Below are 72,089 nucleotides of genomic sequence, written 5' to 3'. Positions count from 1 at the left end.
GAGCCATGTGGGCAGTTTGACCAAAGCTGTGCACTAAACCGTCATGATCAAATTAAACCTCAGAAATCATAGCAGTTCTTTCAAAACACGGACAGCTAACGTTCTCTGTAATGATTTCAATATTTGAAGATCATTTTACAGAAATATTCCTTGTCCAAGATCGCAGATAAATTAATTCCATTAGTATTATGATATTACAGGACCGTAGGTACTCTGACATATTTGGTGACATCTTGTCAACAAAATGACTAGATTATTGAAAGCGGCTAACCAAGCCATAAAATGCACCTCAGTGTACAAAATGTCAGCGCTTGTACAGGGCTTTATTGATTGGATTGAACGCAAACGCAATAGATATGTAACGTCCTGATTAGGGTTTTTCGTATTCTAGCTCCGTTACAGGAGATGCGTGCACGGACTGTTGTATTATGGCTCATGTTGTACGCATGATCTCTTCAACACTGTGTGTCCTAAACGCCTACTCGAGACCTCCATGGAGACCACGGGACTAATGTGTCAATATAACGTGAGTCATTTCATTCTTCTGTAGCTTTATGGTATTTTATTCAATATTCGAAATCTCTTCTAAGTAGCCTAAAGATAAAAAAATATGCGGTCCCTGTCGTTGATGCCAAAGCGTGAGAGTTCCAAGGGTCGTTTGACTGCTCTATCAACGCGGTGTGACCTTCCCTGATCTGACCACAGATAACAACGTAGCGATATATCAGATTCATAGATCAGAGAGTTACCCATACCTGGTCTGAGGCAGGGGGGTTGTTTCCCTCCGTTGTTATTGTTGGTGAATTTACTGGTTGACTGGGCCAATCTGTTCCCTGCATACTCAGTGATATGATTTGTTTGACATGACTTAGTAATGATAGGTAGCCTCAACTGATCTATCAGCATTCAGACGGATTGTGTGACCTGCATGTCCCTTTAGACGTTTCCTGATTGGAGATAACTTCATTTGAACTTGGTTTTGTTCTAACTGTACGATAATCAAAGTATTATAAAGTCTGTCACCACTCAGTACTGAGTGTACCACATACATGTCCTGCAAATGCATTTTTACAACATTTATCATAGAGAAAAGGGTAATATACCCCCGAGCAAAAGAAAGTATACACCCATGTTTGATGGTGACTAAAATGAAAACAAGAAATGTCTATTGTATTTGAGACGAGTATCATAGTTGTGTTTTGGACTTTAAGTTTGCAGTATTTCGGCGTATGTTTTCAGCCAAGTACACTCTTCAGAAAAAGAAACGCACAGGTAGTTCATTGAACCTGACCACACAAACAATCCGATATATAAATTGGATATATGTTATTGGAAAATGTTGGTGGCCTGATATTCGACAAACGGTACGTCAAAACGCGATTGCAATGTCTTAAATACTTGTTCAAAAATGTCATGGAGGAAAACAGTAAAGCAAAATGCACGTGCAAGTTATGGCATTCGTAACTCGTGGTAGTGGCTATAAAAAGGCAAGCATAACCCAATAATTTGTCCTTCAATTGTCAACACTTTTCAAATTCGAAAATGCCAAGACAGCGCTGCCGATCGGGACATCGCCAGAGGACGTATCCAAAAAGGGGAATGGTAGTTTTCAGTTGCACGCCATTTCAACGTCCACCACAGCACTATTTGCCGCCTTTGTGACCGATACACACAGTTCAATTCCACTGCAGGCCATCCGAGAACCGGCCAACCAGGAGTTACTACATCTGCACAGGATCGCAACATCCGACTGTTTCATGTACGTCATTTCAATGCCACAGCTATGGAGACTGCAGGGCGCATCCCTGGTTTGAGGAGGATATCGGGCCAGGCTGTCAGGAACTATCTTTGCGAGGCTGGAATCCGACCCAGAAGACCAGTTTTTGTCCCTGTTTTGCATCAGATTAATCGACAGCGACGCCTGCGTTGGTACCATACCTTACAGCCTTAAATTTTGAGAAACTGGAGACGAGTGTGGTTTAGCGATGAATCACGATCTTTTCTTCACCGGCGAGATGGAAGACAACGTTTTTATCGTCGTCGAAATGAGCGTTTTGCCGCACGTTGTGTACATGAATTCGACAAATTCGGTGGCGGTAGTGTCATGGTGTGGGGGCATATCCTACACTACGAGATCTGACTTGGTTGTGGTTCAGGGAAATTTGACATCAAATCGCTGCAAGAATCAAATTCTTCAATCTCACCCTCTTCCAACCATTGACCTCCAGAGGGAGCTGTTTCAACAGGACAACGCTACACTGCACACAGCTCGTGTCACGGTAGACTACCTTCATAAGGCCAACATTAACGGCATGCCCTGGCCGCCGCTATCTCCAGATCTCAACCCAATCGAACAACTCTGGGAAGAACTCGATCGACGTGTACGTCAACGTCAGAACACGCCGCAGACACTCCCACAACTGGCCAACGCGTTACAAGCAGAATGGCGCAGAATTCCGCAGGACAGAATTCTTACACTTATCCAGTCATTGCCAAGGGGATACAGATCCGTGATTGCTCCTCGGGGCGGTCACACGAGATATTGAGTTCAGCGCAACCTTGTGGGTTTATGTGATATGACAATGAGCAGTTTTCGATGCCTTTGTACAACGACATGTGGCTATCGAGCTCCAAAATTTCATACTTGTATCTATGATATTAAATTAGACATATCGATTTTATTAGGTACAACAAATTTCCTAAAAATCTACCTGAGAGTTTCTTTTTTTCGAAGAGTGTTTTCGTTTTGATAACGTTCGTAATGTTTTGGTCAAATCAATTTTTAAAATTGTCAAAAGCTAGAATTAAGCTTGGGTGTTAGCGATGACGAGTTAGTTTTTCAATTATTTTAATGTACAAAAACTCCCATTTGTTGCAAATGTAATCAAAAACATAATTTGAAACTGTGCAGTGTACAAGTTGTAACAGCTCAAAGTTACATCGTCACATTAATTGTGATTAAATTCAGCTTTAGAAATCATACACTGTGTCAGAATTCTGTACCTTCACAAACAGGCAGGGAGCCATTCCACAAAGCCGACTCGTTACAGGTGCGTACCAGGTGTCCAGCTGATCCCTTGTATCCCAAGTCACAGGTATATGTGACTACAGACTCGTACAGTGTGGAGGTATGCATCGTCGTCCCATGCTGGATGGCCGGGGGGTCGCCACAGTCCACACCTGTAGAAACACCTGTTTGTACTTCACCCCACTCATCCACAAAGCATAATGTTACACCGTGTTCACAAACCTATGTCCTCATACAACGCTCCCATACGAACTTCCGGCTTAAAGTGTTTCAGTAATGAAGATTATGGCGAAAAGGCAAACATCATTGTATTGATATGTTCTTAGAAACAAATATAGCGTGTATCATGACTCATTGGCATAACCGCATCGCCATACTCTCCCTGATCATGTTTCTAGGTTTGTCAGCAACATACGTGTTCTCGTGGGTTTAACCATGTTCAATAAGAAATGTTTGGGAGACAATTTAAATTGAATTAACATCGCATTGCCCTCGCTCTCCAGCATGACATGTTTTCAGCCTATGATCATGGGCCGATTTCCTACGAAAGTTTCTTGAACAGACTTCTTTGATTCTACTAAAGCGGCCAACGTCAATGCGTCACGCCAGGTCTTCATCCCACGTCAAGCCGACGCGCCGTGGCATGTGACTCAAAGCGGTGTTATCAACAGCTGCCCATACTTACGCTGACATGAGACTCTGGTATCAAAGAACTGATCAACAATCCAGGAACCTTCTTTCCCGCACAGCTTTCTGCCCTTGTTGGCCGGAACCACCGACTCGTATCCAGGGTTACACACCTCGTCAACTGCCGTCAGGTACCACGACTCCGTGGTAGACAGGCCGGCGTTAGCGTCGATGGGTGCGGGGAGTGTAGGGCAGGACGCTGGAGAAATAGACACAGCCACAGTCACCGTTAGGTTGTATGGGGGAGTTGTCATCAATTAATGAAATGAACACTGGGTTCGCCGCTCTGTGTATAACAGTCTTGGGTGGAATTGCCTCTATGATTGGCTATTTCTTCCTAAACCCTTCACGTAATGCCGAGTAACCAAATGTGTTAATTGTCAAGTAATTCAACACTACTTGAACTGCAAAATAATTGTCATGATATTTGTCTGGGAACACCTGGTGTCTTCATTGGTTTTCAGTGATCGATTCATATATATTTTTATATCATTTTTGTTTGGGCTTTTAGATCCAATGAAATGTTTTGGCAGAACATCGAGGCTGATTTTTTGTCTGGCATTGACGTAGTGAATTTACAAACAATTCAATGAAAGGTAGATATTTGGAATTCAAAACGTCAAAACGCTTTAGCGTTCTTCCAACAAGCTGACCTATCGTAATATAACTGAAATATAGTGCTGAACCAACTTACACATTCAATAAATGTATTGACTTTCTATATGATAATATAGTTAAAAAATTCTCCTTTTTTAATCTATTTTCTCACTCGGTTCGATATATTTGACCCATAATGTGTCCCTAGTTGAGACATATTTGACTCACTTGTCAATCTGGTGTCACACGTGGTTTTACAGATGTTGTTAAGGTAGATCTGGTTCGACTCACACTCTCCGTTCTTGGCCCTCAGGAGACAGTCACACGCCGAGTCCAGGGTGTACACATCTGCAGTATATATAGCTCAGTATAACCATCATCATGTCACGTGGTCAACACTTACCAGGACACTCGCAGGATAGTCATCGCCATGTGACAGACACGTGGTCAGCACTAGCGAGGTCGAAAGGTTATAAGCCTGACTAACTTTCAACTATGGGGCATAACAATGTCAATGTAGTCAATGCAGTACATTGTTTGAGTAGTTCATTGCAAGTATAATTGGTCTGTTCAGGTCGTTTGTATATTCGTGACGGACAGTTGAACATAATAGGGGCCAAATGGAAATGGAAAAGAACAAGTACCGATCAGTCATCAAGTTTTTGACTTTAGAGAAAAGTACTCTCCAAGAAATTCATGACCGCATGTCACAAGTGTATTGGGATATGTGCCCTAGCTATTCCACTGTTAAACGTTGGGCAGATATGTTTAAGGCTAAGAGAACAAGCCTTGATGATGACCTATTCCAATAGCTGAACTTGAGACACAGTTCTAAGCCATGGATCCATTGAAACTAGTATGCATGAACATTAACAGATGAATAAGATATTTATCTACTCGTTGGGTGACAAAGTTTCTAAGTTTTGATCTTAGGGGGGGGGGTGGGGAAACCGGACATTGCAAGAGATAATTTAGAGCTAATAGAGGGGGATTTCGTGAAATTCAAAAAGAGATTAGTAACGGGTAATGACACATGGATCTACCACTATGATCCCGAGTCAAAACGTCATTCCATGGAATGGCACCATTCCACTTCTCAAAGAAATTCAAACAAAGAAATTCAAGTCTTCATGATCAGTGAAGTTATGGCCACTGTATTCTAGAATGCAAATGGTTTGATCCTTGTTGATTACTTAGAAAGTCACAAAACGATAACCGGAGCCAACTATGCTGATTCGCTTCATCGCCTGAGAGATTCTACCAAAGGAAAACGGTGAGGAATTCTGACTACTGGAGTTCTACTACTTCATCACAATGCCTCTTCTCATACCTCTCGACTTGCAAAGGTTGCTGTGACCTATAATGTGGGTTCGAAGAGTTTTCTTAACCGCAATACTCGCCAGTCCTGGCACCAAGTGATTTCGACCAGTTTCCTCAACTTAAAGAACACCTTAGTGGAAAGTGCTATAACGACAACGATGACCTCAAAGCTGCCGTGAATGGGTTTTTCAGGGTGGCTTCAGAAATGTTCTTCCTGACAGGAATTGAAAAGCTTCACTATCGATGTGAGAAGTGTATTAAAAAGCATCGAGATTATGTTGAAAAATAAAATTAAAAACACGTTGACACGTGGTCAACTCTTACCTGGACACTCGCAGTGGATGTCAGAGAGACACGCGGTCAGCACTTACCTGGACTCTCGCAGTGATTGTCAGAGAGACATGTGGTCAGCACTTACCTGGACACTCGCAGTGGTTGTCACAGAGACACGCGGTCAGCACTTACCTGGACACTCGCAGTGGTTGTCACAGAGACACGTGGTCAGCACTTACCTGGACACTCGCAGTGATTGTCAGAGAGACATGTGGTCAGCACTTACTTGGACACTCGCAGTGATTGTCAGAAAGAAACATGGTCATTACTTACCTGGACACTCGCAGTGGTTGTCAGAAAGACACGCGGTCAGCACCTACTTGGACACTCGCAGTGGTTGTCACAGAGACACGCGGTCAGCACTTACCTGGACACTCGCAGTGGTTGTCAGAGAGACATGTGGTCAGCACTTACCTGGACACTTGCAGTGGTTGTCAGAGAGACACATGGTCATTACATACCTGGACACTCGCAGTGGTTGTCACAGAGACACGCGGTCAGCACTTACCTGGACACTCGCAGTGGTTGTCACAGAGACACGTGGTCAGCACTTACCTGGACACTCGCAGTGATTGTCAGAGAGACATGTGGTCAGCACTTACTTGGACACTCGCAGTGATTGTCAGAAAGACACATGGTCATTACTTACCTGGACACTCGCAGTGGTTGTCACAGAGACACGCGGTCAGCACCTACTTGGACACTCGCAGTGGTTGTCACAGAGACACGCGGTCAGCACTTACCTGGACACTCGCAGTGGTTGTCAGAGAGACATGTGGTCAGCACTTACCTGGACACTTGCAGTGGTTGTCACAGAGACACATGGTCATTACATACCTGGACACTCGCAGTGGTTGTCACAGAGACACGCGGTCAGCACCTACTTGGACACTCGAAGTGGTTGTCACAGAGACATGTGGTCAGCACTTACCTGGACTCTCGCAGTGATTGTCAGAGAGACATGTGGTCAGCACTTACCTGGGCACTCGCAGTGGTTGTCACAGAGACACGCGGTCAGCACTTACCTGGACACTCGCAGCGGTTGTCACAGAGACACGTGGTCAGCACTTACCTGGACACTCGCAATGGATGTCACAGATACACGTGGTCAGCACTTACTTGGACATTCGCAGTGGTTGTCACAGATACACGTGGTCAGCACTTACTTGGACACTCGCAGTGGTTGTCACAGATACACGTGGTCAGCACCTACTTGGACACTCGCAATGGATGTCACAGATACACGTGGTCAGCACTTACTTGGACACTCGCAGTGATTGTCACAAAGACACGTGGTCAGCACTTACCTGGACACTCCCAGTGGATGTCACAGATACATGCGGTCAGCACTTACCTGGACACTCGCAGTGGATGTCACAGAGACAAGAGGTCAGCACTTACCTGGACACTCCCAGTGGATGTCACAGAGAGACGTGGTCAGCACTTACCTGGACACTCGCAGTGATTGTTACAGGACCAAGGGCACGTGGATAGCATGTAGGCAGGGTTCAACTCGCACTGGTGGATACTGGCCCAGTAGCCACACCGGAAGTCGTTGTCTAAACAGGCTGGAAAACATCATCCAATATTGAGCGTCCTAATATGATTTCGGTGTTTAAACACTCAAAACATGAACTACAAAGTAGAAATAAATGTTTTATTTCGGATAACACTTTCTTAGTTAAGTACAGATTCTAGTACTTTGGGGGGATTGAGTCAAATCCGGGCTCGAACTTTTGGGGGATGGACTCCCATCCGGGTTCGAACCCGAATGGGACGCAATCCCCCAAAAGTACTAGAATCTGTACTTAACTATAAAGGTGTTATCCCAAATATAACATTTGTTACACTTGAAGACATTCTAAATGGCATTGTGTATTCATACAAAAAAGTTATAAATAATTTATATCTAAGTTACTGGAACCAAAGTTGAGAGGGCAGGTAGGGAGGCCTTGTGGTTAAAGCGATCGCACGTTAAACCGAAGGTCGAGGTTCGATTCCCCACATGTGTGTGCAGAATATGTGAAGCTAGGTTCCCAGCCATGGAAAACCCTACTCACTCACTAACTCACTCACTAACTCACTCACTAACTCAACACCTACTTCCACAAAGGATAATGCACACACACCCCACCCCACCCCACCCCACCCCACCCCACCCCACCCCACCCCACCCCACAACACCCCACCCCACCCCACCCCCGACAGAAGAAACGAAAAATATAACGAATTGGAGGATTTTTAGACCTTTTGTTGTTTCTCAAAGTGTCACAAAATCAACAATATTGTTTAGTCTTTCTCTATGTATCTATGATTTTTTGGAATTTGAAATTTTGGAAATAATGACATTGGGAAGATATGTGCGAAAGAAGTGAGAGGAAAGGAGAAGCCTTGTACAACAATAGAGTTGTTGAACTAGTAGGTTTGTTTGTTTGTTGTTGAACGCTGCAGTCGGAAATGAGGGGAAAGGAGAAGCCTTGTACAACAATAGAGTTGTTGAAGTAGTAGGTCTGTTTGTTTGTTTGTTGTTGAACGCCGCAGTCGGAAATGAAGGGAAAGGAGAAGCCTTGTACAACAATAGAGTTGTTGAACTAGTAGGTTTGTTTGTTTGTTGTTGAACGCCGCACTCGGAAATGAGGGGAAAGGAGAAGCCTTGTACAACAATAGAGTTGTTGAACTAGTAGGTTTGTTTGTTTGTTATTGAACGCCGCACTCGGAAATGAAGGGAAAGGAGAAGCCTTGTACAACAATAGAGTTGTTGAACTAGTAGGTTTGTTTGTTTGTTTGTTGTTGAACGCCGCACTCGGAAATGAGGGGTAAGGTGTAGTTTTGTACAACAATCAATTTTCACGACTTCTAATGACCCCTGTTCTAAAGAACACCCGATGTACTGAACAATAAAGTCTGGAGAGAATACCTATGTCATGATGGTTATTCTAGAGGCAGTCTGTACTTAGCCAATGTCACCGAATAGGATTGATTGACCTGAGTACATTACACGACACTCAGACACAGTATACTGACTCCGAGCCGACCAGTCCTTGTTTAAGCCCCTTAATGCCGATAGCCAGACAGGGTAACAACAAGTACCATCTTTTAACGTCTTTTGGTATGACGCGGCCGGGGATCGAACTCAGGACTGTCCGCTTTCCGGGCGGACGCTTTACCACTAGACCACGGAGGCGGTCTCATTTCGAGGACATGTTGTGAGAATATATACATGTACTGGACCCTTTGTGTATATGTAGATAAGTCCATGTTTATCGACTGTGTGCATACCTGTATTATATACTTGATTGTAATCGCAGATTTACACACAAAATCGATGATCTACACAGATGTTCTCCTGGCTATTCGTGAATCAGAGAGAAATTGTGTCCTGGTATGTGTAACCTCATCGACTTATGTCGCATGTCATCCTTGTCATGGCACATCTTGAAATCAGAATAACATTTTCTACATGCAATAAAACTATATCAAATTATATTATTTAACAGTTAACTCAATATTTTTTAGTAAAATATTTAACAAGCAATTTTGCACTTTGAATGAATGTTGAACTCATTGAACTCCTATGAGATACTAGTATACTGTGATGTGTAATATATTTTGTAATAACATCTGTTGACAACTTTACATGAAACTTTAAGGATCAAATACATCACTTTCGTATTTGAGACCATACTTGTAAACAAATACCTTAATCTGCGATTTCGTGTTGACATATACTCTTCTAAATAATAACACCTTTGTACGGTAGACTTTTGATCGATTGTTTTACGTACAAGAACAATCACTGAACATTTGATTTTATACCGATGTGTGCAAATACTCAATTCCAACCAAAAGCAGCTAGTGCTACTGGAACGCTACAGGGACGCTACAAGATCACTATATGATCGCTACAGGATCACTATATGATCGCTACACGATCGCTACAGGATCACTATAGCAACGCTATAGGAACGCTACACGATCGCTATGGAATCGCTACAAGAACGTACACAGAAATTGAACTCACCCGCGCTTGAAGTTTTGAACACAAAATACAAGGCCAAAAATATCCGTTCAAAAAACTCCATTCCGTTGGGTCATCACGTCCGGAAGATGATTGAACGTTTATCCAAATGTCTGGGACTCTCACAGAGAAAACCACAAGTCCATGAAATAATATTTGTCAAATTTCTCCAGTAAGAACCACAAACAGCGAACAGCACCCTTCTCGTCATGGTAAGGTGAATTAAAAAAATCGATCTTCAGTTACACTCCTTCCTCACATAAAACTGCTGGTCGTGACGATGTTGTTGTCGGTGTGGACGTAACAATGTGACCACGTCCCCAGGGCATCCATGTCGCCACCGACACACGCAATGTGGCCGTGGTCACAGACCCCATGGTCCTACCACAAGATTTATTGTGGGTCGTATTGACGTTTTCTCAGTTGTTACTTGACATCAATGGTGTTAATTACTTTTCTGCACTAACATACACGATGTGTAACCAATTCATCTCGGAATGGCACAGTTCGCTGTTCATATATCCTGACCTGCAACAGACTGTCAGTGCTGAGAGTATTGTTATTTGGGGAATTGGACAACAATTCATTGTATTTTTTCGTTTCGGTGATTCTTTTGGCTTACAGTTTGGATATGTTTTCCTTTCGACAGAATATCCTGGGAGTTAGACGTCACCGAGAAAACATGACATGATGGGGAAGGCTTGATTGATTTATTAGATTCTTTTCATGATCCAGTTCCCTCACTGCATGATTTGTTTGTTTGTTGTTGAACGCTGCACTCGGCAATAGTCGAACTCTTTGACAGCGGTCTGTAAATAATGGAGCCTGTGCCAGACAATACCATTGCATGAGCTGTGGTGCCTCCTTGGTGGCTTATGGTTTGTTTTGTGTTTGCTTTGCCGGGTTGATAAGGTTATTACGTATATATATACTCAACAACAAAAGTTCCTGTGACACCAATATTTTAGTGTATTTTTCAAACAAGTAAAGTTTGGTTTTCAATATTGTAGTACCTGTATGGAATCAAGTCACAAAAACACAACTGCTACAGAAAAGCATGCATTCCATGCAAAAGTTTACTTTTATGCAAGCCACATGCATTTCACTACCCAAGAATGGGTATAAAAACATGTGCGTTAACGGGATTCCATTTGCATTGTTTAGCATCGTGCTGACAACAACCACTCAGAAAAACAACAAAATTACGCAATTATTCAACATTACGAAATGCCACGCCTGTCCGAAGATGAGCGTGTGCGAGCCATTGGTATGCTTGAAGCAGGATCGAGTCAACGTGATGTTGCAAGACAATTTAACGTCCACAGAAACACCATTTGGTGTTTATAGCAAAGCTGGCAACAGACGAATGCAGTCAGAGACCATCCTCGGAGTGGCAGGCCATGCGTAACCAATAATCGACAAGACAACTGGATTCGAACAACACACGTACGAAATCGATTCCAGCCAGCAACAGTGACTGCAAGAAGCATCCCTGGCCTTCGACCAATATCTTCACAAACCGTACGTCGTCGCCTCAGATGTGCAGGGATTGTCGCCAGAAAACACACCAGACGTCCCATTTTGACAGGAAACCACCGTCACGCACGTCTACGCAGTGGGGACAAGTTCTATTCACTGACGAGTCTCGTTTTCACCTCAGTCACAGCGAAAGACGGATTCGAGTGTATCGACGTCGAAGTGAACGTTACGTCAATCATTGTGTCATGGAAGAAGATCGGTTCGGGTGCGGCAGCGTTATGGTATGGGGTCGGATTACAGCAAGACAGAGGACCCGTTTGAGAGTGGTAGAGGGAAATCTCAATGGACAGCGCTACCGCGACGAGGTCATCGGCCCTGTTGTTCCACTGTTTTTGCGTCGTCATGGCCCAGGCATCACCTTTCAACATGACAGCTCCCGGCCTCATATTGCTCGACTTGTTCAGGATTCTCTTCATCAAAACAACGTGAATGTCATCCTCTGGCTCCCCTGATCTCTCACCAATCGAGCACATGTAGGATGAGATGGATCGGCGCCTTCGACGTCAACCACGTGCTCCACAGACACTCCAGGAACTTTGAAACATGCTCCAGGAGATATGGACAGATATCCCACAGGACTTTGTGCGACGCCTGGTCCATTCCATGAGACGAAGATGTTTAGCTTGTCTCGCAACCAGAGGTGGACACACACGCTATTGATTTGTAAATTGACATTTCGGCATGTCCATGGTTTTTTATGAAATCACGCATTTTCTGAAGTCAGTATGGCAAATTAAACCATTTGAACACTTACAGGAGTCTTTTATCTGTTGCAAACCGAAATTGTTTCAGATTTGGTAAAAAGCATAACTTTGCATTAAATGTTATTCAATGTCACAGGAACTTTTGTTGTTCAGTATATATGTATATATACTTTTTATTCCTCCATAGGACAGTTACAAGGTATAGCATTAAGAATAATTACATGATAATAATAACATTGTCAGAGAATACCACCTACTCCAATGTGGTAAGGCATTTTTTGTTAAATTTCGTCCATCTATTGAAAGTGGTAGAGTCCTCGAATTACAGACCGTGTGTAAGAATGACTGGTATCTGGGTCAGTATCCAAAGGTGGCTTACAGGACAACAAACAAACTACAAAATCATACTCTGATTTGCTGTGGAGTTCAACGCTGATGTCAACGGGCCCTATACACACAATGTCACACCATGAGGTCTCTCTTATTGTTCCTGAACTCACACAGTGGCACAGTACGTGAGTCAGCAAGTCATGGTAGTTAATACCACAATGTGTACAGGTACCATGTTATTTCCACGGCCTCCACATCGCACACATCTGGACAACAAAGCTGTCTTTAGCTCAGGACACTCTATAGCTATCCTCTACGCCACATGTGGAGTCACTTCCGGATAAATACTCTCAAAGTGCACAGTATCAGGGACTGATGAAAGGCTTTCTCTCGTACTTCAAAAGTATTCACGGCTTCTTTGACTGTTATTTTTTTCATATATTCCGTTCCAGGAATGTACCGGAACTAAGAAATGCCTCCAGGTGACAGTAAAATGAATACTTGTGGAGGGTACGACAGATGAGAGACAAAGCCCATACTAGTGGATGAACACTTATGTATATACAAAGAGAGCCAAGTCATGAAAACTTTCTTAGAAGTGAGATGATTTGAACAATACAGAGGTGACCATCTGCTTGTTAAAAAATCTCATCCTCAAAAAAACGTCTCGACGCAATATGGCCCTCCTCACCAATACAGAGTATGTCATGAAAAAAGCCATTGTCATTGACATCAAGACATGAACATGATAGACAGTATGCCTGTGATACTTATTTATTAATAATCATTTTAAATCTTCCTTTTTTAAGATGTCATATCATGCGAGTCACTGTGTCGTATCCTTAAGTAAGGTTATTGGCTCGCTTGTCCAGCTGTGACATAACTGAAACAGGTGTTGATTGATGTCAAATGCCCATTAAGCATCATTTACTCTTACTTGGGAAAAAATATAACAGAAACATACTTGTTTTGTCAAAAGACTTGAATTATATACTGAGTCAAATTAAAAACTTCACATTTTAAAAATTAATCCCATATATGATATACAACGGACAAATGTATCAGAGAAGGTAATTTTTAATCATCAATATCCAAAGAAGGATTTTAATTAACGGTGGTAACCATAATTTGTTCCAAGCACCTACGGTATTCGGTAATAACATCAACAGTTTCAATCATAAGTCCCAAGCACAAGAATCTGATGGCACACAAGTTCAGTAGCGTGTATGGCCACCAGGTGCGTTGACAACTGCCACACAACGCCTCCTCATGGACCTTGTGATGCTTGTGAACACATGATTGGGAAGACGACGCCATTGTTGCTGCAAAATGGTGTCAAGATCTTGCAAATTCTGTTGTTGGTTCTGGAGAGTGCGCAGACTTCTGCCAAGAGCATCCCAGACGTGTTCGATGGGATTGAGGTCTTGAGACCTTGACGGCCAGTCCATGACGTTGACTCCTGCATTCTAAAGGAAATTCCTTGTCAAAATTGCTGTGTGGGGTCTGGCATTGTCGTGTTGGAAGATCAAACCTGGTCCATGTGCTGCCATAAAAGGCAGAAGTTCTGGTGCCAGTACTTTGGTCGCGGTAAGCAGCAGCGTTGAGGTTGCCACGGATGACAAGAAGCCTGGAACGTGCATTGTCACAGAAAGCACCCCACACCATGACACTTCCGCCTCGAAATCTGTCAACTTCCTGTACACTGTACACTGTAACAATGGGCGTAACGTTCATGACGGCGCCTCCACACCCTCGCCCTACCATCAGCAAATCGAAGATTAAATTGGGATTCATCACTGAAGACGTCTTGATTCGAATTCATCTTAGTCCATCGTAAGTGTCGCTGTGTCCACAATTGATGTTGACGTCTGTGTAATTGAGTCAGAATCTGTCGATCCTCTGCATGTGACGTCACACGTGGTCGACCTGGCCGAGGGCGATCAGCCGTGGTACCCGTTTGCTGTAGACGCGTCTGTAAATCATAAACAGCCCGTCGACTACAACCCATCGTCCTTTCGATTTCAGCTACAGACTTCCCGTCTGCAACATGCCGATGGCACGTTCAAGTGGCATGACAAATGGCCGTAAAGACTTTTGTTTTCTCGTGTTTTTCTCTTTTTGTTAATGACTGATAACAAGTATGGCTGAAAACATGTGCAGTATTATGGCCACGTGACCAGTTGCACGTGAAAAAACACTTTTGCCACTATAGTGCTGTGCACATGATTTTGATCGATTTACCTGCACAAAAACGGGTGTTATCTGAAGACAATACGTGGCCATTACTGTTTAAATACACAATAAGGGCCCACAATTATAACTGGACAAAATGTTAAAATTTTAGGATCGTGAAGTTTTTAATTTGGTTCAGTATATATTAGCATCATTACAAGTTATGCCATGAATGAGAAAACAAAAGAAAGTGTGTCCTCAAGTTGGAGTGAGTGAGTGAGTATAGTTTTACTCTGCTTTTTGCGATATCACGGCGGGGTGACACCAGAAATGGGCTTCACACATTGTACCCATGTCGGGAATTGAACCCGAGTCTTCAGCGTGATGAGCGAACGCTTTAACCACTGGGCTAGCCGACCGCCCTCCTCATTTTGGAGGATGGGGTCAGTTGCTCAGTGTTCGATCAACCATCAAGACTAAAATCAGCACATGAAACTCTCATTTATCCTTCAGAATGTCACAAATGTCAGACTTAATTGTATATGCCCACCGCGGGAATCATTGCACGCCCCAACTCGACCATGAGAAGAAGATGTGATCTCAAGAAATAGGATTCAAAACCATTCTTCTTAGAGGGACTGTGCTAGCTGATACTTGTTGTAAGGGAGACCTGGTCGTGCCCTAATTTAAGAGTACAAAAGGTGCTTCCACAAAAGTCCTATAGGTGATAAGTACGCTGATTGTGCTGACCAAAGAAAGATGTTGTATGGGGCCTTGAGCTATCTTGTTGAAACAGGGTTTAGAAATTGATCAATGTAATGCTATCCAGTAATGATTCCTTCCAAAATCACCAGATCTGTCTTAACTTGGCTCCAGAAGGTGCATTGCAGGACTAATGATGCCGCACTGACTTGGCTACAGATGCCGTCTTGACAGTGCTAATGATGCAGAATTGACAGAGCTACAGATGCTGCCACCTCCAAACGTTTCGACATCTTGAAGGCAACAACGTTCTCCTTGTCGGAGGTTGACACATTATCTGCTAGTAAAAGCTGGAATCTGTTCTCTCCTGTGAACATAACTGTTTCTGTTCTACCAGTGCTGCAGTGGAACTTGGACTTGGAACATTCATGGCCACTACACTATGACGTATTTGTATTTAAAACACAATACAATTTGGTTGTATTTGTTGGTGTTCCTTTTCCCTACGTCATGGTAAACCATTTAAACCATACAGTGTCAGAAGGTAAATATATGTTCCATATGCAGCTATGAACCTATACTTCCTTTCGTGATAGAGTGATGGACACTCTTACACACCGTTTACGAGGGGCGTTCAATAAGTTTTGCAACTTCAATATAAGACCAAGTCGCAGAATATCTTTTGCTCTTTTATTTTTCGATGTAATCTCCATTCATCTCAATACACCTATTCCATTTGTCCTTCAAGCTTTTAATACCATTTTTATAGAAATCTGCAGATTGGCCCTCTAACAACGACTCTGTGGCAGCCTTTATGTCCTCGTCATGCTGGAAGCGTCTTCCACGTAGGGCAGATTTCATTTGCCAGAACAGGAAATAGTCACTGAGGGCTAAGTCTGGGCTGTAAGGTGGGTGATTTAACTGTTCGAATCCACATTCACATATGGTGGCCTGTGTAATTCTCGACTTGTGAGCCGGAGTGTTGTCATGCAAAAGTAGAATACCATGGGTTAACATCACACAGCGTTTCTGGCGAATAGATTTTCACAATTCTTTCATTACATTAGCATAATACTGTCCATTGTTTGTAGTTTTAGGTGGCATGTAATCAACCAGTGATATGTCTTGCATCCCAAAATATGGTGGCCATTACCTTGCCAGCCGATGGTTGAGTGCGATACTTCCTTGGAGGTGGAGAATTGGGGTGCTTCCATTGCATGGATTCCAATTTAGTTTCTGGGTCCCAGTGGTGGATCCATGTTTCATCGCCTGTCACTAGACAAGAAAGAAATCCTGTTTCATCAGCAGTATAGAGATCCAGGAGGTCTCGACAACTTTCAGTTCTCTGATGGCAATCTTGAACTCTGGGGTTTCTAGGTACTCATCTTGCAGACACCTTGGACATACCAAGATGGTTCCAACAGTTCCAACTGATATTTGTAAAGTTCCGGTACTTTTACTCGTCGGTCAGACAAAATTCTTCTTTCTACAGCAGCAATGGTTTCCGGTTGGGTGGCATCTGAAGCCTGCCTGACCTTGGGTCATCGTCTATGGACTCCCTACCGATTTTAAACTGGAGAGACCACAACAGTAAAACTATATCATGCATGCTTGAGTAAGGTATGGAGAGTTAGTGAAGAAGTGTTTCCCGATGTACATGCCTTAGATAGAAATTACCCATGTTATAAAGGATGACCTGCCTTCAGTTTTCACTAACTTTATACATTTTGTCGTTGTGGAAAGTTTATGTAAATATGTTAACTCACTACTGCGGATGCTGGAGTATTGTTCATATATAAACATCATGTTGGTTGATGGTTGATGTTGTTTTATCCGTACTGAGGCCACCGGCCCATTATACAAGTATATACACACTCACATACGTATTTGACAAAGAGCGCCAAAATGTTTGCCTTATGGTGAACAATAGTGGACAGTATTACTACTTAGGATAATTAATGACATCTTAAAAATATCTATTGCGTTTCTTAAGTGCTAAGAAAATATATTTCCCTAGACTGTAAAGAAAAGGCGGATTCGAGCATGAGAATAGCATTTGAAGTTTTCACTGGTTTGGATGGACACAGTAATACTTTGGTAATATGCTTTCTTTTAAATCTGCATAAAATGGACATTGGAGGCAGAAATGGTATTCTGATTCCACTATTAATACCCTGAAAATGGACAGAATTCTAAATTTCTGTTAACATTTTACTGTCGACCTATTTCTATCATTAATTTGTGACTAGAACATCTAAATTTAGCTAATACTTTAAGATACTATTAGATCATATTGTGAATACAAAATATATAATCTTCCAAGCCATAAACTATTTTAACATGTCTGTAAAAATCTAACTTTGGAGAAGCTGTGATATTATCGTTCCATATCTGAACATCAATATTTTCACAGCGTTTTACAAATTTGTCAATAAACTTGGTATTTATCTTCATCATAGGTGTGGTCGTTTGCAGTAGCGGTATCATCTTTCCTCATAAAGGTGTTTTCCAAGCTCCTCGTTTAAACGAAAATTGTTATACAAATACTTTCAAATTAACAACTCTATGCGGAGGAATGTCCAAAGTTAATCAGTGTTGAGAAAAAGGTCGTTGCTGAAATTATTGTATAAATTATAGTGTAACATGGCGGAGTTCTTATAACCACACCGGGTCAGTCGAAGCCTGAACTAAACAGAGTACATATGAACACGGTGTAGGATCGCGATACAGTGGGGATTACACGTGGTTCAATGAACACATTACTCCAGCAGTGTGCGCCAATTCGGAAGTAGCAGAGTCAGGTAAATGCTTGAAAAACATGTTTGAATGATACTGATATGTATCTACGAACGAATGAATTTCAAACTTTTTTAAAACTAGGGGGGGGGGGGGGGGGGGGGGGTGGGGCATATTTGTACAAGTATCACTTGTCCCCTACTTTTATTTATTTTTAAAAAATTATTTAAAAAAAATCCAGGGGAACAACTGCCCTACCTGCCCCCCCCCCCCCCCCCCCCCCCCCCCCCCCCCGGCACTACCATGCTTGTTCCCGTGTGCCATGCATAGAGTGAATCGCGTGAGATACTTGTAATTCATTCCTGCGTCACAGCGATCCCAAGCTGTGTTGAATAGGACAAGTTATTCTGTATTGAAATATATTATTAGATCTACCCCAAATCCGAAAATAGGATTGTAAATGAATTAAATGAACGTATGTCATACGCATTGTTCCAAACATTTGAGACATAAAAGGTGGGTGCATTTTTGGTTTTGTGTGTGATGTCAAAATAGAAATTTAATTCACAGTTCATAGCGTATCCAGAGACCATATAATAGATCTATTATATGGTCTCTGGCGTATCTTATCATTATCTGCGTCAGGAAAGAAATATATGACTACTGAATTAGTTGAAATGTCATATCATGAATATAGATTTAGAACGAAAAAATGCAGGGAGCTTGGTGCTGCTCCCATAAATTCACAAGCCTGCAAAGACAAGTTTGTGTCATGAAGTCTTTTGGACTACTCATGTAGCGGCGTTAATACGTTAACAATACATGGATTACCTCCCTTCTACAGGTCAATGCGCCTGCGCTAGCGGAAACCCGCTTTATACAAAAACAAACTGATTTTGCCAAGTTTTATCGAAGTGTGTGACTTTGTTGACACGTATAATGTGAATATCAGCGACCATGACATACTCTAGACTGTCATAGCAGTCATACTGTGTATGTCTCAACTCATGATCAAACATGGATACGATGAATTCTTCGTTTACAACTGTGCCCGCAGCGAGCATGATGCCAGGCCAGGGGACCTCGTCAAATTCGTCTGCATCAACGACCGAATAAACAACAACAGTGCCATGGATGAGAGTTCTAATCTTTCTGCTGCAAGTTTAAGACACAGTAGCAGAGAGTTTGCTGAACAGATAAGAAGACTGGAACTTGAAGGAAATAAGCTACGAGAAGTGACATTAGCCAGTTTATCAGGTAAAATAATGACAGCAAGGCATGAATGGCATGTCAAGGCAAATCCGCCAAGTATGAAATCTGAACTTTGACGAAAGTTTGCGTTCATGTCATAGAAGAGAGATGATCTTTTGTGTCAGGCAACAGGGTGGCGCTTGCATTTGAATGGCAGACACTTGATATTTGTCTGACTAATGGCAGACACTTGATATTTGTCTGACTGGGACTTATGAATATAAACATTGAACCTAAAAAAAGAATGCGTGTTAAGCAGCATAAGACCTACTCGCTTTCATGACTAAACTCAGCATTGATACTTGATAGGTCAGTGATCTAAGCATTGGGCCCTACGCTAATGAAAGCTAATCCTGGATTTCAGGCTTAAGTTAATCTGACATCAAACAGTTGAAGTGGTATTACATTTCTCACAGGACAAATTGTTTTCATGAGTTCACTGTTTATGATGTAAGGAACACTTTAAGATCTTTGCTGAAATGTTTACCTCAGTACTTTGTCTCATAATTCATTAATACTAAGGCTTGAATGAATACATACATGCTTATTCTGCGTACTAATAATTTTTGTTATTGATAATCATGATAATAGCTGTATTGAGAAATGGCACAGGATATATTTTAAATAGGTTGAGTAATAATGATTGTTTTTGTTGAGTGTTCACTAGTACCTAATATTAAAGACTTAAAGTAATGATTTTTGGAAGGATGCTGTAGAATATAAATCGCTCTCCTTGTTCTAATGTAGGCGAGTGTAGTCATGTCATGATCATGTTGATTGTGTCTGTTTTAATTCAAACAGGTCAGCAAACATGATGAAGTTCATTGAGAAACTTTGTCAAAACATTTTAAAACATATAGAATTTCATGTGCATGACTGGAATCCACATTGCTACAATATAGATTTGTCTACTAGAAGAAAAACAAATGGTTAGAGTAAATAACATAAGAGGAACTTCAACATGTTCAAGGTTGGCGCTCGAAAAATAGCCCCTGCTTTTTCACTCTGTGCAAAACTTAATGTGTTTTTCATCCGGGTAATGCAATTTCTACAAATATTAATTAAAATTTTTTTTTCCAGAACTTTGTGAAATAATTATTTTTCCTGACAAGTTTGAGACAACCCATATATATAATGATGATGCACATTGCGCTATGGTTTCACCCTCATGTGAATTGATAAGAATCAATCTCTCAAGAAATAATGCCATTACAAGTAGAATGTACTGATCTGAAATTTGTTTGTAACAGAATGCACAGTGTGAGGTTTCAAATATTAAATTAAACCAAAGTGCTGTTAAATCTACAAATGACCTTCCTAACCTAGCTCTACATTCAAAAAGACAGTAGGTTTGTGTCCATTCTACCATGCCAAAATAAAACATGAACACTTTGGGGTTGGGGGTAGGGAGAGAGGATGAGGTGATAGGATAGGGAAAAAGGACACAGAGAGAAGTGGCATGTGTTGAGCCCAATGTTAGAGTGGTTGTCAGTCTGAATGATGAGAACATCGATAATAGCCTTTGAAAATAGTATGGTATTGTATTTGCTCAAACATTGTTTGTTCATATCATTATCCCAGACTTTTTTTTATGTTTTACAGATTTTGATGTTGTTGGTTGGTAAAAAAAAAAGGCCTTTAATGCATACATTGTACATATAATATATTAATCACTTAAAGTTTGATTTGGATAACAATGATAAATTTTTTTAAAGTTTTAATTTGATTGTTTTGAAGTTGGCAGATCTGTAAATCAAGCTATAAATTGTAAGCCCGTATGTTTTACTCGGTTTGACACCATGTGTCACCTATGATGTCACATCAATCATTGTGACGCAAGAGATATGCCATCCCAGTCAGATAGAAAGGCGCCAATTATTAAGCTCTCTGTTGTTCCCACTGTTGCATTTTGGAATTACAGAAACATTTTGAAGGTACATGTATTTGGCAAGTGTATAACATTAAACACATGATAAAAATCGCTATTTGAAATCACCCGATTAACCGAGCATTAAAGCATATTGTGATACATTTCGTGGAAAAAATGAATCACAATTTACCGATATACTGGTAATACCACGCACCCTTACTTTCCAGTTGTATTTGTAGTGCTGTGATCATTTTGGAGTTATAAGCGCTGTTTAAGATGGCAGAGGGAAGTGCTATTACAAATCAGAAAGTTATTTTGTGTCCACTGCAACCATATCTGAATTTCAATCTATCAGTGTTATCAGTTATCATGGTTATAAGGTAATAATTTCATCAGGCGTGGCATTTAGTAATGTTGAATAATTGGGCAATTTTGTTGTTTTTCTGAGTGGTTGTTGTCAGAACGATGCTAAACAATGCATATGGAATCCCGTTAATGCACGTTTTTATACCCATTCTTGGGTAGTGAAATGCATGGGGCTTGCATAAAAGTCAACTTTTGCATGGAATGCATGCTTTTCTGTAGCAGTTGCGTTTTTGTGACTTGATTCCATACATGTACTACAATATTGAAAACCCAACTTTATTTGTTTGATAAATATACTAAAATATTGGTGTCACAGGAACTTTTGTTGTTGAGTATATTACAAGAAGCATGCACAAGAAATAGATAAAAAAGATATTTTTCAAGTAACCAACCTAACTCATGAAAAGCAAGCATGACAGTGGGTATTTCAGATCTAGATAATCTGGTAATGTACACACAATTCCTATTTTAGATGGCACTACACGGTGTGTAAGAAGACACCCTGTTTTGGCACATGAAACAGGAGTAGTATACTCCTCATGTGCTTGTCTTGTGTGTCAATCAATCAATCAATCAATCTTTATTGTATGAAAGGCCATTGGCCCATATACACATACAGATAAACAATATCATTTACAGCTGTACAGCGCATTATATAATTATTGGATAACTAATATGATGCTTGACATGTAATCGAGGTATTGTAAAAACAGTGGTAATAACCACAGTGGCAGCAGTAGTAGTATAAAATACAAAAGGAATACAAAAGGAATGGAATGGAAATATGAAGTTTTACGTCGCAAAGGCTTTCAGCCATAGCGCGACGTTCAATACAAAAGGATCTATCAGTAATGTACTCATCATGTCAAGACAATTTGACAATTTAAATTTATATGCATTTCTAGTAGAAACAAACAGACAAAAATGCGGTAGACAGCAGTATTTGGGTCCCCACTTCGGAAGGAACGTTTTTACGTGTTTACAAAAGTTGTCGAATGAAAAACGTTCCACGCATGCGCAGTTCGTTATTTACGTTCGCTCGTCACGCCGAAGATCCAGGTTCGATTCACTTTCTATCGTAAAACTCTCGACCCCCACAGGGGCGGAGGTTTAGACCATACTTTTCACGTCCAGCTCATTTTTGAGGTCCTTTTTGCTAAAATATGTCTCCTAACGGATTTTGGCACGCTTGCGCGTGCGCGCTTATATATAAGCGAAGCTGCCTTTGGCAGCTTCCGTACTGAAACTGCCGAAGGCAGCGTTTGCCTTACGGAAACCCCCGAAGTGGGGACCCAAATACTGCAGTTGACCCGAAAAATGAAATGTAGATACTCCTGATCTAGATGTGAAAGTTTCAAAACAACAAATTATTTCTGGACATATCGGATTTACTAAGTAATTTACTACGCACTCGTAGACTTTGATAGATGTATTGTAATATCTTAGTTAATTTTTGACTAGGGATACCATTAAAGATAATATTTTGTTCATGGAACAGTGGTTCTTAGTGATATCAGGCATATATTTCAATCTTAGGTTGTCATAAATTGGACATATAAACAAAAAGTGTAATTCGTTTTCAATATGGTTTTCGCAGAATGGACAAAAACGTATATACTTAGGAATAGAGGAGAAGCGACCCCTGTTGCACATCAAATCATTTAACCCTAGCCTAAGTTTAATAGATGTGTCTCTAATTTTTCTCTCTGTTATAGTATGCAGGTAAACCTCTGGTGTTAGACAATATTTAAAGGTTTTATAGACGTCGTAGCATGTACTGTTATCTAGTGACGACCTCCAGTTTTGAGTAAACATATCAATTGCTACCTGCTTAAAAGAGCTAAGTAAATACATTTTGTCTCCAACGCTTTGATTAAGCCAAACATATCCAAATCCGTGAGAGAAGAGTAAATGCTTTATGTTTGATTAATGTGTCTGAGAAGCCATGTTGAGATTCCAACTTGTCCATGTGTCAGTATGAATATCAAATGTAGTGACAGTTGTCATGGTAACAGCATTAGAAATTGGCACAAGTCCTATAGTCCTTGCCAAGCTGCCCAATAGTAATGGTACCATGAGGACTACTAGAAATTTGCCATTTTTGTGTGTTTTACTCTATGTTATCATTATAAGGACAAGTGGACTGAAACTGTTAGTTTCTAATGCTGTGGTAATCAGTAGCAACAGGCATACGATAATCAACACTTCAGAAGTTGAACAAGTATTAGTGTGTGCTAGTCATGCTGAGGATGTAACATGTGTTCTGACTTTTCAGGAAATTTGAGTATGGACGCAACAGATACCAGTTTCGAGGTGAGTCCGGCTTCCTTCCAGTAGTACCAGTATCTATACACTAAATAGTTGACTACAGATTGCGACCTTTGCCAGTTGTCCAAAGCCCTTGATCAACATGATCAAGTAATCTCAGCTAATATAGTCCATATTGTAGAACTAAAATGTACTGAGAATGGTGCTGAGAGTGAGGAGCCATGTTTGGGCTGTAGACTTAAAAGTTTTGGGCCGCACAGACTTTATCTGACAGGACTATCGTGGACCAAGTCCAGATTACTGCTCCTTGCACTGCTGTCCATGCCACAGTCATCATGTCTGTCCGTGGTTGTGGTTTGTGACACAGCATGATGACAGAGACACCCACAGCAGTAATGCATAGGAACTTTGTGCTGTGACCCTGCTAGAGACAGCGACACTCACAGCAGTGATGCATAGGAACTTTGTGCTGTGACCCTGCTAGAGACAGCGACACCCACAGCAGTGATGCATAGGAACTTTGTGCTGTGACCCTGCTGGAGACAGCGACACCCACAGCAGTGATGCATAGGAACTTTGTGCTGTGACCCTGCTGGAGACAGCGACACCCACAGCAGTGATGCATAGGAACTTTGTGCTGTGACCCTGCTGGAGACAGCGACACTCACAGCAGTGATGCATAGGAACTTTGTGCTGTGACCCTGCTGGAGACAGCGACACTCACAGCACTGATGCATAGGAACTTTGTGCTGTGACCCTGCTGGAGACAGCGACACTCACAGCACTGATGCATAGGAACTTTGTGCTGAGACCCTGCTGGAGACAGCGACACTCACAGCACTGATGCATAGGAACTTTGTGCTGTGACCCTGCTGGAGACAGCGACACCCACAGCAGTGATGCATAGGAACTTTGTGCTGAGACCCTGCTGGAGACAGAGACACCCACAGCAGTAATGCTTAGGAACTTTGTGCTGTGACTTTGGCATGAGACATTTTCATGATTTAACAACTTTAGATAAGACACTGTATCCTTACGATGTGTGTGTGTCACTGTATATATACCAATTGTTAAAAGAGTGCATTTTGTTTTGCACGTCTCATAGGCAATTTATCATGTTTATTGGCTGCATGGTAGTTAAATTGTTCATTTCATGTTTTTAGTTTAGCTGTAATTATGACAGTATATAAGTTACAATGATCAATTAAAAATAATTTAGGAAGCTTGGTTAGTAGTTCCTGTGAAAGGATGTGTTCGGCATGTCAAGACCAAGAACAATAATTGTGTTGTGAAACCTGTTTTTTCAGACGGTCAAGTCTGTGGTTCCTCCCGCATCCCTTGCATCCCTTGTCGACATCTCATCGGAACAGAAGACCATCTCAGACCTCAGGTACGCCATTCATATGTAGACCCAGCTGCACTTTCAGTAACAGTATGATTTCACAACCCCTCATTCCTGGAAGTGGAGATTTTTTTACAAGACATTTAGAGTCATAATTTAAACGTGATGGAATTACCACAAGACTACATTATACTTGAACATGTTCACTCAGCCTATTGAAAACAACATGTTTATGTAAATTTCTCCCTTCCCTTCCACCCCTACCATCCCCTTTCTGACATCTTCCCAAGGCAAGAGAGTTAACTGACTATAAAAGTCCAGTTTCAAAACTAGCCAAACTAGGCTGGTATTATGGAGTTACGATTCGGCTCGACTAATGAGTCTATGCATAGTCCAATCAAAATTGCGCGATGCAATCGAAATCCGGTTTGTAAACTGTCGTGCAGATTTCGGTCAATTGCAGGATTTACAAAACATGTGCACCACCAACTCGTTGTCAACAGATATTTTCAAAATCTTTTCATGTTTTTAATCATTTTGTTAATCAAGGTGCTCGCGTGATTTGATTCACTTCGGGATGTAAGACCCGTTATATCACAATATAGAAATTGATTATCGTTCAGACTGTCTTGACTTGGTGGCGCCATTTTGTATGAAGCAAAGGCAAGTGATACGAGAGGTGGAATTTAATTGGCCCATAAGAGAGGCATAGAAGGGACACAATTCGAAATAGCCAGTGGTGGCGCTACGATCGAGCCCAGGAATTCCAGCCGAGTTCGGCAAGGGTGGAAACAGGGCTTTTATGGTTAGTTAACTCCCTTTGCCTCAGGAAGATGCTTTCTGACAGAGGTAGAATGAGCTCTGATGGAGCAGGCATCTGATATCGAATCAGTGATGTTTCTGCCATCTACCTGAAAAATTATATCTATATATTTATATGCCTGACTAAGTTCGATATTGACTGTTGTTGCCAGGGTGCAGATGCAATAGTTAGTCATTAGTGTTAAGTTGCTGACTATTCCTTGACTCAGTAACCATGGTGACTGTTGCCAGGGTGCAGCTGGAGCAGCAACGGAAGGAGACTGACCGGTTGCAGTCACAGCTGCTAACGGACCTCCCTCCCAGCCACAGCTTCACCAGTGTTCCGTCCAGCCCCTCCAAGTCAGCCTTCTCCACACTGCCACAAACACAGGAACTCTCCACCTCCAGGAACAGAGCCTTCGAGTTTGTTCCACCGTATGTTCCACACTCGTCTCTCACCATGCTCACAGGTCCCAATTCATAGATACTAGCACTAAAATCATTGTATGTTTGTTCTGGGGTATGGAGTTAGTGATATAAGAATATTGCAGGTCTGTGCTGGGGTACAGAGTTATGACGGTCTAAGTCACTTTGTGATATAAGAACATTGTAGGTCTGTCCTGGGGTACAGAGTTACGAAGGTCTTAGTTACTTAATGATATGAGAACATTGTAGGTCTGTGCTGGGGTACGTAGTATGATGGTCTATGTAACTTAGTGATATAAGAACATTGCAGGTCTGTGCTGGGGTACAGAGTTACGACGGTATTAGTAACTTAGTGATATAAGAACATTGCAGGTCTGAGATGGGGTACAGAGTTACGACGGTATTAATAACTTAGTGATATAAGAACATTGCAGGTCTGTGCTGGGGTACAGAGTTACGACGGTATTAGTAACTTAGTGATATAAGAACATTGCAGGTCTGTCCTGGGGTACAGAGTTACGAAGGTCTTAGTTACTTAATGATATGAGAACATTGTAGGTCTGTGCTGGGGTACGGAGTATGATGGTCTTAGTAACTTAGTGATATAAAAACATTGCAGGTCTGTGCTGGGGTACGGAGTATGATGGTCTTAGTAACTTAGTGATATAAGAACATTGCAGGTCTGTGCTGGGGTACAGCATTATCAGTAGAGGACGTTATGTGTACGCAAGAAGGGTCTCCCACCCGAGAGGGGTCACACGTATGCGTGACTGTCTCAGTGGACCATGGATTTCTGCATGTTGCACAGATATGGTTGCTTTGTGAATGTGACCCTGGAATATTACTTGCAACTTGTACAGTCATCTAGAGGACTTGCACATTAACAAGCAAGCTTGTATGTTTCATTACCTTTTTAATTTGGCTTGAAAGAAATTTTTATATTTCCTTATTGTTTTGTTTCACCATTTAAACATTTGAAATTGATTTTTTGCCGTGAAATATGTCTATAAGTTTGTCATTGCATTCAGTCATACCCTATGGGACATTAGCTATTTAATATGTATTGTGTAGGTCTCATCTCTAGAACAAGCTCCGAAGGAATCTTGAGTGGGACATGGTCTGTTTGACATGTACTTCCTGACTTGTGTTGTGTAGGTCTAAGACCTTGACATGTACCTCCTGACTTGTGTTGTGTAGGTCTAAGACCTTGACATGTACCTCCTGACTTGTGTTGTGTAGGTCTCGTCTAGGATGAGGACTGGGGGAATCTTGAGTGGGACATGGGCTGTTTGACATGTACTTCCTGACTTGTGTTGTGTAGGTCTAAGACCTTGACATGTACCTCCTGACTTGTGTTGTGTAGGTCTCGTCTAGGATGAGGTCTGAAGGAATCTTGAGTGGGACATGGGCTGTTTGACTTGTACTTCCTGACTTGTGTTGTGTAGATCTAAGACCTTGACATGTGCTTCCTGACTTGTGTTGTGTAGATCTCATCTCGAACGAGCTCTGAAGGAGTCCCAGGAACAAGTGTCTGACCTCAGGAAGAGGCTGCAGGAGGTGAGGCTTCACGTTGCAGGTCATACGGAAAGTTATTTTTAATTCAGTCTGATTGATGATCCTTGCTTGATATCTTAATTCTCCACTAGATAGGCTGGCACAAAGTGATATTATAACCAATATGCATCATGAACGGAATCACTGTCAGTCTCAGAAATGACCTTGTAATGTTGAGACACTCATTATACAAACTGTTTTTGACATTGGCCTCCCTTGTTTCCACCCTTGGGTGGCCCAGTCGTCTGTGCTGAGTTCTGTCCCTTGTGCACGCCAGAAACCTATGATTGTGGGTTCGAATCCCGGTTCCCTCGGATTATGTTTCTATGTTTCTCAGCACCATACCTGTGCCAAAGTGGTAAAACCAAAGTGGTAAACGTCTGAGACCTGCATCACTTCGGGCTTTCCTCCCACATTAAGCTGACACGCCGTGATATAACTGGAATACTAGAGGCATTAAACCCAATTCACTCACTCACTACTCCTCTAAGTAGCCCTAGACATCCTGTTACCAGAGTAAATCAGCACCCAATCACAGGAAGCATCTGTTAACATGATGAACACTGTACCCATCCACCCCTACCCATAAATCACAGCCACAGCCATGGACATACGTAAGGGTCTTTCAGAGGCTCAAGTAGTTATGTGTATGGACACATTCCTATGAGAAGCACTCCGACCAAGTAGCTCTGTGTAGCAAGTCATTGGAGGGGTAACCTCTAGCAGGGGCTCCTATATCCCTGGAATGTGTGTGATGTAGGTGGTAGCATGTCCTAGTGGTCGGGTAATCTATTGTCTTGGTTTGTTGACACAGGATCATGATAAAAGCCATTGAGGGATTAGGTTGATAAGGGATATTAGGGCAGGTGAAAGTGAAGTAAGGCTTTGTTATTGCGTGTATGTGGGTGGTGTAATTTAAACCATGATCAACATGATCAACAATGACTTGAGCCCGACTTCATTTTTTTATTTTGTTTTAGGCAAGACTGTTCTTGTGTACAAAAATTGCAAAGTTAAAATAAAAATTAAATGCTGTTTTATTTTGAATGTGCATTTTATAACCATTTCTAATTTATGATTATGGGAATCTTGGGACAATTCGTTTGGCTTGTTAACAGAAGCAATGTGCTGCATGTGATTTAGAATATGCATTTTACCATGAATTTGGAAAATACTCAATTCTGATTGGTTAATCAGAGGTATCAAATCACAATAAGCACCTCTTACTGAAACAGGTGATTGGATTGGCTACATCACTCCGGAAGCTAATATTCATGAAATACTTACTTCTCAATTATTTTCGGTGGACATTTTGAAACAATGACATGTATTAAAGGTTACAAGAAGCGGTGTTGTGTTTTCTGTAAAATTCAATGTATGTGTGGGAGGATAGATTTAGGGACAAAGAGAGCTTGAAATTTGGCGCCTTTCTGTATCTGACCGTGACATTATCTCTTTTCCATTACAATGAGCAGTGGGAGGTGGTATTAGAATTTAACCTTCCAAGGCTTGTTAAACTTTCTTGAGTGTGAACTTAAGTTTGTCTTACAAAGTGTCTTTCCTTTACACTGCCAGTGACTGTAATATATGCAGTTAGGCATAATGATGGAAACAATGTTTGAGCATAGATAGCACCTTAGTTTGTTGAAAGGCTGTGTTGGCCTGTCCTTAATTGAGATTGACACTCACTAACAACATTGGATTTGATATTGATTTTCTCTGCAGGGTAGTGACACGACTGAAAGCCAAAAACGCCAGTTCCGTGTCAACATCGAGGAGCTGAAGTCCAAACTCCATGAGACGATTGTGACCCGAGACACAATACTGGAACTCAGGTAGCACATGTTGACAGTGTACAACGTAGCTAGCTGTGTGTCTGCAGCACACAGGCAGGGAGACTTCCATCATTTGTCTACTGGTCTGGGGGCACTGGTCTAAGGCGCCGCGATTTGCTGTGCAGAGTTGCGTCCCTTGGGCACGCCAGAAACCTATGATTGTGGGTTCGAATCCCTGTTTGCCCCGATTATGTTTCTAGGTTTGTCAGCACCATACCCGTGCTCGTGGGTTTCACCAAAGTGGTAAACATCTGAGACCTGGATCACTTGGGGCTTTCCTCCCACATTAAGCTGACACGATGTGATATAACAGGAATACTGTTAAAAGTGGCGTTAAACCCAACTCACTCACTCACTCACTCTGCTGATGTAGTTCCACACTAAAGAGTTATTTCCTGATGTGACCTCTTTTGACAGTTGTTCAGAATGAATGCCCCAGGTCTGATGTTTAGGATAAAGCATCCGCAGGTTTTAAATATCATAAAAACCCGAGGGGAAGTGTTTTATCTAACTTATAAAGGGAAAAAAGAAACTTGCAAAAACATTTATCAACATTTTTTTGTTTCAAACATACTTTCCATGAACCTAAGGAAATGTGCGTAAAATATCTGTTGCTGGAGTACACTACTTGAAAAAGACATTGTGATTTATCGGCGCCTCTGTAGCCTAGTGATACACTCACTGGGCTACAGATACGAAGGTTGCGTGTTCAATCCTTGGGGAATATAAAGAAAACATTTTGTCATTTTATTTTACATTTCATTACATTGTGTTAAAATGCAAAATAAATTTCTAGTGTAAAACATTCATATTTTACAATCTAAACGGAAGTTGTATTAATAAAATCCCCAGGATATTGTATGAAATCCTGGGGATATGATAACATCCCAGTTTATGACATTTAACCTGACAGGAGAACAATAGGATGACGTCACTGGAGGTTAAAAAGTTGTTCCAAATTAGGGGTGGGTTTTAGACAGCTGGACAGCCACCCTACCATGTGGTGGTCTAGTGCTGTAAGATTGACCTGCACTGCACTATTGCTCTAATATGGAGTGTGTTCTTTCAATACGCTTGCCCTTATGGCTAGCACATATTTTAAGTTACCATATTTTCTGGAGTATAGTGCACACTTTATAAAAAAAAAAAACAGCGGTGTAGAAGGGGGTGCGCATTATCTTGTAATTACACAGTCTGGCTATATAAAGTGTATAGCTGGACTTATGTTTGTGTCCTATTTCATTAATTTTATTCAAAATTCCTCTTAATATTGTTCAAATTAATTTCGGCAAAAACGTGTGTGAAGCGATCGAAAGATCGCACAACTCTGGTTATTTACAGCAACCACGGTCAGATTACCGCTATTCATGCTTTGAAACAAACTTTAGTTGATAGAGAATGGATACATATATCATTAATGCCATACTTTGACTTGTTAAAAGTATTATTTGTGGTAGTTTGACGATTCTAGGTCAACAATAGTTCTCAAGATCACTTGTGCGGGAGCCTTGACAGTGTAAAAAAAATATTCAGCAATAGTGATCAGCTTCATCGAAATGTTATGCTTATGGTTATTAATATTTTAATATGTATAGTAAAAGCTGCAACAAAAATGAACACAATATGGGAATATATTTTTCCTGAGAATTAAATAGTTTCAGATACAATTTTTCCCGATTGATGCATCAAAATTCTTTAAAGTCACATCATCGGGTAAGTTTTAAACGAATTACCGGGAGATTCCAACAAAACGTGTGTACAGCTGATTGCTGTTTCCAGCTTACTTTACGAGAAAATACACAAGGTACCGGTAACCTTATTCTCTGCATGTTAAACAATACCTAGCAGAACGGAAATAATTTAAACGTAAATCAACATTTCTGGTGATTTTTGTATCTCAAATTTCAAATTTGTTATGACCAAGTTTCTTATCACCCGTTCCTTTACCTGAATTCGCTGAAAGGGTACGATGTAATTATTTTCTGCGCATAATATGCTCCAAATTGTTTTGCCAAAATACTGAATCCCCTAGAGGGTGATGCACATTATACTTGGGTGCACACTATACTCAAGAAAATATGGTAATATCTAACAATCAGAAGTATTTGTTGTATTTCCGTTAGTTTTCAGCATGTAACAAATGTCACTTGTAGTGTAGTCACTGCTGGTCATAAGAGGCGATCAAGTGGTCAGGCTCCGTGACTTTGTTGATGGCTTGTGATGTTAACCTGATGGTGTGTCATGTTAACCTGATGGCAGGACACACCCACACACATACATACACATTATGCAGCATGCAACAAATGTGGCTCGTGTTGTGGAAGTTTGGGCTGTGCTTGCAGACAGAAGGAAGCAGCGAGCCAAGAGGGTGTCATCACCAAGCTCAAGTCCTCTCTCCAGCAACAGCATGAACGCAACAAGCAGCAGGAGGCCTCCCTCTCGGATGCCAAGAAGAAGCTGGAGGCTGTCACCCACACCAGCAACATCGCCGACACTGCCATCACTCAGATCCAGACACTACTGGCTGAGAGGGAGAAGAGTCGGGGCAAGCCGTTCTTCGAGTCCAACTTCGTGTCCAGCCAGGGCCCGGCCATGTTGATCCACACCCTGGAGAGATGTCTGCAGGACCTGGATACGGAGCTGGATACAAAACGGAGCAAGGTTATTGAGGTATGGGACACTACTGTCCACTGATATGTTACTGAGGTGTGGGTGATTTACTTGCTTTACCCTGATAAGTGTAAGTGTCTGGTTAACTGTTGTATATACGTATTGTGCAGGTGCTGTGTTACATCCTGGTTAACTGTTGTATATCCTTGTTGTGCAGGTGCTGTGTTACAACCTGGTTAACTGTTGTATATCTGTGATGTGCAGGTGCTGTGTTACAACCTGGTTAACTATTGTATATCCGTGTTGTGCAGGGGATGTGTTACATCCTGGTTAACTGTTGTATATCTGTGTTGTGCAGGGGATGTGTTACACCCTGGTTAACTGTTGTATATCCGTGTTATGCAGGGGATGTGTTACATCCTGGTTAACTGTTGTATATCCTTGTTGTGCAGGTGCTGTGTTACACCCTGGGTAACTGTTGTATATCCGTGTTATGCAGGGGATGTGTTACACCCTGGTTAACTGTTGTATATCCGTGTTGTGCAGGTGCTGTGTTACACCCTGGGTAACTGTTGTATATCCGTGTTATGCAGGGGATGTGTTACACCCTGGTTGACTGTTGTATATCCGTGTTATGCAGGGGATGTGTTACACCCTGGGTAACTGTTGTATATCCGTGTTATGCAGGGGATGTGTTACACCCTGGGTAACTGTTGTATATCCTTGTTGTGCAGGTGCTGTGTTACACCCTGGGTAACTGTTGTATATCCGTGTAATGCAGGGGATGTGTTACACCCTGGTTGACTGTTGTATATCCGTGTTATGCAGGGGATGTGTTACACCCTGGTTAACTGTTGTATATCTGTGTTGCAGCTCCAGCAGGACCTGGACAGAGCTCAGTCAGTGTCTTCCCAGAAAGTACAAACTCTTGCCAAAGACTATCATGAGAAGTAAGTGTCCATGTATAAAGTAATGTATAACTGTCACCTTATCCTGACTCATACAAACTGTTTATCTCTTCTTATTCCTGAAAGGTAGTGGGAACTTCCTCTAATGTGTTCCCGGATAACAGAAAACATCTTATCCAAATGCACCCGTCACACGCATGTGCACTGGAACGACATGACCAACCCGTCTGATACAGCACAGGAGGTTTCTACTACCTTAGGAAATAAGAGGAGATAAGTAATTAGTGTGAGTCAGGATAAGTATGCATGATTCCTTTCCTCCAAAAAATAAAAGACCGCCTCCGGGGTCTGGCGGTAGAGCGTATGCCTAGAGCGTGGAAGGTTGGGGTCGATCCCCGGCCTCATGCCAAAAGATGTTCGAAGATGGTACTTTGTGTTTCCATGCCAGGTGCTCGGCATTAAGGGGCTTAAACAAGGCTGGTTGGCTAAGTCAGTGTACTGAGTTGGGTATTCATGTTAAACTGCTGTATCTCAGTGGGCTAGCACTATAAATCGGCATCAGTATGGACTAGTACAAGCAGCCACACATGTGCACCCTCCCGTGCATGCACGTCGCTATGTAAGTGTAATATTCTTGATTGTTAAACTCCATTTCACCAAACCACATTTTACCAATGATCATACATAAACTACCACATGGGTTATCTGGGCTCAATCTCATTAATATCAGATCTTAGCCCTCGTTACTGCCAAACAAAGATGGTAGGCATCCATCCCATTACAGGTCACGACAGTCAACATTTGCCAATCAGAAAACAGTATTTTTTAGCGTGAAGGCATTAGTATGGCACACAAACTGGTGACTTCCAATCACGGCTACTCTTTGAATGTCTATAGATGGCCGTGCATGTATGGTAGAACTTCACACTTAGTGGCAATGGAAAGTCTCTTCCGTTTGGAAGATTGGTGTCACAGAAGCAAGAGATAGATGATGTCTTAGGTAATCAGTTGCAAACCCTGTAAATGTTGTTCAGAATATCCTGTGTTAACCATTTCAAGGTTGCATGTTTAGAAAACACATTCGGACTGTTTAGCAACGCTCTGATTGGTCAGATGAAAGGTCTGTAATGGGAGACCTCAGATCTCAGTTCTGTGATAGAATAGGTTCCTAGCAACCCACGGTGGCCTTCAGAGGTGACTAAATGGATGGTCACCCTCGATGACTGGGTTGATGGCATATCGTCATTCCCCAATCGTGTGCATCGTTGCTCTCAATAACAATCACAATGTCTAGTCCAGATTTGATATATTAGTTATTACATGCGCCACCTAACAGCTGGAATATTGCTGAGTGCAGCATTAAATGACAATCAACATCAAATCCTATATAAGGTGATAAAGAACATTGTATCAAAATTAAAAGATATTCTTTTACACCAGATCCATAACATGTCAGGTTTGAATCGGGTGCTGGTCTTGATGTTCGAAACTACACAAATCACAAATGCATGTTTATTTTTTCATTTTTGTCAGCTTGCAAAGAGAATCAGAAGATGCTTTAAAAAGGTAACTAAGTATTGCCATGTTTAGGTCATTTTGAACTGTTCCCTTGTTTTTTTCGAGTGAGGAGCAGGGTTTTATGTGACGACCAAAGGATGCACAGTAATAGTCATTGTACCTGTTGCTCATCAAGGGCAGTTATGGGTGTCTGTCATTTCATCCATCAGTCACGACCACTGTCCACATTATTATTGATTCATTCTAAAGTAATTATCAAAACGTACAGTACACTACAGCATTTCATTACTTTACAGGACCCTCACATTGCCTGCAAGAACTCTAAAAATTAAGCATTGGGGTCCCCACTTTTGTAAGTCAAGGTAAAATCCTGGAGGATTGATATCCTTGTGATATCACTCCGCTATGAAGGTCCTCTTACGTCTGTGATATCACTCCGCCATGTATGTCCTCTTACGTCTGTTATATCCCTCCACTATGTAGGTCCTGTTACGTCTGATATCCCTCCGCCATGTAGGTCTAATTACGTCTGTGATATCCCTCCGCCATGTAGGTCCTCTTACGTCTGTGATATCCCTCCGCCATGTAGATCCTCTTACGTCTATGATATCCCTCCGCCATGTAGGTCCTCTTATGTCGGTGATATTCCTCCGCCATGTAGATCCTCTTACGTCTATGATATCCCTCTGCCATGTAGGTCCTCTTATGTCTGTGATATTCCTCCGCCATGTAGGTCCTCTTATGTCTGTGATATCCCTCTGCCATGTAGGTCCTCTTATGTCTGTGATATTCCTCCGCCATGTAGGTCCTCTTACATCTGTGATATCCCTCCGCCATGTAGATCCTCTTACGTCTATGATATCCCTCTGCCATGTAGGTCCTCTTATGTCTGTGATATTCCTCCGCCATGTAGGTCCTCTTATGTCTGTGATATCCCTCCGCCATGTAGGTCCTCTTACATCTGTAATATCCCTCCGCCATGTAGGTCCCCTTATGTCTGTGATATCCCTCTGCCATGTAGATCCTCTTACGTCTATGATATCCCTCTGCCATGTAGGTCCTCTTATGTCTGTGATATTCCTCCGCCATGTAGGTCCTCTTATGTCTGTGATATCCCTCCGCCATGTAAATCCTCTTACGTCTGTGATATCCCTCCTCCATGAAGGTCCTCTTACGTCGGTGATATCCCTCCTCCATGAAGGTCTTCTTACGTCTGTGATATCCCTCTGCCATGTAGGTCCTCTTCATTTTGATATGCTTTTGTGATAATTCTTGAGGGAGTTAAGTAGCTTCGGCTTGAGCCTTTCATGATCCATGTTTGATGTTAGTCACCAGGGCTAAATGGACAGGAAGTACAGAATAACTACATCAGTATTCAGGGCTCCACAAAAAGGTTGTATCGGCATGTACAGATAAAAATATGCACAATATGGTGGGGGATTATTTAGAAAACGTATCAGATATACAGGGACTAACATTCATAGATTAAAGTATTTCCGGAAACATTTATACTGATTTCAATTAGCACATTTTCTTGAACATAGTGTGCACATTTTCCAAAACTAAACAGCTGTGTAAAGGGGATGTGTATTATACTCGCCATAATGAGTTTTGATGTTTTTTCCCCAACGCAAAGATATTAGCGTCAGCATGTAACCCTGGAAATACCATGTCAACAAATCCGTACTGAAGCGCGCAAGTTAGTTTTGTACTTACACTGTCTGGTTCCAAAAGTGTTCATTGTTTGTCTGGACTTATGTTTGTAACCTATTTTAATAATATTTTGAAAAATTTCATTCAATATTGATTATATTAATTTTGGGGAAATCATATGTGAAGGGATTGGTATATCTCACAACTCACAGTGATTTACAGCAACCAGGGTCAGATAACCGTTCTCGACGCCTTGAAACAAACTTTAGTTGACAGAGAATGGATACATATATCATAAATGCCAGTACTTTGACTCGTTAGAAGTAATATTTGTTGTAGTTTGACTGTTTTATGTCAACATAGAGTTTTTGCGAGCATGGGAGCCTCAACGGTGACTGGTTATATTGTTCCATACATAATAGCGATCAGCTGTACAACAGTTAGTACTACGCTTATGGTTATTGCTATTTCAAATATATAGTAAAACTGCAACTAAAGTAACACGATATTGGAATATATTATTCCTGATAAATGATAGTTTCAGGTACAGTGCTTCCAATCATTGCATCAAGATTATTCAAGTTATATTATTGGGTAATTTGTAACCAAATCAGCAGTAGATTGTGAGAAAACGTGTACAGCTGATTATATGGTGCCCTGAGTATTTAAACAATGTCAGTCAAACCCAAGTGAACAAAGGATTGCAAATCCTGTGATATTGTGACTTCAGTGTACAGTACCAGACCTCAACAGAGATAGTTGCCATTTTAACCATACATATGCTGTTTTCTGTCAGAGTGGCCCAGATGACATCGGAGCATGAGCTGCAGCTTGAGGCTGCCAATGAGAGAGCCACCAACGCCCGCAAGCAGGCCGCGTCCCTGCAGAACCAGCTCCAGGTCCTTCAGTGAGTCTTGTCAGTCTTCTCTGAGACCTATGTAAAGTATGTTTGTGTCTGATGACAAGATGTTTGTTTCTGATGTCAAGAGGATTGTGTCTGATGGTGACATGTTTGTGTCTGATGGCAAGATGTTTATGCCTGATGACAAGATATTTGTGTCTGATAGCAAGATGTTTGTGTCTGATGGTGAAATGTTTGTGTCTGATGGCAAGATGTTTTTGTCTGATGGTGAGATGTTTATGTCTGATGGCAAGATGTTTGTGCCTGATGGTGAAATGTTTGTGTCTGATGTTTGTGTGTGATGGCAAGATGATTATGTCTGATGGCGAAATGTTTGTGTCTGATGGTGAAGTGTTAGTGGCTGATAGCGAAATGTTTGTGTCTGAAGATGAAACCTATGTTTGTGTCTGATAGCGAGATGTTTGTGTCTGATGGTGAGAAGTTTTTCTCTGAAGGTGAGATGTTTGTGTCTGATGGTGAGATGTTTTTCTGATGGTGAGATGTTTGTGTCTGATGGTGAGATGTTTATGTCTGATGGCAAGATGTTTGTGTCTGATGGCGAGATGTTTATGTCTGATGGTGAGATATAAGCGTCAGATATCTAGAGGACTTCTTCAAGTGGCATTTAGAAACTGGTAAGGTGAACAAAGGAGACAGCTCTATGGATATGCAACACTTTATTACAATGAGTGCAAAGTTTCAGAGTAGATACAGACACTGTTATGAAGCAAGTGATGAGATGGCTGGATGTTTGTGTGTCCTTCAGGAGCCAGTATGACCAACAGATGAAGCTGAAGGACGACCTCATCACGGACCTCGAGACCAAGGTACAGCGGCTGAAGGAGGACCAGTCTGATGACCGGAGCAAGTGGCAGGAGAGGGTAAGTGTCCACAGCAACTGCATAATGTACTCCTGTTTCTTCCAAACATGCAGATTTCATGGTGTTGTTCCACATCTTCTCAAAACAAACATCCTCCACTTCTCAGGCTCAGCAGAGACCATATAATAGATCGTGACGAATTTAAACATATTTATTTCAATACCACAAATAGAACAAACATTAGTCTGAACGCATGCGAAAATTAAGTGTTGTGGTGTAATTATTTCGGGAAAAGTCAGATTTAGTGTCATTTCCGCAGTCAAAATCAGACATAACGCGACTGCCACAGATTTAATAATACCACTAAGCCACCTTTTGACATATCTGCTTTGCACACAACTTGGTAACCAAGGACTTTTATTGATATCTAGTGGCCGTTATTGAAAGTCAAAATACGCACTTTTCCCGAATTTACATGTTCGCCATTTTGCTCACACGAACAACAACAAAGCGTGACCATTTCATCGAATACAATAACAACGATATGCTTTAGCGCATCAACAAATCTCAGTCGTAATGTTGACAATGTTAAGAAATACGTGAGCATAAAAATATATTTTGAAATCTTACCTTTGTATGGTAAAAAAGGCGACTACGATGACTGCAGTGAACACACGTTTTCGCTCGCTTCCGGACAGGCTGCGCAGTACAAACTGTAGCGCTGATGGTTTCGCGCATTGGCTAGAGGGCCGTCCCTCTATTATATGGTCTCTGGGCTCAGTAAACTGTGTGCGAAGTCGTTTATGGTTTAAAGGAAGTCACTCTGAGCAATACTTGAGGAGATCATAAATTTGTACTGAATAGATTTGTCTTACAGCTGTTTGTAGTTTTGATGAAAGTCAGCTGTGAAGTAAGTGATTATTATTATTTGTTTATGTTGATGCTGTTGAAACTATAGCATTGTACATGGTATAGCTTGTGGACCAAGTTGCTGGTGTTTTATCCATAATGAGAATTACTGTGTTAATATGTGTTTACATATTTAGTGCTTAGACCTGTGTTTATTGTCATCAGTGCTAGGTATCCACTGAACCAAGGCATGATAAACTGACCCTTTGTCCCAGAATTTCAGTACTGTATTTTTAAAGGAATTCCACATTAGGCAGAATTTACTTTATGATAAGTTAACATTGTCTAAGTGGGACCATGCACTTGGTCCAGTATTGAGTCTGATGTAGACAGTTTCCAATGTTTCAGTTTAACCATCTCTGGTCAAGTAAACATTGATTTAAGAATTGACCTCAATATATTTTTGCATTTATGGAGGTAGATAAGTAAGAAATGTCCTCACCGTTGTTATGTTGTTACCTCCATAAACGCAAATATATATTCAGGTCAATTCTTATCAATCGATAAGTTAACAATACTTACTTCTCTCTTTAATCAATTTCACATAAAACCACTGTAGACAGCAATAGGAAATCAGTGATACCATTCAGAACAGACCCATGAAGATCCGGAGTAGAATAGATCTTCAGCAACCCATGCTTGCCGTAAAAAGCGACTGTATGACCAACAGGATTTGTTAGTTGATGCATATCATCGTATCCCAATCCCGATCGATGGTCGTGATGTCAATCACTGGATTGTCTGGTCCAGACTTGATTATTTATGGACCGCCATCATACAGCTGGAATATCGCAGGGTTAAGCAACAAACAAACAAACAAACATACCAACAATTCAGTACAATATTCATTGATGCAACACAATCCACTCCCACACTATTATCAGGAAACAGAAGTCCACTGGTGGGCATGACTTTATTTCTTTTTGGTTTCTTGAAGTGTAAGCTGCTTGGTTAGCTTATCAAATGACATGGAATCACATGCAAGTTGTTTAGTTCAAATTAGTCAATGATGTACTTTCAAACAAATAGTTTTAATTGATTATTCCTCAAATCAGCAACAGTGCAAGGGTACTCAGAAGCAGAAGGAGTTTTAGTTCAGGCAGAACAGTTTAAATTTTGAAAGAATTGTGTCAGGATCACATTTTATGATGTTTATAGTACTCTTAACATGACAACATACTAGGAATAAAAATAGGTATAATAGTAGGTATTTCAGTTGATACGTGTGTACAGTTTAAACCAAGACACAGGATCAGACATGTAACCATGGTAACCTGTGTGTTGGCAGAGAGACGCCCTGGAGCACAGCCTGGACAAAGTGCAGAGAGACCTCAGTGTGACGAGAGCTGACCGAGAGGAGTCCGTCAGGAAGTGTGGTGCCTTGGAAACGCATATACACGACTTCCAGGTAGTGAGTTATTCCTAGACTATCTTATGCAGGTGTATCAAGGTTGAGAGGGTAGCATTTTAGAACCAAGGGATTCCCTGACCAGGACCGCTGAACTTTGATGCTTAATGCGACTACTGACTTCTAACTGGAATGACCCAATGCTGAAAGGTGAGGTGAGGTGAAATGGGCTTAACATCGTGTCCGAGACTGATGCCGATTTACAGTGCTAGCTCACTGAGATACCATGCCGCAGTGTAACTTGAATACCCCTCTCAGACACAGTATACTAACTCTGAGCCGACCAGTCCTTTTTTTAACCCCTTAATGTCAAGTGCTAGACAGGGTAACAACAAGTACCATCTTTTAACATCTTTTGGTATGACACGGCCGGGGATCGAACTCCGAACCTTCTGCTCTCTGGGCAGACACTCTACTACTAGACCACAGAGGCAAATAGATATTATGATGATTTCTATCAAACTTTTTAATGTTAATGATATTTTTTAAAACAAGTAATGTGTGGATTGGGGATGGTTATGAAGAAGTGCAGCTATATGTATATATATTTATTAGAAGTGTGTGGTGGAAGGGCTGTGTGTTCAGGCTGGAGACGGAGCGTGTGTGTGTGTGCGTGTGCGTGTGCGTGTGCGTGTATATATGTATTTATAAGAAGTGTGGTGGCAGGGCTGTGTGTGGAGGCTGGATACGATGCGTGCGTGCGTGCGTGCCGTGCGTCCGTGCGTGCGTGCGTGCGTGCGTGCGTGTCTATATACCTGCCGGGACACACTTCTTATAATATATATATATATATATATTATAAGAAGTGTAAGAAGTCTTGACACACTTCTTATAATATATATATATATATATTATAAGAAGTGTGTCCCGGCAGGGGTGTGTGTCGAGCTGGAGACGGAGCGTGTGTGTGTTTGTGTGTGTGTGTGTGCATATATATATATATAAGTATTTATAAGAAGTGTGTGGTGGCAGGGATGTGTGTCGAGGCTGGAGGCAGAGCTGGAGACGGAGCGCGTCCGCATCAAGAAGCAGCTGGAGCGTGAGGAGGAGCTGAGGAGCAAGCTGCTACTGACGGAGAACTCGCTGACTGGCAGGCAGCAGGACGTGGACAGGCTGGAGAAGATGCTGGACGTGGTCAAGCAGGAGTGTTCCACACAGCTGCAGGACCGGGTGAGATCTGCTTACATCTGGCTCAGGGCCAGAACATCCCTTCTTGGCATAGTGCCAACTAAACTGCGGATCAGATGATTGTGTTACATGAATGTGGCATGTACTTCAGAAAATACCTTACTGCTCTAAAGTAAGATACCCGTGAAGATACCTACTTAATCTAAGGGGATTGTAGATGGTTTGTAAGCCAGTTGCCTGTGTAGCATGACACACTTAATCCAAGACTTACTCCACTCAAAATGGTGGCAGGGGACATATTGTACCCATGTGGGTCTTGGGTGCGACATGCAAGTTTTGACCTATAGGCTACCTTACTGTCCCCACAAGTCTTAAAACATTGGTCACTTAGTAAAATTAAGTATAAAAACAATTAATACCAAGATGGTGGTATTCCTACAGATACAATATATTGATACAATTAAGTGACCAGTGTTATGAGACTTACCCCATGAAGATCAGGATTAGGGTTCGTCTTCAAGTACTTCTGCTTGTCATAGGAGGCGAATAACAGGATCCAGGCGCCTTGACTTGGTTGATGTATATCATCGTGTGTCAATCACTGGATTGTTTGGCCCATACTCAATTATTTACAGACTGCAGTCATACAGCTGAGGTCTTGTGGCTTTTAACATCACACAAGCAAAATAATTCTGACCTGGATGTTCTTTTTGTGACAATCCTCAAGGTATCGACTGCGGAGAAGACTGAACGAGAACGCAGCAATGACCACATCCGGAGCCTGATGGCCCAGCTGACCAGTCAGACAGAGAAGTGCAGCAAGGTCACCGTGGAACTAGAGGTGGCCAAGTCCGAGATGGCCAACTTCAAGGAGCAGGTGAAGGATCTCACCGAGAAACTAGAGTCTGCTCGCATCCAGCTCGAGGCTGCCATGAGTGAAAAGAGGCATCTGTCGGAACTAGTCAGTGATAGGAAGGGAGATGTGGAGCGAGTGTCAAAAGAAAAAGACTACTATTTCAGCCTCCTTGAACAGAAGAATGAGGAGCTTTCACAGCTGAAGGCTACCAAAGAAAAACTTTTAATGCAGGTGGATGAGAAGGAGAGAAATGTTTTGGCTCTGAAGCAGCAGTCAGACAACATATCTCAGCTTGTGGAAGCCAATTCTAAAACCAGTGAAAATATTCGTGAGGAGAAAGAGAGGATTATATATTTGTTAAATGAAAAGTCGGCGGCAGTCGATGAATTGAGGACGGGGCAGGACAGCTTGGGGAAGAAATTGCGGTTGAGGGAAAAACGTGTTCGAGATTTGGAGGAGGAGAGGATGAGGCTGACGGAGGACATGGCTCTCAAGGTGCAGGAGATGGACATTATGCATCAGGAGAAGGACAACCTGTTCAAGGAGCTGAAGGACAGCCGACTGGAGGTTGCCAATATAACTCAGACTAAAGACATGATTAAGAAGGAGCTGTCGAAACTGAGGTCAAGTTATGAGAAGGAAATAAGTAAACTGCAATCCAAGTTGAAAGGTATTGAATGTGTTATAGATGCTTAGTATTGTGTTGACGATCTTTTCAGCCTTAGCAATGTATTTATTTAAGACGAGCCCAAAAGACTATTTGGAAAGTGTATTTCACGAGCCCAGGTTGTAGCTAGTCCTGCTTGCATGAGACGGCAACGTTTACTTTATTATAATTACAGTTTGGTTAAGTTCCAATTTGAAGCCAAACTGAGGCATTGAGTAATGGGTCGGGAGTATATCCTCAAGTGCTGGTAGTCAATGTGGACAACCATTGTTGGATTTTCACTTGTGCTCAGCACAGTTTAGTAATCTTGGGCCAGTGGACTAGCATGAATTTTGAAGGCTGTGTCTATTATGCGGATGTAGCAAGTTCCCCACTGTGTAGGAAAATCTCAACTCATGGCAGGTGGGTAGAATTTCTATTAGGTAATGTTTGTCAAAACACTTGTGCTAGTATTAGAAATATAAAACAATGCCAAGCTGCCATCAGGACCCATAGACTAAGCTCTTCAGGGCTTGAAGTTCAGGCCCTTGTTTGAAAAATTAAAGTATATTGTGGCAAAAAGGTCAAGACATAAATTTACTGCAGGCCATGAGGCCACATACAAACTTGAAACTACAGGCCCAGCACAAGACCATTTGTTGGTGACTACCAGTATAAAGAGTATGAACTGTCACATGTAACTTGTAGGTGCAGAACATGATGTGAAGTTAGCCCAGAAGACTCTGAGAAGCAAGGACTCGGTCGACAATAAAGGTGGGTGGAGCTGATACTGATATTCTCATAATAATCATAATACCAATCATACATGATAACTTGTACATCAATATATTGATTTGTGCATCAACACTTACATTGAAATGTCAAAATAGACATTTATTACGTCAAGTTAGCATGTGAAAGGGTTGTAGGGTTGAGGTGTATTTTCCAGAAACCAGGGAAATTGTTTTAGACGTGTGTGTGTGTCTGTAACCAAGGAAACATGTTGTAGAGGTGTGTGTTGATGTAACTAAGGAAACATGTTGTAGAGGTATGTGTTGCAGTAACCAAGGAAACATGTTGTAGAGGTATGTGTCTGTAACCAAGGAAACGTGTTGTAGAGCTATGTGTTGCTGTAAGAAAGGAAACATGTTGTAGAGGTATGTGTTCCTGTAACTAAGGAAACATGTTGTAGAGGTATGTGTTGCAGTAACCAAGGAAACATGTTGTAGAGGTATGTGTCTGTAACCAAGGAAACATGTTGTAGAGCTATGTGTTGCTGTAAGAAAGGAAACATGTTGTAGAGGTATGTGTTCCTGTAACTAAGGAAACGTGTTGTAGAGGTATGTGTTCCTGTAACTAAGGAAACATGTTGTAGAGCTATGTGTTGCTGTAACAAAGGAAACATGTTGATGTGTATACTGCTGTAACCAGGATAACTGGTGTTGTAATGGTGTGTATTGCTGTAACCATGGTAACTGGTGTGTTGTCGAGGTTAATGTTGCTGTTACAATGATCACTGGTGGTGTAAAGTCTGAGTTCTATTCCCCAGCTGTGAGGTATGTGTTGCTGTTACAATGATCACTGGTGGTGTAAAGTCTGAGTTCTATTCCCCAGCTGTGAGGTATGTGTTGCTGTTACAATGATCACTGGTGGTGTACAGTCTGAGTTCTATTCCCCAGCTGTGAGGTATGTGTTGCTGTTACAAGGATCGCTGGTGGTGTAAAGTCTGAGTTATATTCCCAGCTGTGAGGCATGTGTTGCTGTTACAATGATCACTGGTGATGTAAAGTCTGAGTTCTATTCCCCAGCTGTGAGGTATGTGTTGCTGTTACAATGATCACTGGTGGTGTACAGTCTGAGTTCTATTCCCCAGCTGTGAGGTATGTGTTGCTGTTACAAGGATCGCTGGTGGTGTAAAGTCTGAGTTATATTCCCCAGCTGTGAGGTATGCCGACAAGATGCAGAAGGAGATCACCAACAAGCGAGGTGAACTGGATTCATTATTGTCAAAAGTCAGGAAGTTTGAAGACAAGCTGGAAACATTAGCTAAGGTAATTATTTCTGTAACCTAGTTGTCAGTTGAACACTATGTACTAGACTTGAGTTCCCTCTAACTGTTTTCCAGGGCACTGTTTTACAAAGCAATTATGGTGTATCCAGACCATGTACTGTAGTGTCTGTACCTGAAATGTGTATCCAGACCCTGTTTAGTGTGTATCGTCTGTGTGCCTGTAGGGTACATCCAGACCATGTAGTGTATGCATGTGCCTCTAGGGTGTATCCAGACCATGTAGTGTATGCATGTGCCTCTAGGGTGTATCCAGACCATGTAGTGTATGCATGTGCCTCTAGGGTGTATCCAGACCATGTAGTGTATGCATGTGCCTCTAGGGTGTATCCAGACCATGTAGTGTCTGTGTGCCTCTAGGATGTAGCCAGACCCTGTTTAGTGTGTAGTGTCTGTGTGCCTCTAGGGTGTATCCAGACCATGTAGTGTGTGTACCTGTAACACGTATCCAGACCAAGTTTAGTGTGTAGTGTCTGTGTGCCTCTAGGGTGTATCCAGACCATGTAGTGTATGCATGTGCCTCTAGGGTGTATCCAGACCATGTAGTGTCTGTGTGCCTCTAGGGTGTAGCCAGACCCTGTTTAGTGTGTAGTGTCTGTGTGCCTCTAGGGTGTATCCAGACCATGTAGTGTGTGTACCTGTAACACGTATCCAGACCAAGTTTAGTGTGTAGTGTCTGTGTGCCTCAAGGGTGTATCCAGACCATGTAGTGTGTGTACCTGTAACACGTATCCAGTCCCTGTTAAGTGTGTAGTGTATGCATGTGCCGGCTTCTAAGGTGTATCCAGCCCCTGAAGTGTGTGTACCTGTGTCAGGTGTATCCCATGTAGAGTCTGTGTACACGGTGTTTCCCGTGTGTACCTATGTCAGGTGTTTCCCGTGTGTACCTGTGTCAGGTGTATCCCGTGTGTACCTGTGTCAGGTGTATCGCGTGTGTACCTGTGTCAGGTGTATCCCGTGTGTACCTGTGTCAGGTGTGTACCTGTGTCAGGTGTATCCCGTGTGTACCTGTGTCAGGTGTATCCTGTGTGTACCTGTGTCAGGTGTATCCAATGTGTAGCTGTGTCAGGTGTATCGATTGTGTACCTGTGTCAGGTGTATCCTGTGTGTACCTGTGTCAGGTGTATCCTATGTGTACCTGTGTCAGGTGTATCCCATGTGTACCTGTGTCAGGTGTATCCCATGTGTACCTGTGTCAGGTGTATCGCGTGTGTACCTGTGTCAGGTGTATCAATTGTGTACCTGTGTCAGGTGTATCCTGTGTGTACCTGTGTCAGGTGTATCCCGTGTGTACCTGTGTCACGTGTATCGATTGTGTACCTGTGTCAGGTGTCCCCCATGTGTACCTGTGTCAGGTGTATCCCGTGTGTACCTGTGTCAGGTGTATCCTGTGTGTACCTGTGTCAGGTGTATCCCATGTGTACCTGTGTCAGGTGTTTCGATTGTGTACCTGTGTCAGGTGTATCCCATGTGTACCTGTGTCAGGTGTATCCCATGTGTACCTGTGTCAGGTGTATCCTGTGGGTACCTGTGTCAGGTGTATCGATTGTGTACCTGTGTCAGGTGTATCGATTGTGTACCTGTGTCAGGTGTCCCCCATGTGTACCTGTGTCAGGTGTATCCCGTGTGTACCTGTGTCAGGTGTATCCCATGTGTACCTGTGTCAGGTGTATCCCATGTGTACCTGTGTCAGGTGTATCCTGTGTGTACCTGTGTCAGGTGTATCCCGTGTGTACCTGTGTCAGGTGTATCCTGTGTGTACCTGTGTCAGGTGTATCCCATGTGTACCTGTGTCAGGTGTATCCCATGTGTACCTGTGTCAGGTGTATCCCGTGTGTACCTGTGTCATGTGTATCCCGTGTGTACCTGTGTCAGGTGTATCCCGTGTGTACCTGTGTCAGGTGTATCGCGTGTGTACCTGTGTCAGGTGTATCCCGTGTGTACCTGTGTCAGGTGTATCACGTGTGTACCTGTGTCAGGTGTATCCTATGTGTACCTGTGTCAGGTGTATCCCATGTGTACCTGTGTCAGGTGTATCCCATGTGTACCTGTGTCAGGTGTATCGATTGTGTACCTGTGTCAGGTGTATCCTGTGGGTACCTGTGTCAGGTGTATCCTGTGTGTACCTGTGTCAGGTGTATCCTATGTGTACCTGTGTCAGGTGTATCCCATGTGTACCTGTGTCAGGTGTATCCCGTGTGTACCTGTGTCAGGTGTATCGCGTGTGTACCTGTGTCAGGTGTATCAATTGTGTACCTGTGTCAGGTGTATTCCATGTGTACCTGTGTCAGGTGTATCCCATGTGTACCTGTGTCAGGTGTATCCCATGTGTACCTGTGTCACGTGTATCCCATGTGTGCCTGTGTCAGGTGTATCGCGTGTGTACCTGTGTCAGGTGTATCCCGTGTGTACCTGTGTCAGGTGTATCGATTGTGTACCTGTGTCAGGTGTATCCCGTGTGTACCTGTGTCAGGTGTATCACGTGTGTACCTGTGTCAGGTGTATCCCGTGTGTACCTGTGTCAGGTGTATCACGTGTGTACCTGTGTCAGGTGTATCCCGTGTATTTCTGCAGGAGAAGCTGCTGGTGGAGAAGGACAAGGACAGTCTGAAGAAGTCCCTCAGCAAGTCTCTGCTACACACCCAGGAGCTGACGGTGCAGCTGGAGACCAGTGCCGCCAAGAACCACGACCTCCGGGAGCGTCTGGGTCTCATGGAGGCTGAGCTGGAGAAGGTAGGGGTCTTCTCACAACTCCTGCATGTTACAAGCAGAGTTTGTTAGTTAAGGATAAAACATGACTCCAAGGTTGGGGTCGAAAATGTAAAACTGAGAGCAAAGGAAAAACCTTTCTTCAACTGTCCCCGGTGGCTCAGTAGGAAAATAGTGGGTTACAACACTTAACATATGTGAGGTTGCAGGATCAATTCCTGTCATCCATAATCAAAAAGTTTCAGTTCTGGTCTTCGATTTCTGAACATTGGATGTTTGAAACACTAAATCCAAATTTCATATCCGTCCTTGCTCTTCTGGTCTTACTTCTACAAAGTAAAACCTCATACCAGGTCTAACTTCTAAAAAGTAAAACCTCATACCAGGTCAAACTTCTACAAAGTAAAACCTCATACCAGGTGTAACTTCTACAAAATAAAACCTCATACCAGGTCAAACGTCTAAAACGTAAAGCCTCACACCAGGTCTAACTTCTAAAAACTAAAACCTCATACCAGGTCTAACTTCTACAAAGTAAAATCTCATACCAGGTCAAACTTCTAAATAGTAAAACCTCATACCAGGTCAAACTTCTGAAAAGTTTAACCTCACAGTCAAACTTCTAAAAAGTAAAACCTCACACCAGGTCAAACTTCTAAAAAGTAAAACCTCATACCAGGTCAAACTTCTAAAAAGTAAAACCCCATACCAGGTCAAACTTTTAAGAAGTAAAACCTCACACCAGGTCAAGCTTCTTAAAAGTAAAACCTCATACCAGGTCAAACTTCTAAAAAGTAAAACCTCATACCAGGTCAAACTTCTAAACCTCGTGCCTGGGATGAAGTCTTACTAGGAAAAAGCAAAATCTCCAAAGATGCTATTACGAGATTTGGCAAAAGTGGCAGCAGGTTTATGAGTGTATGTCTTCACCAAACCCCAATACGTTGTAAGAAACAGATAATTTGGCGAACCTTTATCTGTTTTTATCTGGTCATGAGCATCTATTAAAACTCTTGACTGTCTTCACATGGAGCTACTATAATCAATCTGCTCGTGGAATATCTATTCATGTACATGACACCTTGTGTGACAACAGACCAATGACTAATTACCATGACAACAGACCAATAACTCATTACCATGACAACAGACCAATATCTAATTACTATGACATCATGTACGACACCAGACCAATAACTAATTACCATGACAACAGACCAATAACTAATTACCATGACATCATGTACAACAGACCAATAACTAATTACCATGACAACAGATCAATAACTCATTACCATGACAACAGACCAATAACTAATTACCATGACAACAGACCAATAACTCATTACCATGACAACAGACCAATAACTCATTACCATGACATCATGTACGACAACAGACCAATAACTAATTACCATGACAACTGACCAATAACTCATTACCATGACAACAGACCTATAGCTAATTACCATGACATAATGTATGACAACAGACCATCAACTAATTATCATGACAACAGACCAATAACTAATTACCATGACAACAGACCAATAACTAAACTCATACCTCCATGTGTGACTTCAGTCTGGTCTGAAGACAGCGACAGCACAGGCCAAGATGGAGCAGTTTGAACAAGACATAGCCCGACTCAAGCTCAACCACCAGCTGGACCTCAAGGTCAGACAGCTACTGTGGGAAACAATCTTGTTCGGTCATCCTATATTTTTATATGTCAAGCTTGTGTTACTTTTTTCCTCCCGTTTTGGAAATAACAAATCCAAAACCATCAAAAGGCACCAGCTCACCACTAGACTGAACTGTATAGCAAGTTGCATCAAGAAATATTCAACAGTTTTTAAGCTTTTAGCATGTCCGTATGTCTGTCTGTCTGCAGAACTCCTATACCGTTGAATATTTCTTGTTGAAACTTGCTACACAAATGATGCAGGTGTATAGATGTAAGTCTAGTGGTGGAAGGGTGCCTTTGATTTGGGATTTTTTTTTTAGGGGGTTATTGATAACATGTTGGACTTGTACTGAAAACAAAGTGAAGTTCCCGAGAGCAGAACTCCAAAACCATTGAATATTTCCAGATGAAACTTGCCATACAGATAGGTCAAGTGGGGAACTGGTGCCTTTTGATGATTTAGGATATTGAAAAATACTGATCAGCATTACTTTTTTTTTCACTGAACTGAAGGTGTCCAATGTCAATGAACCCAAAGTGGAGTGAATGTAGTCCAACTCCATTTCTGAATTGCACCAGGAAGGGAGGATATGTCATCTTGTTAATTTTGTTCAATCTTCTAAGTGGTCTAGATAAGCTGTGTATCTGCATGAGGTCAGGCATTTGTATCAGAATCACTTCAAACTGTCTGGTCATTATGGATGCCAAATAGATTTGACCCAGAGAGTTAGAATATATCTGATATCCACTGAAAACACCGTGAGAATGATAACATGTGATGAGTAAATGCACAATGTCTCCACTAAAGGATTCACTGTGTATTTTTTTTGGTTCATTGAGGTATGAATCGAAAAACCGGTGTGCGCCCTGTTTGAATCCGCTTAGAAGGCGGCTGTTTCAAATGACATGGTCAGTTACCGCCAGATTCGAACAAATGGGAAAACACAGTTGGAAAAATGCTAGTTAGAAATGAAACCCGAAGACATGAGGCGAGCGGGGAAAAAATCAGGCGAACAAGCCTGCACGTTTGCTGTTTCATTCTTTCTAGGCCTTTGGTTTCAAAGGGTAGTTTGAACAATGAATATGTCGCTAAATGTCCTGTGCATGACAATACTTGGAGCAGAAAGGGAATTCCCTGCACTGTAATATGGGGATTCCCCAACATTCCGCAGTAATGAAAGTAGTGGGAAATGGGAAATGAATGCAATAACACGTGACCAATTCAGCTAATCAGAATGCAGGAATTTTCAATGAACACAACGAAAATTTGATTAAAGTGTCTTGGTCCCAACAGCACAGAAAATATGTCATCATCAACAAACCGTCTCACGGTAGTTTTTGTGTTATATATATGTCATGCGTAAAGGAACATCCCAATCCAGGGATTACACAAGGCAACTAACCAATTCCCGGGTACCGTGACCATACTTGTGTAATCCGCAGATTAGGCACACATCATTGTGTAATCCCACAGAAAGAGCAACGACTTACATTAATGAACAGAAATCTTTCAATGTAAAAGTTTAGGGCATTTGTTTACATGATGACGTAAAGTAAGTCTAGCTATCTAACGATTGCGTAATCTGCGGATTGGGCAATTCCTTTAATTACATGCGATTTGTATACATGTAGATGTAGCTTTGTATGATATGTGTATTATGATTGAAGAAGAATCTTGCTGTGAGCATCCCGGGCTTGAGCAAGTCCCCAGCTATATCTGCTGGCTCTAAGAGGATCAAATGGATTGGGTGGTCACGCTCGGCGACCTGCTTGATGGAGTGTCAATGTGCCCAGACGGCATGGGTCATTGCACTCAGTATTGTTTTGCTGTCTGTGGCTTAGGATTGTCCTTTTCTTTCACACATAGGGTTGTTAAGGCAATCAGACCTCAACTGGTACAAAAAATAATAATTTAGGAATCTGATTTTGTACCTTTGACATGGTCTATCTATTATAGAATGTTTTCTATCACAGAATGTGATGATGTTTTGATGTGTTACAGGAGGCAGAGCAGGTAATGAGTGGAAAGACCCCCTATTCTGGCATACCACCCACAGGTCAACCCAGCAGAACCAATAGCCCTGTGTCCCGGCAGGGTAGGGAGTCTGGGGGGTTCACCTACCCCAACAAGCCACGGAGCAGCACCACTCCTGTACCCCGGCAGGGTAGGGAGTCCGGGGGGTTCACCTACCCCAACAAGCCACGGAGCAGTGTTCCACCACAGGAACACAAGGTGGGGTGTGGGCAGCACATCACATACAGTGTACTAAGTTAGGTTAACCTGATGTGCCTCCCTTGGCCAGTCCATCGCTTTCAGATTGTTAACTCTTCATCTTCAGCTACTACTTTGTGTGATCACCCCATCACGAAATCAGTGTACTTTCAAACTGTGTTCTCAGCTCAAGTCATATCATGATTCCAGTAGGGCATCTAACATGTCTAATGGTTATCATCCAAGTTTGCTATTCTGGACCAATGATTCAGTTAGTTTTCACAAGCTGCGATTTCAGCCACTAATCTGAACCAAAGTCAAATTTTTTGTTTGACCTGTTACTCTCACCTATTAACAGGCCATATATTAACACTAAATCCACTCCCCCTGGGCAGGACAGGTTAGAATAGGTCCCCATGCTGGTCATAAAAGGCGACTAAATGGATCAGGTGATCAGGCTCGGTGATTTGGTTGATGGTGTATCTTTGTACCCCGACAGTGTGGATCGTTGATCACAATGTCAATCACTGGAATGTTTGGTCCAGACTCAATTATTTACAGTGCTCAACCTTGGTCTCAATTTTCATGCCTGGGACCTGAAAAATGTTTTCCTGAGGATTCACCAGGACTCAATAGTCCCAAGTAAGTCGCTGGTTGAAGAGATACATATATTAATATTTTTATATGACTCAGTTATGATTGTGTATGACAACCAGAATCCCCAGGAACCAAGGGAGAACTATGCAGTCGTCGGCCAGGAGCTGAAGGATCTGCTAACGGAGATGAGGTCACTGATTGCCGGGCAAAGGGAGGTGACTCACAAGTCCAACCTGCGTCCTTCAGTGTACCATTCCTCACCTGTACCAGCCAGAGATAGAAGGTACATCAGTCATCTGTTTCCTTTCTTAACCTTACATACAGCATTCTTCCTTACATCACCCTCTGAGACTCGTGAAGATCTGGGGTAGAATAGGTCTTCAGCGGCCCATGCTTGTCGTAAGAGACAACTAACAGGAACGGGTGGTCAGGCTCACTGACTTTGTTGATGCATGTCATCGTATCCCAAATGCGTAGATTAATGCTCGTGATGTCAATCACTGGATTGTCTGGTCCAGACTGGATTATTTACAATCCGCCGTCATATAGCTAAAATATTGCTGAGTGTGGTGTTAAACAACAAACAAACAAACAAACAAAAACCCCTATGGAGATTTCAGGTTTGAAGAGGTCTTAAGTGACAACGTCTTGGATGGGGTGGTCAGTTTCAGTGACTTGATAGTTTGGTGACTTGATTAGTTACAGGCTGCCTTCACATTTTGCTGTGTACATCTTGCATTTATACATGCAGTGATCAACAGCAACTTCCTCCACGTACCGCTGCCCATTCTAAGTCAGGTTCCTGGCTGTCACTGGTGCCATGTGTGTAACACAGATATTGCAGGACATTCTGTATGTCCTCATGTCCGACATCTTTGTTGCATTCCAAAGTAAACCAGCAACTAGTCAACAAACCAGTGACTGAAATAACTGCCTGCCCGCTGCCCGTGGCTGGAAACATTTCTGTCGGGCTGCATGAAGTTTTCCTCCACCTGCCCGACTGTCTGGCAGATAATCTTATGTAACTCATGTGCTCAGTTTTAATATAATTCGTGGTATATTTTAAAGTTGGCATTATTTCATTTTAATCAAGGCCTGATTTGACTCTTGGTTTTTGCGATTTTTCAATATTTATAATGCCTGAATGTGGGCAGGTAACTTCGAAGATGTGCAGGCAACATATATGGGTCACCTGCCCTACTCTCTTGTTGGGTTTTAAGTTATTTCAAACACTGCAACAAACAGTCCTTAGTTACATCTTGCGTCATCTTCTTCCAGGTCTAAGGACTCTGGGTCATCTCCAGACCTGGACTCCCTGTCTGACTCCGAGATCGAACCAACCTGGCTGAGGGCAAGGGCAAGGTCACATATAGACTTTTCAGGTGTATCATCTGTGAGAGGTAGGGTGATGACAGTCACTTAGCATGCAGAGTTCACAGTATTGATTTGATTAGCAGTTCTGTGTTGACTATTGTTTGGTCCTGATAATATTCCCTGGCAGTTGCAGACTCTTCAGACTCCATTCCACAAAGTGGAATTAGTGCTATGACTATCAACATAAACATTATCAAATAATACAACAGCTAAAAACGGACCCTGAGTCAGATAAAGCACGGCTAAACGCTGATCCATTGAACTAAAATGGAATTTTTATCTCAAAACTATCCACCCGCAAGGCATAAACGACAAGACCTAATCCTCAAGATGAAAAATTGTAGTGCAAAGAATACAGTAGTGCAAAGAATATTGTAATATTGGTCCTTGTGTTTAATTTCATGCTTCATTTCATAAAATCATTGTTAATTTTACAATTGACATATTTCAAGGAAACAGAAAACTTGATCCCTGGGGCTCTCCATCTATATATTATTGGGAAATCAACTAAATTTGACATGAATAATCTTTTTCACTGCTTCAAATTCGGGGATATTCTATTGTATCTGCACAGACGTCTCCTCAGCTCACACTAGAAGGACCCATTGTTTCAACTGCTATGTACACTCATTCCAGAAGTCAACTCCGCCCCACAAACTCCTCAGCGTCGTCATCGCAGAAGTTGCTCCGCAGATCTCAGCAGTTCTCGGAGTAAACCTCGACAAGACAAACGGTATGAGTCCAGCCCTATGTCTGTGGCCAGCTCCCCGGGGCGGTCAGCGTACTCCGGATCTCCCTACAGGAGCAGAGGTAAGTCACAGTGACCCTGGTCAGTCTCTTAACAATGCCATGGATCAACACTTCACACATCTGTACTTACTCTGAAGCTCTCGACAAGCATATAGGCGAGCACGTCTGTACTAACCCTGAAGCTCTCGACAAGCATATAGGCGAGCACGTCTGTACTAACCCTGAAGCTCTCAACAAGCATATAGGTGAGGATGGTTGACAAGCATATAGGTCACCCGTGAAGATCAGGGGTAGAATAGGCCTTCAGCAACCCATGTTTGCAGTTCGTCTTGACTGGGTGCTGCCATTTTGTTTGAAACAAATGCAAGTGATATGAGAGGTGGAATCTGATTGGTCAGTAGGAGAGACATAGAAGGGACATAACTTGTAATAGACACTGTTGGCGCTACGTTTGGGCCTGGAATTTCCAACCTAGTTCGGCAAGGCTGGAAACTTGACTTTTACAGTCAGTTAACTCCCTTTCCTTGGGAAGATGTTCAAATACTCCTAGTCATCACTGTGTCTACATGTGTTTCTCTGTAGACTGAAACTTCACGGAGTATCATTTGGAAGGATCCATTCCGGCCTGTAAACTCAATGAGTTTAGGAAGAATCTGCAACTGTTGAAGGCAACACGTTTGTTAATGAGTTACCTCCCTTACACTGATTCTGCCTCATCTCCCAGGTGTGATCAGCAGTAGAAACTGACTCATCTACAATCTTTGACATGTTCAAAGTGTTAGAAAAATGACCTAAAAACCTCTGTCAGTGTGTGTACACTTCTAACTCTTTGTTTGGTGTTGTGATTAGTCCAGAAGATGTTGAAAAGTGTTGAAAAGTATGATGCCTAATATTCATTGATATGAACACAAACATTTCATAACAATTTCTAAAAGCTTTGCTCATCTCTTACATTACACCGACACTGAAAATGTCCTCATCATATATCAGTCTTTCAGTAAGTTCTAACTACTTGTCCACTGGATACTTGAACATGATCAGATCAGACGATTTGGGTGTAGCCATTTAAGAACTTGTCAGTATGGTATTTTAGAGTGCTTCAGTCAATTTGATGGATGAAAGTGACACATGACACAAGGACATTTTCATTATTGTATTAACTTTTGATAAGACATTCTACTATTGCGTTAGAAATTGGCACTCGTCCTGTAGTCCTTGCCAAACTGCCCAATAGTTAAGGTATCATAAGGACTAGTAGACATTTGCCATTTTAAGGGTTTTGCTATATGTTATCATTATGAGGACTAGTGGACTAAAACTGTTAGTTCCCACCTCTGCTTCCGTATACTCACCATGTTGAATGAACACTTTAGAACATTTTGGATGACATTCAGTCATGTCCTAGAAATGACCTCTGATCACGTTGATGGGTGTACTTTAAGTCAGTGATCCCGCTAACATCACCTCACTGTCTACCTCTTCCTGCTCACCAGATGGCGCTGTCTCCTCCTGCACCTGTCCTCCATCCTTCCCCGGGGATGCAATGCCTCTACTTACCTCACTCTGTACCCCGCCCCGCTCACTCCACCCTTCTCCGACACACCCTGCCACTCACCTCGTTGTCTCACCTGTAGACAGCACACCTGTGTCACCCTCATCTAACCCAGATAGAGACATGGACATCCACAGCTTTGATCCAGGTACATCGTGGCTGCTTTGTGGTATAATCTTAATTGCTGGTATCCATGGTAACATTTGTTGTTTCGGAATACAAAGCAATTATTCATACGTTCTACTTTTGATGTATTTATTTTCCCTGGCATATAATGCGGGGGAGAAAAGGTCGACACCTCGTCTTTCTGTCCTTCTGTCTGTCTTTTCATCCAAACCTGGTACATGTATTCACCAAAGGCTGAATTGCTGACTTTTGCTATTTAGGAATTTTTCAAAATTTAATATTACCCTGTTTCAATGGAAAGAATTTTAGACTTATCTGCAACGCAGGTAGGTGTTGTTTCCAGAGCAGAACTAACGAACTTTTCGACATTGTTCATCCAAACTTGTACATGTATTAACCAAGGGCTGAAGTTGTGCCTTTTGCATCTTACGATGACTTCTGATGACTCTTGTTTTCTTCAAGTGAAATTGTATTTTCTGCCTTCTTGAATTGCTTGTGTGACAAAATAAAAAAATGTTCATTCTTGAATCCCTAAATTTATCACCATAGTCATACAAATAAAAAATATGACATATATATTTTGTCAGTTGCCTGCCTGTATGTGATGTTTGTAGGTAGGTGCTTGAGTGTTGTCCCTTCTGTCCTCTGTAACACAGTGTGGTCCAGAGATGACATCAACAGTCAGGTTCACTCACTCACTCACACATGGACAAATGTTCACTTCTTGTGAATCCCCCTCTTTCTCTTGTGATCTTCACAACCAAGTGGTCTTTGGAATGATTTTGTTTATGAAATAGTTCTAACAAGCTTTTCATTTACCATGGTTCTATTCTATCTTTAAGTGGGATTATTAATATCATGAATCTAATGATATTAATGTCAAGTACAAATAAAACCAACAAGCTGATTCCATTGATGTCATGTAAATACTAGTATATTTTATCATGGTGTGGTATGTGTACGACTTGCTTCTGTGTGCAGCGTCCATGTCCTCCCTTACCCCCGACACACAGGTGCTGTGTAAGAGACTGGAGGAGAAGATTGAGAACCTCACCAAGATGGGAGGCAACCTACAGCGTGAGAACAGAGGTAGGTCTCCCACGATCAAGCCACCATGTTCATTATACAAGGGGGATAACTCTAAATTCCACTCACTGTCGCTGACCACAACATCTGGCCACGACAGCGCTTGATATTTATTACTAGTAGTTCAATTATTTCCTGCCACTGGTAATTACTACAAATATATTTACAACAGTTTCTACCACCACTCGGATTACTTACATATAACAGTGTACACTGAAGGGGCCAACTGGTCAGGGGCAAACCCAGGCTAGTTTCTTTAATAAATGTCCCTGTCTTCAGTCCTGCTATACGTGTGATGGAATGTAGGAAAACTGCAGATCTCTTGCAAATTCTTATTTCATGTCATTTGAAATCAACTTACGGAAGCCTTTTATAAAGGGACATTTTTTTGTTTGTTATGTCGTTGGTACTGATGCACATGAATCTCTCTCGGAGAACAGTGACACATTCTACAAACATATGGTTATAAATTTTTCTTATTTTCCTGCTCCAGAAATGGCCAACTTGATGACAATGCATGGGAGGGAGATAGATTCAGTGCGGGAACATGAGCGCAAGCTGCGGAAGAGTCCCAGATAGTCTCTCTGTCTTCCAGATCCGTCCGCCACCAAACATGTCTGTGATACCCTGTACAGAGAAGCTGAGGATCACCCTGTCCTCGGCATCTTATCATCATTGTATTTAGTATGACTGTATTTTTATCCATATTGTATCAGAACTTTTTTGAAGATGATACCTTTCACATGCGATTTCAATCCTTGCTGTGATAATTCCGTGAGGACATGCTCCAGTCATTGATACATGTAATACATCTTCCAGTGTCATTGTTCAGAGGTGTACAAGTCTTATGTGTGAAAAGTATATTGTTAATATTATAATGAATATACTGTTGAATGACAGACCCCATATGTTTGAAGACATAGCAAAAATTCCTGAAAGACTTTCCCAGAGACGGTAATTAATTTTCAAATTGAAAATTGTGTGGTTCCTGAAAAGTTTAGTAAAATGGACATGTGAAGGTTGTCTATGAGAACAGCCAGCAGGGAAGAGATCAATGCTGTTACATTGTCTCTTCTGTACATCAGATGAATGAAAGGTACTTTGTAATACAGAATAGTGTTGCACAGCCATACACAGGAATTGAAATTAACAGAAGTCTGCTGGTACAAGACTTGGACAATTCTGGAAGGACTAGTGACATGTCCTTGTGGATGACCACTTTTACCATTATTTAGACGGCAACGTTTAGGAGATCCTTTTTGCAGACTTGTGACACTATAAACCAACTGTAACCCTGAAACACACAGGACAGGACAGGCACCAGGAAGGAACTCAGTAGGCAGTGCTGGGTGTAATTTCAGTCTTTTCTAAAGTTCATGAACTCCTTTATTCCAAAGGGCACTGAACTCAACCCAGAAATCAACAATGCTTATAACAGTAAACGGAACTCCATATCTATCAACAACTATTGCGAAATGTTTTAAAGGTTTTAAAAGTATTGAAAGTCCGATCATGTTACCACAGCAGTACATTACTGAAAGGCCAATATGATATCTAATTGCCTGTGGAGACAAGATAACCTGCACCAAGAGGATGGATTTCCTTGTCATGTGATCACCACTGATGTAGTCATCACTGTACACACGTCACATGGCCTGTATCGGCGGTACTTGTGTGTCTCAATATGGCCAGTGACAGTCATCACTGTACACATGTCACATGGCCTGTATCAGCGGTACTTGTGTGTCTCAATATGGCCAGTGACAGTCATCACTGTACACACATCACATGGCCTGTATCAGCGGTAATGTGTGTCTCAATATGGCCAGTGACAGTCATCACTGTACACACATCACATGGCCTGTATCAGCGGTAATGTGTGTCTCAATATGGCCAGTGACAGTCATCATCAGTAGCAGAGATGGAATCTGCCTCAGGATAATGGTGTCACTTTGGGAAGGTGCTCCTTGCTTACCTATAAACCTCAGACGACCAAGTGATCGATGATATGTAATGGTCGATTGAAGATGTCTGGTCACTGATTCTGGAGAATTATGATATTATTATATGGTTTGTGAACCATTTCTTGACCCTATACTGAACTATGTCAGTAGACTTATCAGTGATATTCTACAAATAAAAGCTTTCTTTTGAGGAATAAATTGAAAATTTAAACATGTTAAAGCAGGTTCTAATCCTTCTATTTTCCATGTCAAGTTAGAAAAATCTGTAGTTGTCACTCATTTCAGACCTCCTTCTATAATCTGTCATGCCAGAAGTCCAAAACTTGCAAGTGAAAGAAAGGAAAAAGGCTTGATGTCAGCCATTTGAACAGAATTTTCATCCCAATTCCTCATAGGTTTGTTCAACTTCATTATTGACATTTTCAGTGGCCAAACATGGGCTTTATCCTACCTCGTCCTTCCACAGAGATATGTTTTGAAATGAAATGAACCCCAAGCAGAGATGCAGGATGAGTTAGTACATCCATGATGCACATGTGTGAACGTTGGTGTTTTGTTTGTGTGACACTGTGATACATTACCAGTAAACGTTAGACTGCAACCGTCGTGTCTGTGGGAATAGCTGGGGTCTGTCTGCCCTGAAGTCTGGTGAATGAAAGGATCAAGTGTTAGGAGGTATGCCAGTATGTACAGTCACCTTGGAAGCAGATCTTTTCTGACAATGAGTTCTGCAAGGACCCATTTTTTGTTTATGATCTTTACTCAGTGAGGGTATGACAGACAGATCTATGCCGGTTTCTTGCATCGTAGGATACAGGATGCCATATTTAAAAAAAAATTGAATGATGTTCCAAACGACATATTTCATTTTCCCGTGGCAAGTGAGTTAACTGACTATAAAAGTCCAGTTCCCACCCGTGCCGAACTAGGCTGGAATTCTGGTGTTACAGTTCGGCTGGACAAAGAGTCTATGCATAGTCCAATCAAAATTAGATTTCAGGTGCAGATTTCTGTCGACTTCAGTATTGGCAAAGCATGTGTACTGTCAACTGGGCGTTGAAAGATATTTTCCAGATCTTTTCATGTTTTTAATCAAAGTGCTCAAATGATTTGGTGCACTTCACAGGGTAAGACACGTTTCATTACAATACAGATCTTGATTATCGATCAGATCATATTGACAGGGCACAGATCATATTGACAGGGCACAGATCATATTGACAGGGCACAGATCATATTGACATATATACAAGTGATGTGAGAGGTGGAATCTGATTGGTTAATAGGAGGGACATTACGCATAATAGTCACTGGTGGCAACTGGACTTTTGTAGACATTTAACACCCTTGCCTCGGGTAGATGAAATATTTTTGTTCATGGGTGGGTTGGGGTCATTTACATTATTGATACACTGAGGGATAAATATTGATACAGTAATACCAGATGTGGCATTATGCACATGAAAAAAAGGTTGATAAAAGTATGCTTCACAAACTTGTGAAATAGAAGTACTCATTCCTACAGTATTTTTGTATAGAGATTTCTCTCAAGAGAAAGTTGCATGGATTAGTATGTATTTATTCTATATGGTTTATACAATATCTCGGATTTGTATTTATTTTATCATCTTTGTACAGTGTCAGCATTAAAGCATATACTGAAATGAGTCTCATGGGTTCTTGAGTACAACAATATACTGAATGATACATCATTTAAAGGAACACACGCAAAGCTGGAAATTTACACTAGATTTATTAGATATTTTTGTTTCCCAGTTGGCGCTGTCTGTTGTCTGGAGAATGTGATCGCCTCTGTTGTCTAATGGATAGACCGTTTGCTCAAAGAGGGAATATTAGTGGTTCAATCCCCATCCGGGTCATACCAAGAGGTGTTAACACATGATACTTGTTACCTTGGAGTCTGAGTGGGATGTCCATGTGAAATTGTGGCACGGTGGGTTAGAACTCTATACAGTCAAGTCTCGTTAATCCGACACTCGGCTTTATCCGACACAAATGTTGGGAACCGATTGATTCAGTGCTATTTAGTCCCGTTAATCCGACATTCTCGCATTCCGACTCCGACACACCTAATTTGCAACGAATTACCGAAATCACTCATTAATCAGTCTCGTTAATCCGACACAGTGGTCAGCGTACTCCGTGGTCATCTGCCGCGAGTACACAACCCCGTGTTTTGACACGCACTGGCTGCAGAGATTAACTTAACAATTAACAGGAAAAGCTATTCAAACCTGTATGTACAAAGCTATACAAATGTAGTTTACAATTTGAAAACTTGTATATTAAATGTACAAATGTATATTACTGGTATTAGTCTTGACTGGTACAAGCATGCTGGCCCACACACGCAGGCACTCACACACGTCACGCACTAGCACACTAAGTGTGCGATTTCAAATTCAGTATATGATAACCTAGCCCAATGCTGAACACACAGTCAATGTTTCTCCTAATTATTTCTTATTTCATTCATAATATTTATGGGAGAAGTTGTTTCTCTTCCTATGAATATCACTGAGACAAAATGATTAAAAGATTACAAAGTACTGAAAACTACAATAAACAATGGATATCCTCCGTGATAGTGTGTCGGCCCAGAGAGTAGGTCCATGTTCGATCCGGTCGTGTCATAACTATTGTCGTTAAAAGATGGTACTTTTTCACATCTGGGGGACCGCCTCCGTGGTCTAGTGGTAGAGCATCCGTCCGGAGAGCGGAAGGTCCGGGGATGGATACCCCGGCGCGTCATAAAATGGTACCTTTTGTTACCCTGCCTGGCGCTCGGCATTATGGGGCTGTGACAAAGAGTGGTCGATTCCGAGTCTGAGTGGCGTATCCATGTTAAACTGCAGAATGGTATCTCAGTGGGCTAGCACTATAAACTCGACCTTAGTCCGGACTAGTGCATGTAGCCACAAACAAATGCCTGCAATTGCTATATAAATGCCATAATCTTCAAGGCGAAGTTAAACCCCATTCCACCTCACTCAATTAACTATGTTAGTCAACCTCACTGATATATCAATACAACTCTGACTGAACCCCACAACACTGAAGCAAAATACTGATGACTCTTCTCATCAGTGTTCCAGGTGTGTTAGACTTTATACAGTTGTTCTATAAGCCTCACAAAGTATTATGCATCACAATTGTTTTGCTGATAACTTAGATATTATTAAGGCAAGTTGGTACTCTCAATTGATGCAAGAAGGAACTCCCATTTGGATCCCGGGTTAGAACTGACCTCTGCGCTTGGCGTAAGAGGTGACAATCGGGTGGTCAGGCTCAGCGAGATTGGATCATTGCTCACAATATCGATCACTGGATTGTTTGGTCAGATTCAGTTGTTCACAGGCCGCCGCCATATTGCTGGGATATTGCTGAGTGCTGCGTGAAGCAACAAAGAAACTGAAATGTGAATTATTTTTTATATGTGTGGTTTCAAACACAGTATGTTAAACCAAGGAGAATCCCTTGATGTGTAAAGAAAACACAAAGTGACGCGATAAAAGTCATGGGGTTGCCACAGCCTCGGGACGCTGTATTCCCACCGGACTGCTTCATACTGTCAGTGAGGTCCGACGTGTTGTCAGTCGCTCTTGTCTGTTTTGTTATATGGGGTCAGTTTTATAAAAAAAGGGTTTTAATGGGAGTTTTATTTCACCATGGTAAGTTTGTTTCACTGCATCAAATATTGGCTTATTTTGTTGCCCTATTTGCTTTTGTTTGGTATTGTCGCGGCAGCACGCACTTCTCGCCCCGCGTTGCTGGCATCAGTTTTCGCTGGCTGTGTTTTGGGGAGATCGTCGTTGGTTGTAAATCGCTTCAATATGGATAGCGATTGTGACGGGGATGGTGAAAAGATATTTCAAATACAAATCACTTTGAAGAGACGTATACTAATGCGGAATTTGCAGAAATTATATTACCATGGTCTAAAAAAGACGCAAACATCAAGACATGACTAAAAATGAAACGACTATTTGGGATGTTCCCATCAAATTTGTGGTTCAATTGACGACTGATGTCCCGAGATTGGACTTCAAACAATTAAGTCCCATATCTTTAGCTCGTGATATTAAGAAAAGTATTGGTGATGTTAAGTTCATGAATACGCTTGAAAATCTTGTGATTCATTGTACATCTTTTGATCAAATGAAAGTGGCTTTGAATGTATCCACGATTTGTAACATCCGTGTCAGGGGTTTGTCCGAAAGAGCTTGACTCAAAGCTAAGGGGTTATATATAACGTTGACTGTGACGTTGGTGTAAATGAACTGGATGAGCAGCTGAGAAATCAAAGGTAATAATACATGCCAAGCGTTTATGGCGAGGTAAGGAACAGAAAGTCATTACCTCTGTTTTACTGACATTTGACACGCCTCATCTTTCTGAATGCGTCAACATGTATTTCCAGTCCTTCCTTGTTCGTTTCTTTGTTCCGCCAGATATAAGGTGCTTCACTTGTCAACGGTTCGGTCACGTGTCATCTCGTTGCAACAGAAAAAAACTCCAGGATATACGATGAGTGAGTGAGTTTGGTTTTACGCCGCTTTAGCAATATTCAAGCAATATCACAGCGGCATACACCTGAAATGGGCTTCACACATTGTACCCATGTCGGGAATCGAACCCGGGTCCTCGGGGTGAAGAGCGAACGCTCTAGCCACTAGGCTACCCAACCGTCCTCAGTATGTACAAGATGCGGTGGGAACCATGAGGTTGAAAACTGTACATCTTCCCGAGGCTAGGATGTTTACCGACCATAAACATGACTTTAATAGTCAGTTAACGCCCTTGCCTCGGGAAGATGAAAAACTAAGGCTGACGGTATCTCAGTATGTCGTAACTGTGGGGTAATCATAGTGCTGCTTACCGAGGATGTGGGAAGAAAAAGGAGGCATTATCTGTTCAGCGAGTTCGAGTTGAAAAAAAATATTGCATGCCGAATCCACTTGCACTGTGAAGGTCACTCACTCCGCTTCTTACGCATCTCCTTCAGCAGGTAATAGTGTTGTCACTCCTCCAGCCACGAAGGCCCAACCCCCCTCTGCTGTTCCGTCTGCTGGTCCATCCGTTGTCCCTGATTGTTCATGTGCCTGTCAAGTTCTAGTACATGTTTCAAACAGTGTAAAATCCCCGTCAACTGATCTAAAGCTGCTCAACTATTGGTTCAGACTCCTATCCTAGGCACTTCCCCTCCGGTATTCATTAGCTTTTTGTTCGAGGTCATTGCTGGTTACTTCAAAACATCCAACAAAGAAGATGAAAAAGATCGAATTGTGTCAGCTGCTGAATCTCATCTGATTGATGTCACTACAGATATACAGTTTACATGTTTACAAGGTTGGTTGGTTGGTTGTTTAACGCCGCAATCAGCAATATTCCAGCTATTTGACGGCGGTCTGTAAATAATTGAGACTGGACCAGACAATCCAGTGATTGACACCATGAGCATCGATAATGGATCATTCGATAATTTACAGACGGTCGTCATGTAGCTGATATATTGCTGAGTGCGGCGTAAAACAACAAACAACATGGCTGACTCGAGTTGTCGGGAACCTAATGTGTTGGACGACGTTTCTCTCGACAGTCAGCCCCTTTTCCACCACTGTGAACATTGTCCAAGATAAACAAGAAACTCAAGGCGTTGTTGACCCACACAGAACACACTTACGTTTCTAGACAACCCCAAACACCAGGATAATGGATCTGCTTATCTCTGTCTATCAGATTACGGCCCAGACTGTTCCCAAATGGAGATATTGGACTATTTTGAAGTTCATTATTGTAGATAAGATGGAATGTTTCCTCTCTCGTATGAAAGAATGGCGATGGTGTCACGTGGCTATGTCTCCAGTATCACCGACGTCCTAGCTCACATGTTTCATGTCATCTGTTGTCACCAGCAAAATTTTAGAGATGTCCGCTGTGGTGCAGTCCGTTTCACAGCATCCCCCATACTCCCCCACACTTGTGATATTGTAGCGGAAATAGGCCTTTGGAACACCAGTCTGAACTTGAGAGGGTTCTGAGACACATGTGGCTGCTGCTAGTCCTCAGACATTGAAGCAATAAAGTTGCGTGTTTGGTCGTAATTACCACATTATTCCTATATCTGTAACAAGAAGGACAAGATGAAGGATATACGTGTATTGCAGTATCTACGGCAAGCTGTTACTGACATACTGTTACTGACGTGCTGTTACTGGCGTACTGCTACTGACGTGCTGTTACTGGCGTTCTGTTACTGACGTGCTGTTACTGATGTGCTGTTACTGGCGTGCTGTTACTGACATACTGGTACTGACATGCTGTTACTGACGTACTGGTACTGACGTACTGTTACTGACGTGCTGTTACTGACATACTGGTACTGATATGCTGTTACCGACATGCTGGTACTGACGTACTGTTACTGACGTACTGTTACTGACGTGCTGTTACTGACGTACTGTTACTGACGTGCTGTTACTGACGCACTGTTACTGACGTACTGTTACTGGCATACTGTTACTGACGTGCTGTTACTGACGTACTGTTACTGACGTACTGTTACTGACGTGCTGTTAATCACATACTGTTACTGACGTACTGTTACTGGCATACTGTTACTGACGTGCTGTTACTGGCATACTGTTACTGACGTGCTGTTACTGACGTGCTGTTACTGACATACTGGTACTGATATGCTGTTACCGACATGCTGGTACTGACGTACTGTTACTGACGTACTGTTACTGACGTGCTGTTACTGACGTACTGTTACTGACGTGCTGTTACTGACGTACTGTTACTGACGTACTGTTACTGGCATACTGTTACTGACGTGCTGTTACTGACGTACTGTTACTGACGTACTGTTACTCACATACTGTTACTGACGTACTGTTACTGGCATACTGTTACTGACGTGCTGTTACTGACGTACTGTTACTGACGTACTGTTACTGACGTGCTGTTACTCACATACTGTTACTGACGTGCTGTTACTGACGTACTGTTACTGACGTACTGTTACTGGCATACTGTTACTGACGTACTGTTACTGGCATACTGTTACTGACGTGCTGTTACTGACGTGCTGTTACTGACGTACTGTTACTGACAAACTGTTACTGACGTACTGTTACTGGCGTGCTGTTACTGGCGTGCTGTTACTGGCGTACTGTTACTGGCATACTGTTACTGACAAACTGTTACTGACGTACTGTTACTGGCGTGCTGTTACTCACATACTGTTACTGACGTACTGTTACTGGCGTGCTGTTACTGGCGTGCTGTTACTGACGTACTGTTACTGGCATACTGTTACTGACAAACTGTTACTGACGTACTGTTACTGACGTGCTGTTACTGACGTGCTGTTACTGGCGTACTGTTACTGGCATACTGTTACTGACATGCTGTTACTGACGTGCTGTTACTGGCTGACTGTTACTGACGTGCTGTTACTGGCGTGCTGTTACTGACAAACTGTTACTGACGTACTGTCACTGGCGTGCTGTTACTGGCGTGCTGTTACTGGCGTACTGTTACTGGCATACTGTTACTGACAAACTGTTACTGACGTACTGTTACTGACGTACTGTTACTGGCGTACTGTTACTGACGTACTGTTACTGGCGTACTGTTACTGGCATACCTTTACTGACATGCTGTTACTGACGTGCTGTTACTGGCATACTGTTACTGACATACTGTTACTGACATGCTGTTACTGACGTACTGTTACTGGCATACTGTTACTGGCATACTGGTACTGACATGCTGTTACTGACGTACTGTTACTGACGTACTGTTACTGACATACTGTTACTGGCATACTGTTACTGACATACTGTTACTGACATACTGTTACTGACATGCTGTTACTGGCATGCTGTTACTGACGTTCTGTTACTGACATACTGTTACTGACGTACTGTTACTAACGTTCTGTTACTGACATACTGTTACTGACGTACTGTTACTGACGTGCTGTTACTGACATACTGTTACTAACATGCTGTTACTGACATATTGTTACTGACGTACTGTTACTAACATACTGTTACTGACATCCTGTTACTGACATACTGTTACTGACGTACTGTAACTGACGTGCTGTTACTGACGTTCTGTTACTGACGTACTGTTACTGACGTGCTGTTACTGGCGTACTGTTACTGACATGCTGTTACTGACATACTGTTACTGACGTACTGTTACTGACGTACTGTTACTGGCATGCTGTTACTGACGTACTGTTACTGACGTACTGTTACTGACGTGCTGCTACTGACGTACTGTTACTGGCATGCTGTTACTGACGTACTGTTACTGACGTACTGTTACTGACGTGCTGCTACTGACGTGCTGTTACTGGCGTACTGTTACTGACATACTGTTACTGACAAACTGTTACTGACATACTGTTACTGGCATGCTGTTACTGACGTACTGTTACTGACGTACTGTTACTGACGTGCTGTTACATGCATGGTATCTCAGTGGGCTAGCACTATAAATTGGAATCAGTCCGGACGAGCACAAGCAGCCACACACACACACACACACGCACACACACACACACACACATACACTCTCTCTCACTCACACACACACACACACACACACACTCACACACACACACACACACACACACACACACACACTCACTCACTCACACACTCACTCTCTCTCACACACTCACACAGTCACACAGTCACATACATGCATGCTCGTCGCTATATGAGTGCAATAATCTTGGACGCGACGTTAAACCACACTCCCAAAAACATACACATTGAGGAAATGACCGAGAGACAAACACAGAGACACACACACACACACACACACACACACACACACACACACACACACACACACACACACACACACACACACACTCTCACTCACTCACTCACTCACTCACTCACTCACACAGTCACACAGTCACATACATGCATGCTCGTCGCTATATGAGTGCAATAATCTTGGACGCGACGTTAAACCACATATCACCTCACCTTTTAGTGAATGTGTCATGCCATGAGATGACGTTAAACAACAAACAAACATAACATGTAATATAATTATTAATAACGTTATTATTATAGTAAACTCTTTCGACACTACTGGTATATAATCAACTCGACAGACCAGGGATGTTGTGGAACTGCGTACCCCTGGGAATCTGTTACCAGAATGTGTGGCTGAACCAGTCAAGATTGTCCCATTTGTGAAATCCCCAATTCTTGCTAAGTGATCTTTACTCGTGTGAAACTTTTAGGTTACAGCTTAAATGTGAACATATCTCAGTGGGGATGGTGGTTCTGCCACCTTTAATGCTGTAATGTTTGCATGCTGGCTTTGTATATCATTGACAATGTATTCCAGCAGCCGAGCTTTGCCTCTAGGGAAAAGCCTGCTGTCAGATGTGGTGATTGGATAAAAAAAGTTCTTGAAAATAAAAATTGTCCGAGCCTTGTGTGTGAGATAATGGAGACGTCTTTGATCGTGGCGATGTTGCAATTGTCGATGATCCGTGTATACACTTCTACGTGAATGCCAATATTGTCAGAACCAGTGTTGTTTTCACCTGAATTGCAACTTATGAGGTGTCCGACAAATCCATCTTAACTCATTTCACTTTTTTCACGTTCTACTGAAGCGTTCACTGGTTCATGAGCGACATGTAGTTTAGGCTCGTTTCGCACTTCGATCCCTGCGCTATGGATGTCTAAAGTCAATGGGGTGAGTGAGTATGGTTTTACGCCGCTTTTAGAAATATTCCAGCAATATCACGGCGGAGGACACCGGAAAATGGGCTTAAGTCAATGTTAAAATATTGGAGTAGAGATTTCCGTAGCACTAAGAACCATTTTTGGAACGGTGCCCTGGGCCAAGTTAGGCAGATCGATCTTAAGCCGGGGCCAAACATTTGGGGTCACGTTGGTTGCAGCGCTAACATCGCTTTGGGAAACGGGGCCAAGCATTTGGTGTCAGGATAGTTGTAGCGCTAACGACGCTTTGGGAGACGGGGCCAAGCATTTGGTGTCACGATAGTTGTAGCGCTAATATCGCTTTGGGAAACGGGGCCAAGCATTTGGTGTCACGATAGTTGTAGCGCTAACGACGCTTTGGGAGACGGGGCCAAGCATTTGGTGTCACGATAGTTGTAGCGCTAATATCGCTTTGGGAAACGGGGCCAAGCATTTGGTGTCACGATAGTTGTAGCGCTAACGACGCTTTGGGAGACGGGGCCAAGCATTTGGTGTCACGATAGTTATAGCGCTAATATCGCTTTGGGAAACGGGGCCAAGCATTTGGGGTCACGATGGTCGCAGCGCTTACATCGTTTTGTGGACGGGGGCGAAGCTTGTAAGTTTCCTTAACACTGAAGAGGAAATGAGCGTGGAATCAGACTCCATTGCCAGTAGGCCCTCTTACTGGTCTGAGAGGTCTGTCCGCGTGTCATCGACAGTCATTTTCGATTTCAAAACAGATTCAGGTCGTTATCCGTGAATTCAGGCGCCGGCCCTCATCCGATGAGGAAGGTAGTTTCTATGTGGGCTGCATGCTGCTCGTGTGGTTCGACAATAGGCTTCGGCGAATTGGATCCCTTTCTTTCATTGGAAACGGGTTTGCAACAGACGTATTTTAGTAAACTGTGGAACTGGTTATATGTTCCTGTATGTTCTGGACAACATCCCAACAATGATCACATCGCCACAAGAATATTTCTCGACACATAATGACCGTTATGCATGCACCAATTGATCCTCACTGGTAAAGACGGCCTCCATGGTCTAGTGGTAGAGCGTCCGCCCGGAGAGCGGAAGGTACGGGGTTCGATCCCAAGCCGCGTCATACCAAAAGACGTTAAAAGATGGTACTTGTTGTTACCCTGTCTGGCGCTCGGCATTAAGGGGCTAAAAACAAGGACTGGTCGGCTCGGAGTCAGTATACTGTGTCTGTGTGGGGTATTCATGTTGAACTGCAGCATTGTATCTCAGTGTGCTAGCACTATACATCGGCATCAGTCCGGACTAGTACAAGCAGCCACACACACAAACATACACGTGCATGCACGTCGCTATATAAGTGCAATAATCATGGATGCGACGTTAAACCCAATTTCACCTCACCTCACCTCACTGGTAAAGATAAGCTCCTCGCACATTGCGGAATGACACACCGCTGTGTGGAGCCTTGTTGAGATTGTGGGTAAAACATGATCTAATAACACGAGAAAGACAAAAAAGAAGAGTTGCGCCTGTAAACTCATACGGAGTCTTCCGTGAAGTAGACCTTCGGGTATGCGTTAAAATCCTTTGATTCTGTGTGTTGTGATAGTAATGTGCGGGTTATACCAAATTTCGAACTGCCGGCCCCCGGAAAACGAAACATGAACCTACCATGCCCTGTTATTTCAGTGCCAAGACTGAGTGATATAAAACATGTGACAAATGAAACTTCAGATGTGTTCAGCTATTAATCTGCACAACATGAGGTGATTATGTCAAAAGAAACATGAGTATACAAATATTAAATGTCACATGAAATCATGATTCATTTCTTTGACACTTCATATTTTTAACAGCGGTGGGCAATCAACACCATTTCCAGATATGAAGTGAGGTGAAATGGGGTTTAACATCGCGTCCAAGATTATTGCACTCATATAGCGACGTGCATGTGTAGCTGATTGTCCTATTCCAGACTGATGCCGATTTTATAGTGCCAGCCCACTGAGATACCATGCCAGTGTAGCTTGAATAACCCACTCAGACACAGTATACTGACTCCGAGCTGACCAGTCCTTGTTTCAGCCCTGTAATGCCGAGCACCAGACAGTGTAACAACAAGTACCATCTTATGACGCGGCCGGGTATCGAACCCCGAACTTTCCGCTCTCCGGGCGGACACCTTACCACTAGACCACGGAGGCGGTCCTCCAGATGTGAAAAAGAATGGGACGGCATCTGAACTGATGGGATGTAGCTTTACCGGAACTTAGAGGTTGACAGAACATGAACACACGATACTGTATGGATAACTACGTCGTGATTGTTTCAGGGCTACCCCTTGCCCTACGTGGAAGCCATTGCGTGATGCCAACTCTCTCCATGACGACCACCCACATCATTATGCGTGGATGCAGGCTGTCGGTACCCATTGAGTGACGCCAACTCACTCTATGAGCTTCAAGCAACACGCCCTGAAATGATTTTATACATCATTAAGAATTATCAAATCCATTTATCAAATTTCAAAACTGCATTTCGTATTTTTTATATTCTCATAATGTGTTGAGGAAACGCAGGCAGGCAAATGCGTACTTTAAACCTTCCCGAAACCTTCATCGCTGGGATTGGTTTCTGTTCATTCTATGACGTAACATAAGATGGCTTATCAGTGTCCCGAACAATGGCGGCTCTCGCACAGGGGGGCACCACGACATCACTGAAATTAGAAATTCGAGATGGAAGAATTATTTGAATTGAGAAAAAATAAACATTTATTACCGAAATTGAAATCACATTTACTGATTATAGACCACATACAGGTTGGTAAATTAGCTTGGGCACAGATCCTCCGGTCACGTGGAGAGAACCCATTCTGTACTTACTGGACACATTTATCACAGTTTTATTCCTTAACTCGATTGATGCGTATTAGGGGACCATGAGGCAACCCGGGGGGACAACGCTGC

The 72,089-nt window shown here is 42.2% G+C and overlaps 1 protein-coding gene across 2 annotated transcripts; it reads left to right on the top strand.

The window, feature by feature from the left end:
• Positions 1–19,202: 19,202 nt before the first annotated feature.
• On the top strand, positions 19,203–60,131 carry LOC139450414 (coiled-coil domain-containing protein 158-like). 2 transcript variants are annotated; one of them, XM_071232106.1, is made up of 24 exons: positions 19,203–19,423; positions 23,929–23,966; positions 25,229–25,311; positions 26,317–26,499; positions 27,978–28,047; positions 29,770–29,879; positions 32,222–32,549; positions 33,363–33,439; positions 34,931–34,963; positions 37,365–37,475; positions 38,236–38,350; positions 40,488–40,607; positions 41,580–41,777; positions 42,463–43,261; positions 43,946–44,011; positions 45,176–45,288; positions 47,880–48,038; positions 49,599–49,691; positions 51,704–51,934; positions 52,630–52,793; positions 53,789–53,910; positions 54,521–54,694; positions 57,294–57,401; positions 57,892–60,131. In XM_071232106.1, exons 1-24 carry the CDS (start codon positions 19,297–19,299, stop codon positions 57,975–57,977), a joined length of 3,708 nt encoding a protein of 1,235 aa, XP_071088207.1. In that variant the 5' UTR covers positions 19,203–19,296; the 3' UTR covers positions 57,978–60,131. The 2 variants fall into 2 exon arrangements, with proteins under 2 accessions (XP_071088207.1, XP_071088206.1); XM_071232105.1 differs by having other exon boundaries at positions 40,488–40,610.
• The last annotated feature ends 11,958 nt before the right edge of the window (positions 60,132–72,089 follow it).

The sequence above is a fragment of the Haliotis cracherodii genome, unplaced genomic scaffold, assembly GCF_022045235.1.
Source record: "Haliotis cracherodii isolate W230 unplaced genomic scaffold, xgHalCrac1.p SCAF_8, whole genome shotgun sequence".
Lineage (NCBI taxonomy): Eukaryota > Metazoa > Mollusca > Gastropoda > Lepetellida > Haliotidae > Haliotis > Haliotis cracherodii.
This window is presented reverse-complemented; position numbering and strand designations above follow the sequence as displayed.

What these genes read in the sequence shown, in the direction of transcription:
- LOC139450414 (XM_071232105.1), top strand. Translation starts at nt 19,297, where the DNA reads ATGGATGAGAGTTCTAATCTTTCTGCTGCAAGTTTAAGACACAGTAGC. An exon ending in AACGGAGCAAGGTTATTGAG is followed by an intron (nt 32,550 to 33,362) that starts GTATGGGACACT and finishes TCTGTGTTGCAG; the next exon opens with CTCCAGCAGGACCTGGACAG. An exon ending in GCCAAAGACTATCATGAGAA is followed by an intron (nt 33,440 to 34,930) that starts GTAAGTGTCCAT and finishes CATTTTTGTCAG; the next exon opens with CTTGCAAAGAGAATCAGAAG.